General features: G+C 40.2%; 3 protein-coding genes and 4 pseudogenes across 6 annotated transcripts in view; 1 reads left to right on the top strand and 6 right to left on the bottom strand.

The window, feature by feature from the left end:
* On the bottom strand, window positions 6447-7387 carry Olfr377-ps1 (olfactory receptor 377, pseudogene 1; annotated as a pseudogene).
* Window positions 8192-9290, top strand: Gm17811 (predicted gene, 17811; annotated as a pseudogene).
* Olfr1 (olfactory receptor 1) lies at window positions 13439-17858 on the bottom strand. 2 transcript variants are annotated; one of them, NM_146921.2, is made up of 3 exons: window positions 17675-17858; window positions 14970-15074; window positions 13439-14397 (listed from the first exon to the last, which is right to left on the bottom strand). In NM_146921.2, the coding sequence occupies exon 3, from the start codon at window positions 14381-14383 to the stop codon at window positions 13439-13441; it is 945 nt and encodes a 314-aa protein (NP_667132.1). In that variant the 5' UTR covers window positions 14384-14397; window positions 14970-15074; window positions 17675-17858. The 2 variants fall into 2 exon arrangements, with proteins under 2 accessions (NP_667132.1, XP_030101874.1); XM_030246014.1 differs by lacking the exon at window positions 14970-15074 and having other exon boundaries at window positions 13439-14376; window positions 17812-17827.
* A 5954-nt stretch (window positions 17859-23812) lies between these two features.
* Olfr75-ps1 (olfactory receptor 75, pseudogene 1) lies at window positions 23813-28221 on the bottom strand (annotated as a pseudogene). 2 transcript variants are annotated; one of them, NR_033528.1, is made up of 3 exons: window positions 28072-28221; window positions 25526-25709; window positions 23813-24759 (listed from the first exon to the last, which is right to left on the bottom strand). The product of NR_033528.1 is annotated as an olfactory receptor 75, pseudogene 1, transcript variant 1 (transcript). The 2 variants fall into 2 exon arrangements; NR_002859.2 differs by lacking the exon at window positions 25526-25709 and having other exon boundaries at window positions 28072-28186.
* Window positions 28222-43399: 15178 nt separating this feature from the next.
* Window positions 43400-46840, bottom strand: Olfr378 (olfactory receptor 378). The gene is made up of 2 exons (NM_147024.2): window positions 46722-46840; window positions 43400-44360 (listed from the first exon to the last, which is right to left on the bottom strand). The coding sequence occupies exon 2, from the start codon at window positions 44342-44344 to the stop codon at window positions 43400-43402; it is 945 nt and encodes a 314-aa protein (NP_667235.1). The 5' UTR covers window positions 44345-44360; window positions 46722-46840.
* On the bottom strand, window positions 51654-52587 carry Olfr379-ps1 (olfactory receptor 379, pseudogene 1; annotated as a pseudogene).
* The window catches only part of Olfr380 (olfactory receptor 380), a 936-nt gene continuing 484 nt past the window's right edge, over window positions 71638-72089 (bottom strand). The window contains exon 1 of the mRNA NM_147025.1: window positions 71638-72089. This exon is cut by the window's right edge and continues 484 nt beyond it. Within this exon, the coding sequence (NP_667236.1) occupies window positions 71638-72089 (452 nt within the window).

The raw sequence follows: 72089 nt of genomic DNA on the forward strand, positions 1-72089 counted from the left end.
TATATTGAATATATATGGGGAGAGTGGGCATCTTTGTCTTGTCCCTGATTTTAGTGGGAATGCTTCAAGTGTCTTTCCATTTAATTTGATATTGTCTGTTGGTTTGCAGTAAATTGCCTTTATTATGTTTAGATATGGGCCTTGAATTCCTGATCTTTCTAATACTTTACAATGAAGGGTGTTGTACTTTCTCAAATGCCTTTTCTGTATCTAAAGAGATGATCATGTGATTTTTTTTCCTTTGAGTTTATTTACATAGTGGATTATCTTAATGGATTTTCATATATTGAACCAACCTTGCATCCCTGGAATGAAACCTACTTGATAGTGGTAAATGTTGGTTTTTATGTGTTCTTGGATTTGGTTTGGAAGAATTTTATTGAGTATTTTTGCATCAACATTCATAAGCAAGATTGTTCTGAAGTTCTCTTTTTTGGTTGGGTCTTTGTGTGGTTTAGGTATCAGAGTAATTGTGGATTTATAGAATAAATTAGGTAGTGTTCCTTCTGTTTCTATTTTATGGAATAGTTTGAGGAATATTGGTATCAGGTCTTCTTTGAAGTTCTGGTAGAATTCTGCACTAAATCCATCTGACCCTGGGCTGTTTTGTTTAGGAGGTTTTTAATGACTTCTATTAATTTCTTATGGGATATAGACCTGTTTAAGTAGTTTACCTACTCTTTACTTAACTTTGGTGTGTGGTATCTGTCTAGAAAATCACCCATTTTATCTAGATTTTCCAGTTTTTTGAGTATAGGCTTTTGTAGTAGGATCTGATGTTTTTTTAAAAAATTTCCTCCATTTCTGTTGTTATGTCTCCCTTTTCATTTCTGATTTTGTTAATGTGAATACTGCCTTTAGACCCTATCGTTAGTTTGGCTAGGGGTTTATCTATCCTGTTGATTATCTCAAAGAACCAGCTTTTGGCTTCTTTGATTCTTTGTTGTTCTCTTTGTTCCTATTTGGTTGATTTTGGCCCTGCATTCCATTTTGTTCTAGAGCTCTCAGGTGTGCTGTTAAGTTGTTAGTGTAGGATATCTCCAGTTCCTTTACCAGTGCACTTAGTGCTATGAATTTTCCTCTTAGCACTGCTTTCATTGTGTCCCATAAGTTTGGGTATGATGTGTCAACATTTTCATTAAATTCCAGGAAGCCTTTAATTTCTTTCTTTATTTCTTCCAGAGACCTCAAGAAGCTAACCACTAAAAAAATCCCTGAGCAACCCAATAAAAAAATTAGGTATAAAACTAAACTGAGAATTCACAACAGGGGAATCTCCAGAGGCTGAGAAGTACCTAAAGAAATGTTCAAAGTCGTTAGTGATTAGAGAAATGCAAATACAAATGACCCTGAGATTCTGCCTTATACAAATCAGAATGGCTAAGATCAAAACCTCAGGTGACAACACATGTTGGAGAGGATTGTAGAAAGAGGAACACTCCTCCATTGTTGGTGGGATTGCAAACTGGTACAATCACTCTGGAAATCAATCTGGAGGTTCCCCAGAAAATTAGAAATAGATCTATTATAGCCTCCAAATTACTGATGCTAACTCTCTGTGGTTTATTTTCCTGCTTCTTAGAAGCCTCACCAAAGAGACTCCAGTGTTGTGTATAGACGGTTTGCCTCTGTGTTGTTTCCTCCAGCAAAAGTTCCCATCTTCCCTCCCTTCTGTGGCAAGTGCAATATGCAGGCAGTTGGTTTCCATGCTGCGTCCCCTTGCAGCAAGCTCAGGGCTCCCTTCCTCTCCCTGGTCATTCCAAGGGAACCCAATCTGGTCTTAGAATTGTACTGCCCATAAAACCCCCCTTAATGCAAACACCCAGAGGAGTCAGATGCTAGCTTAAGACAGCCTCCCTGCCTCTGTGTCACCAAAAACTAGCTCTCCCTCTGATAAATGGTTGAACTCTCCAAGTGCCTGTTCTTGGGACCTTAAAGAAATAACAAACTCAAAGAAGATTAAGGCCTCACATTTAAATCATAGAGAAAAGGTAATCAGAGGTCACAGACAATTATGGCAGGCCATAAAAATTAGTTCCTGATAACCTCACAAAAGACACTTTTTTATCTCCCTCCCAGCTTCAGTCCCATCCCACCAAATGGTATCTTGATTGAGTTACAACCTGCTGCTTATCCCTGCCTCCACCCTAAGCAGTCAAAGAATTCCTAACTGCACCTTATAGAAATTCAGTGCTTTCTGGACTAGTTTTTGAATGCCAGTGGAGGCTTGTGATCTGAGTGAAGACTCGAAATAATAATAAAAAAGACTCTTTTGCAAATTGCAGCGGACTTCACAATTTCTGGGCTCTCCTGGGTTTCCCAAGGACTCAGGGCATAACAGATCTACCTGAAGACTCATTAATACTACTCTTGGGAATATACCCAAAAGATGCCCCACCATGCCACAGGGGCACTTGTTCCACTACGTTCATAACAGTCTTGTTTGTGATAGCCAGAAGCTGGAAACAACTCAGATGTTCCAAGACAGAAGAATGGATACAGAAAATGTGGTTCATTTACACAATGGAATACTACTTAGATATTAAGAACAAGGAAATCATGAATTTGCAGGCAACTGGATGAAACTAGAAAATGTCATCCTGAGTGAGGTAACACAGACCCAAAAGCACATGCATGGTATGTACTCACTAACATGTGGATATTAGCCAAAAAAGTAGTACAGAATATCTTAGATGCAGTCCACAGAACTCAAAAAGGTCAACAAGCTGAAGAGCCCAAGTGGGGATGCTTCCTTTCCACTTGGGAGGGGGAAGAAAGCAATCACAAGGGGTGAGAGAGGGAGGAACCAGGGAGGGAAAGGGGAAGGGAGGAGAGAGAAGATGGAACCTGATCTGGTATTGGGTGAGGAAAAAGGAATGAAGCCCTGAAGGCTAGCAGAAAGAATGGAAACAGGCAAACTCAGGAGGAAGGAAGTTGGTGTGTGTGTGTGTGACCCTCTGGAATGTACCAGACACCTGGGAAGTGAGAGATTCTCAGGGCCCAAAGGGAGGGACCTTAGATGAAATGCCCTATAGTGGGGAGAGGGAACATAAACAATAGAAAGCCCACATACACGTGGAAGCTGAACAACACTCTTCTCAGTGATAACTTGGTCAAGGAAGAAATAAAGAAAGAAATTAAAGACTTTTTAGAGTTTAATGAAAATAAAACCACAACATACCCAGACTTATGGGACACAATGAAAGCAGTGTTGACAGGAGCCTGATATAGCTGTCCCCTGAGAGGCTCTGACAGTGGCTGGAAGATACAGAGTTGGATGCTCTCAGTCAACCATTGGACTGAGCACAGGGTCCCCAGTGAAGGCGCTAGAGATAGGACCTAAGAAGTTGAAGGGGTTTGTAGCCCCACAGGAGGAACAACAATATGAACCAACCTGTATCCCTAGAGCTCCCAAGGACTAAATCCACTAACCAAAGTGTACACATTGAGCCTGGCTCCAGCTGCATATGTAGCAGAGGATGGCCTTTTCCGTTATCAATGGGAGGAGAGGCCTTTGGTTCTGTGAAGGCTTGATGCCCTAATGTAGGGCAATGCCAGGACCAGGAAGTAGAACTGGGTGTGTTGATTAGCAGGGGGAGGTATTATGAGATAGGGGGCTTTCAGAGGGGAAGCCAGGAGTGGGGATAACATTTGAAATGTAGAGAAATATCTAATAAAAAGGAAAGAAAAGTGTACTTATTACGTCAGAATCATTACAATAACAAATATGAATCTGGTTTTGAAGATACAGAGAAAACTATGTACAATGTGCACCACAGCAACAAATATATTATATAAAAAAGAAAATGTTACACTAACAAATAAAAATAAGTAATACATGCATACAGGATTCCTTATTAATAACAAATTTGAATTTAAGGAATGTGGCTAAAACTCCCAATATATATTATAATAACAGAAATGAAAGGTGGCCTCATAAAAGTAGATTAGTATAGTCTTTCCAGCAACCAGGAAGAGTGTGGAGAAGCGAGGATGTCAGGATGATAAATAGGTACAGGTGTGCATAGGGTAAGTGGAAGGCTTTAAGATGCAGTATAGCACAGTTGGAGTATAATGGTTGGCAAGAATTCATTGCTTATTTTAAAATGACTGGAAGAGAGACATTTGGATGCTACCTATACAAAGATGCTAAACTCCCAAGATAAAGGGTACATCAGCTATGTTGACTTGATCATTTCACAGTGTATGCTCAGAATCTCATTTTCTGCCCCAACACTGTGTTCTTATTCTGTGGCTATTTAAAAGAGATTCTTTTAGAGTAATGACAGGTTAGGAGACTATTGGTATGCTAATACATTTAGAAAAAGAATGAATGATGGGAACATTTGCTCTAGATGACGTAGGCCAATGGAATAAGATATCCTCAGAAAGACTTGTACAATGAAATTGTTAAGACACTGAAAAAAGGAACCGAGGATACTAAAAATAGAGAGACCTCCATTGCTCATGGACTCGTAGGATTAATATCATGACCATGGCTATATTATCAAAAGCAATCTATAGACTCAATGCAACACCCATCAAATTCTAATGGAATTCTCCATATAAACTGAAAAAATATTAAATTTCATACAGAAACACAAATGTTAAATCTGATCCTAAAGAACAAAAGAATGACTTGAAGTATCACCTTCCTGGATTTCAAATTATGCCACAAAGTTATAGTAATGAAAAAAGCTAGGTATTTATATAAGAACACACACTGATTAATGAAATAGAATTCAGGAATACATTGTACAGACACCTGATTTTTTATAAAGAGGCTGATAATACACATTGGGGGAAAAGACAGCATCTTCAACAAATGCTGCTATTCAAACTGTATAGTACTTGTAGGAGAATTAAACTGTACTGTTATCTCTCAACCTGCATAAACTCTAAACCAAATGGATCAAGGACCTTAATGTAAGAACAAAATATTTAAACAGTGAATAGTTTCTATAAAAATATAACATGCATCAGCCTCTAGCTTATTTCCATTGTTATAGGGAAATAAAATTCAGAGTTTCTGGCTATTAGTTAATCCCAGGCAAAGTCAGAATTGTACAGATGACATTGTTATACAAAAATGTCAGAAAGTCTCATGGATCTACTTAGAAGAGGAGGTGGAAAGACTGCAAGAGCTGTAGGTGGTTCATGGCTCCATGGAAACAGCATCTTCCAGACACAACAAGATTGATGCAAATATGCTCACAAAGACTGTGGCACCATACACAATACCCCCCACAGATTCAAACCAGACAAAATCACAGTACTAAGAAGGGAAAGTGGACACAAAGTCACACCCCTATCCAAGAATCTACTTGCAATTGATATCTGTTGGGAAAGGGAAATCAGTTTTCTCCAGTGGAGAAATATCAACCATTTCCCCAGGTAAGTCCCATGTCAAGGACTAGTTGACCAACCCCAAAACAGACTTAATTTTGTTGTTGTTGTTGTTTTTACTGTGTGTATGTGACTTTGCCTTTGGATTTGTTTTGGTGTTTTTTATTTTATAGATTTTCTTCTTTTTTAGTTGTTTGTTTTGAATTTTGTTTTTTTTTGTGTGTATTGTTTTTCTCTGTGTATATCTGTGTGTGTATAAGAGGGTGGGGGACATAAAGTTGTGTTTGGGTGTGTGGAGAGATGGGTTGGATATGGGAGAAATTAGGAGATAGGTAAGGATATGATTAAAACATGGTGTACAAAATAAAAATTAAAAATAATCACAAAATTATGTTTATGATCATAAGAGTTAAGAAAAACCCAAAATATACATGAAAACAAAAAAGATGTGGGGTAATTAAATACAATGAATAAGGTGCTTGAGAAATAATTTGGATAAGAGTACTAGCTGCTCTTCAAGAAGACTCAGGTTTCATTCCCAACACCCACATGATTTACAAACATTTGTAACTCCAGGCCCAGAAGATCATATGATCTCTTCTGTCCTTCATTGGCACTGTATGAACAGTGTACAAATACACATGCAGACAAAACACCCTTATACACAAAATAGTAGTAAAGGTTAAAAAATTTAAGAATGAATAAAATCCAAGATTTGTTCAGAAATAGCACATAGAAGGAGGAGATACTTGGCTATTTTCATTGACTTAGGGTTTTGGAGGACAATTTAAAATGAGACCATATTTAAAGCACAACTCACGATAAACTGATAAAATTCTGGTGCGATTTAAGACGTACGAAGCAGACGTCACTAAAATAGCAGCTTTAATATATGCTTCTCTAGGATCATCTGACAAAAGCAAAATAGGAAAACAGTCATGTTCTCAAACATAATTTTTGTCTTCAACTGCACGCTGAACAATGATTTCTCTATACTTTTAACAGAATCTCAAATAGCAGTGAGAAAATCTGGTATAGTATCACGACATTAGTACAGTCTATTGATTAAAAAATTCCAAAATTATCAGGTGCAACCATCACAGACAGAAGGTAATTTTCTTCTTACAAAGGACTCTTGCCAGGGCCCCTTTCATGTCTCTGTTCCTCAGACTGTAGATGAAGGGGTTCAGCATGGGAGTCACCACTGTGTACATCATGGCCATGACAGTCTCCTTCACAGTGGTGTTATTAGCTGTTGGGCATAAATAGAGACCAATGATTGTCCCATAGAACAGTGACACCACAGACAGGTGAGAACCACAAGTGGAGAAGACCTGTGGATGCCTCGAACAGATGGGACCTTAAGAATGGAGGTGACAACTCGTGCATACGACACAACGATGAGTAGGAATGGAATGACAATAACAAGCCCTCCCATGACAAATATCACCAACTCATTAATGTGTGTGTCAGAGCAGGACAGTTTCAGCAAAGGAGATATGTCACAGAAAAAATGGGGGATCACATTGTCCTCACAGAATGACAATCTTGCCACAAGCAGGGTGTGCAACATGGCATGGAAGGTGGTCAGCACCCAGGACAGCAGCACCAGACTCACACAGAGCCTGGGGCTCATGATGCTCATGTAATGAAGGGGGAAGCAGATGGCCACATAGCGGTCATAGGCCATGGCCACCAGGAGGAAGCTCTCAAGGTCTGCAAAATACAGGTAAAAGTATAGTTGTGCCAGGCAGCCTGCATAGGGGATGGATGGAACTTGGCTCTGCATGTCCTGCAGCAATTTGGGCATTGTGACAGAGGAAAAACAGAGGTCAGAGAAGGACAAATTGCTAAGGAACAAGTACATGGGTGTGTGGAGATGGGAGTCCAGATGAATGAGGATGATGATGATGAGGTTCCCCAGGACAGTGGTGAGGTACATGGACAGGAACAGAGCATAGAACAGGTGCTGGTGCTCTGGGGGAATGGGCAGGCCCAGGAGGATGAACTGGGTGACCACAGTTTGGTTCTCTTCTGTCATAATCTTTCTCCTGCACCTCTAGAGAAAAGTGACATAGATCCTTGGACATACAAAGAAAAAGAAACGGACTTTTTTGTCTATCATTCATTTTAAACCATTTGACCTCATAACCATAATTATAATTTATGATCTCTGCAATCACCAATGACCTCTTTTTTTAACCTTCTTATGTTTCTGTATTATGTTATTTCCTAAATACATTTAGCTATTTTCTTCTGAGATCAAAATATATTAGTTTTTTCTTGTCTTAACTGGCCATCCTAGATAACTATAAGTAGCTCATTTACCTTAGTGTCTCTTAGACATCAGTGGTCCTAAAGATTCTGAAACTTTGTATTTTAATAATTACACACACACACACACACACACACACACACACACACACACACACACACACTCCAGTGGCTTAAATTGCCATCTAAAACTAAGGTGTGAAAGTCTGTGTAGCCTTTAGAACTCTATCTTTTATCTCAGTAGTTTTTTCTCTTGGCTATGTCACAGGCATGTCAAGTCCAGCAAATCCAAGTGATACCTATGATTCCTTTCTGCTCTTTCCCAGTGTGCTCTCATTCTACACTTAGGAACTGATAAATTTGATATCTTCAAGGCCTGGATCAAATCAGAAACCTGTCAAGTTTATTTTCTTCCTAGCACAGTCACTCTAGAAACCCTGTAGCTGTGCTCCACCTTTCCACATCATCCCAGTCATTGCCTTCACACTACACTCCCAGACTAGGATGGCAGCTAGATGCTACCTAGAACATATTTATAAGATTATGAGCTGCTTGGGAGCCTCTAGACTGGGGTGATCTCCAGGACCTAAGGTTTCAGTATTATCTTTGGGTCTGTTTCACCTGGAGCAGGCTTCTTTGGCTCGTGAGCCTTTAGCAGATGTCTACCACTTCCAGCATGAGGGTCTTCTCAATTGTGTTGCAGGCACACCTTCTGGGTGTGGAGCTAGTCCCTTCTCTGATATGCTCCTCCTGCACCCATCAGAAGAGCAATATAAACCCCCCGTGGCCAGTTGCATGCAAGGACACAGGCAATTACTGTATCATGTTATTTTCTGCTGTTGGCTTTGGGAATGTCAACCTTGGCTATACCCTGAATACGGGCTGCTCCCAGTCCTGCCCCCATGAAAACATCAATATCAACCCTGGTGTGGCATCTGTGAATAGCTACCAAAGCTCCTTCTGCAATTTCAGCAATGCTTGCCTCTGACTTCATGCCAGTGTCCCACTACTGGGCCTTGGACTCCTGCTCAGCTAGCTGGCTCTGCTGCAGCTGAGCCCCTGACTGCTCTCATGTGTTCCCCATATACCCCTAGCTCAGGAAATAAAGTCCAGCTCCTTTCAGGTCCCAGGGAACCCTAGGTGCTGTCATCTCCTCCTGGAAGTGTCTAGTTCCCCTCCACACTCTCTCAGCATCAGGGATAAGTACCAAATTCACCCATATCTGCTTTGTTGAAATGGTACCAGCTACTCTTGCTTCCAGAGCCCATCCTATAACCTCTTTTGGAGAATCAGGAAAGGGGTGAAGATTCCTTGGAGTCTCAAGGGTATCAGGGTCATCTCTGAATCCTGAGGACACATTTACAATGATGTCTAACTCAAGTGAATGTACTCAGTGTATTTGTGTGTGAATGAAGCCACTTGGATTCTGGGATGTGCAAAGAGGACCTGGAAGATTCTAGAGCAGAAGGCCTGTGTCTCCACCAAAACTCCATGCCCTGGCATTACTGTACCCATGTTGCACTCGATTCAGCAGGCTGCTCATGGAGGGCTGCCACCCCTCCAGATGAAGGTCCCCACCCTAGATCCAGTTGAGTCCCTGCCTGTCCTCTCTGTTCACACTGGCTTCATGCTGCTATTCTAGTACCTCAAATAAACTGTTCCCACCCATTGCAAAACAAACAAACAAACAAACAAACAAACAAACAAAAAAGATTACGAATGTTTAAGTCATTATATTTTGAACAAATTAATCTGATATGTCTCAGGAAATTAGGGAGACAACATTATTAACATTTCTTTTATTCAATCCAACTTTCAATAATATCCAAAACTCTTATGTTCTCAAATGATGCTTTATTACCTGAGCAGTGCTGCATCTGTGTACAGCTCTTCTCTGATGCTATCGTTAAAATCACAATTTCTTGTTTACAGCATTTTACACTTGCTGTTTCACTTGCCTATAGTTTCCTCCTCTCATTAGCTTCTTCACCTATGCTATCCATATTTATCTTTCATAGATATTACATGCCAGTTGCTAGTCAAAACTTTCTACACTTGACTGAGTTTGGCTACTGTGCTTTCACCAAATCCTATGTTCTTCCCACACATGGCATGGTGCTTGTGAATGACCAGGATTTATAAATGTTTGTTGGTTGTGTTTCAGTCTGAGACAGGTTTCTTAAATGTAAAAAAAAAAGTTCCTTAAAATTCTACTCCCCTAGAAGTATAGGTCCCACGTAGTATAGGAGTATATGAAGAGGACACAAACCAGGGAGCTCACCTGTGGGTGTTGCTCCTAATGATCCAGGAGCTTTGTATCATCTTCAGCCATTAAATCAGCAATTCTCAATGAGGACAGCACATACATATCCCCTAGGAGACAGTATAGCTTGCATTAAATAGAAACCGCCTGGAAGTCTGTGAAAACACAGATTCTAGTTCTATAGATCACATTCTACATTGCGAATGAAACACAAGGCAATGAAACCTAGGTGCTAGAGAAGTCAGTACTTACACTATCACTAAAAAATATAGATTGGTGAGACCCATCAGAAAAACTGCAAGTCTTTTGACTGGAGGCCTGATTAAGGTTTATTAATGCTCCCCAGCAAAGTTAAAAGAAATCATTATTGTTTCAGGGATGTTATGTTGATAAAGTGCATTATTAGGAGAATAATACCACAGTCATTAATAAAAGGAACCACACCATGAATAAGTAATTTAAATGGTACCACTAATTCAAATACATCCAGGATGTGGAAAAGTCTCTGAAGACAGAGAGATGACATAGAAGGAAATGACTATACCTGAAAAATCTTCCTACAGAATATCACATACTGCAGAATATCTAAACTCTTGGATTGGAAGGATAGTAAGACAGCAGCTCATTTGCCCACCTGCCAACTCATCTGGAATATTTAAGACTGACACACAGTCCTTGTATAATATCATGTTTCCCTTTATTCACGATGGTCATGGGGAATAATAGTTTCTAGTCAACACCTAGATCTGCATCACCCTTTTTCTTATCTCTCCTCCCAGTTATCTCTGGGCTTAAGAGGCTCTGTATCCCAAAGGAATCCAGATCCTGAACAACTCATTAGTATAATTGTCCAGGACCTTTCTAGGACCAATTCTTTCTGAGTCCTGTAGTTGTGACTGATTATAGTCATTGGTTATGTATTACTAAACTTGGAGAAAAATTGAAGAAGAAGAAAGATGCATAGGTAGAAGTATATTCATAACATATTTAGGGGATGAGCTACATACCTATGTTGTTGGAGCCTGTATTTTGAGGAATGTTATGGACTAAACTTAATAATAAATAGTTAACTTAGGGACTAAACTTAACACTAAAAGTCCTTTTACAAAAGGTCCCATAGTCACAGTATTGGGAATATGGCTAAATTTTCAGCCTTTACTTTAAAGGTAAAAAGCTGTTTTAGGAAGATACCCAGAGGTCTGCCTGTCATATGATCTACTCACAGTAGGCGCCACTACAATATGCAAGTATGTTATGGAGATATGTGTGTGTGTGTGTGTGAGAGAGAGAGAGAGAGAGAGAGAGAGAGAGAGAGAGAGAGACAGAGAGAGAAGAGAGAGAGAGAAGAGAGAGAGACAGAGACAGAGACTGAGAGAGAGAGGAGAGAGACAGAGAGAGAGACAGAGACAGAGACAGAGAGAGAGAAGAGAGAGACAGAGAGAGAGACAGAGAGAGAGACAGAGAGAGGAGCAGAATGGTTTGAACTTTATGAAGAGAGGCAGGACTGGAGATGTAGGAGTTGGTGAGAAACAGCCTGATGTGAATAGCCTTCCCTGCCATCAGAGTCCACGGTAAAGCAGCAGCAGCAACAACAGCAACAACAAAAGCCAGGCAGATAGGAAGTTCAAGAGTTTGGATATTGCTGCTATTGAGTAAATTACAAGTACAACTTAGAAAAGATAGATAGATGCCAGGAGCCATTTAAGAGAAGCTAAAAACTAGCAGGTGATCTTCCTGAGATGGTTCTGCTATGGACTGTAAATCTATATTAATGTTGCTCCTTTAGATAAGGACGAGAAGATTATATTTTAGGAATGATTACTGCTAATAATATGATTTTCCTGTTATTATTAAATATATATATAATAATCATTAGGTATTAGCCCACACCTTTGAACAGATTTCTTCAGAACAACAAAGAACTGTCTTGTAGAGATGCTATATAGACAAATAAATGATTTCTTAATTTTTAATGATTCTATATGAATTCCTAAAATCATATTTAGTTAATTATTAAGATCATTTATAATAGGATTGCTATTAAGTCCTTTCTGATGTCAAAACTGCAATGAAAACTCTGCCAGTCCTCCAGATAATTGCTCCTGAGGTAGAAAGCAGGCATTTACAACTTAGAGCACATTCCAAAAGGTTGTAAAAGAGAGCAAGATTAGAAGAAGACAGCAGAGAGAGCTTTTCTTTTTTGGAGATCTTTTCTTTTTCTTCTTCTTTTTAATTCTTTAATTTCTTTTTACAGAGAAGGCTTCACCGGCCTCCCAGTTTGTCCCCCAAACCTCTCCCCTTCCCATATATCCTCCCCTCCCGTCTTCAAATAGAATGTCCCCACTACCCCACCAGACCTCCCCACTCTCTGGGGCCTCAAGTCTCTCGAGGGTTAGGTGCACCTTCTTTCACCGAGGCCAGACTAGGTAGTATTCTGATGTGTATGTGATGGGGGCCTCATCTCAGCTGGGGTATGCTGCCTTGTTGGTGGCTCAGTGTCTGAGATATCCTGGGGGTGCAGTTTAGTTGAGATTGCTAGTCTTCCGATGAGGTCATCGTCCTCCTCAGCTTCTTCCAACTTTTCCCTAATTCATTCACAGGGGTCACCAGTTTCTGTCCCCTGGTTGGGTGTAAATATCTGCATTTGACTCTTCCAGCTGCTTGTTGGGCCTTTTGGAGGGCAGTCATGACAGACCCTTTTCATAAGGACACCATAGTATTAGTAATAGTGTCAGGCCTTGGGTCTTCCCCTTGAGCTGGATCCCAATTTGGGCTTGTCACTGAACTTCTTTTCTCTCTTGCTCTTCTCCATTTTTGCCCTTGTAGTTCCTCCAGACAAGAACAATTCTTAGAGACCTTTTTAGAGATAGAACTTAGAAATAAAGATTAAAACTACTTTTCAAAGTGCCCTCTTTTCCTGTGACTTCAACTAGCAGGCTGGGAGTTAGAGCTACACAGTTACTGCAGAGATAGAACAAAGTCTACTTTATCCCCCACTGTTTTACTACGAGGTGCTAAACACCAGAGACTACAGTTTTCTCATCACAGAGGAACTCCAACAAGCAGGTCAGCTACCACAGCAAAGTGACTTAGACATAAGATAGGTAAACATTTTATTATTCAATTATTCAATCCTAAGTATCTCACAAGACCAAGCCTTGCCCCCACTGATGCTCTATCCCCCCCTTGGCTACCTTCAAGAGAGAGCCAGAAAGAAGAACTGATGGACCTGGCCCCTAGCAGATGGAGATAGATAGGAAACAAAAGTTTGGACAAATAGTAAAATCCAAAAATAACTTTATATCAGGATGAACAGGAGTCCAGCATAGAAGTATATCTACACTAAAATTTTCTAGGAACAAAAACATGCAAGATAAAGAGAAAGGTGACTCAGGTCCCTCAAACCCAGTTTCCTTGTTAAACTACTTAGCCTTACTTCTTAATATAGTAGGCAATTAGTATGGCTGGTGGGCTTCCATGGTGGAAAATTCAACAAAAAATTTTACATTAATATGTTTATGGAATGAAATTATATTTAAATTTCAAGTTTTATCATTATAGGTTTAGTTGAATTTTCCTTTTGCAAAAGACTCTTTCCAGAGCCCCCTTTATGTCTCTGTTCCTCAGGCTGTAGATAAAGGGGTTCAGCATGGGAGTCACCACTGTGTACATTAAAGACATGACAGTATCCTTCACAGTAGAATTATTACTGGAAGGAGATAAGTAGAGACCAATGACTGTCCCATAGAACAGTGACACTACAGACAGGTGAGATCCACATGTGGAGAAGGCTTTGTAGATACCTTGAGAAGAAGGGACCTTGAGAATGGAAGACACAATTCTTACATAGGACATGGTAATGAGTGCAAATGGAAGGACAAGAAAGATGCTGGCCACAATAAATATCACCACCTCATTAACACGGGTGTCAGAGCAGGCCAGCTTTAGCAGAGCAGACATATCACAGAAATAGTGAGGGATCACATTGTCCTCACAGAATGACAATCTGGCCATAAGCAGGGTGTGCAGCATGGCATGGAAGGTGGTCAGCACCCAGGACAGCACCACTAGACTCACACAGAGCCTGGGGCTCATGATGGTGGTGTAATGAAGGGGGTAACAGATGGCCACATAGCGGTCGTAGGCCATGGCCACAAGGAGAAAGTTCCCAAGGTCTCCAAAAAACAGAAAGAAGTATATTTGTGCCAGGCAACCTGCATAGGGAATCGATGGAACTTGGCTCTGCATGTTCTGCAGCAACTTGGGCATTGTGACAGAGGAGAAACAAAGGTCAGAGAAGGACAAGTTGCTGAGAAACAAGTACATGGGTGTGTGGAGATGGGAGTCCAGTATTATGAGAATGATGATGATGAGGTTCCCCAGGACGGTGGTGAGGTACATGACCAGGAACAGGGCATAGAACAGTTGCTGGTGCTCTGGTGGAATGGGTAGGCCCAGGAGGAGGAACTGGGAGATGACAGTTTTGTTCCTTTCTGTCATAGTGTCTATGGTACCTTTAAGAGAAAATATGACATCGGCTTTTAAAATAGATGTGATTATGTATTACTGTTAATCATCTGTTATGTGGTCAACAATACCAGTTCCCTAGTCATCACAATTACATACACATTACAAATGCTTATTGTCTCTATAATACTGATGATTGAATATTTAGTTCTTCCTATTATGTTTCAGTGTTCATTATTTCCTAAAAATTTTGTATATTTGTTTCTGAGACACAGCTTGTTGTTTTTCTCTTACCTGCCATTATTCTATGAATAGTAAATAACAGTAGTTAGCCCCTTTCTACCAGGACCTCATATGACTGTTGAACTGAGAGATGTTTTCTGAGCCACATCCTCTCAAAATTCTATATATAATCTCATTGCCAATGACAATAGTCTCCCTTTACTTGCATATTCTGCTTTGTATTGCTAATTATCTTATCTGAGTTCAAGAGATTCCAAATACATCTTAAAGGTGTTGCTCAGCTCTCTCCTCACCACCTACCCCCACTGCTTTTATAGTTGAGCAAATGAAATTCCAAATCATACCACAAACACGAATTTTAGTTTGTTTGTTGTACCTTCAGCCTAGGGCATCTGATAAGTTCTTCTGTGTGTTCACTTGCTGCTCTTTCATGCCTTACCAAAAGACCATATTCACAGAGCAATGTGGCATCTTCTGTCCCCTGGAATATCAAAGCAGATGTTTACTTTCTGTCAATGTCTGTGCTAGCAAATTGTTTCTCAACATGCTTTATCCACACAGTGGTGTCCTGAGATGGTAATCTGATTTTTTTTCCTGATTATTGCTTCATGAGTATTATCATTGCTCTAAGAAAAAGGCATATACTTTAGCATGTTCACAACATCACATTTTTATTCTACCCTATAGTAAAGCCTTTGCTGGAAGTTACAGTATTTTGTCTCCAGTTTTCAAAATTTGCTACTGCTCATTACTATCATTCTGTGATTTCTTCATGATTTAATGTTTATTTAATGCTAATGATCTGATGTTTCATGTAATGTTAAGGACATAGAATTTTCATTTCAAATAGAATAAATACTCTGTTAAAATATTTTCAGGATATAAGCTTACTATATAATAATTTAGTGTTAAAATCTGACATTCTATAATGAATTTTAGACAGGAAATTTTGTATATACAAAAAATATGTGGATAGGTCAGATGTAAGTTTTTTTTCTGTAATGTTGGTGAGTAAAAATGAAATCTTCATATTCCAATTTTGAGAGTGTCATTGAAATTGATGTAGAAAATATATGTGATGATTATTTTTATGAATTAGTGGGAAAAAAAAGACCCGGGCATGGTGGCGCATGCCTTTAATCCCAGCACTTGGGAGGCAGAGGCAGGCGAATTTCTGAGTTTGAGGCCAGCCTGGTCTACAGAGTGAGTTCCAGGACAGCCAGGACTACACAGAGAAACCCTGTCTCAAAAAACCAAAAACCAAAAACCAAAAACCAAAAACCAAAAACCAAAAAACAAACAAACAAAAATGAAGGATGTAGTTGTTTCAAAATATCTGGGGCTTTCCTTTCCACATCTACCAAAATTTGTCTAGCTTATTAGATGCTTAAACTTTGGTTCTAATAGTGACTTTGAGAAATGTAAGCTTTAATGTTTCTCTGAGGTTTCATTTCAACATTGTCAATATTCTAGTTGGCATATTTGAATAAAGAGGATTATCATACATCCTCTAATGAGAGTCATACAAGAAATTGAAGGATATCAGAAGAAAACAAACTCTTCTGAAGAATTTTGCCTCCAGACTGGACTTAAAACTTCAACCTCTAGTATTTTCAACGGACCTCACTCTACTGACTGATCCTTCAGATATTGGATCGATCCCATCAAGAACACCTCCCCAATTATATTTCTTCTGGAAAACTTTTTCTAATAATGCTCAATATGTCTCAATTCTGATGAAGGGAGCAGAAGAGGATTATTAAGAGATGCGGGAGGACTGGGAATGTAGCTCAATGGCTCTTGCCTAGCATGTCCAAAGTACTGCATTTGATAGCTAGCATCAAGCAAAGGAAGAGAAACAAATAAAGAAGCAAATAAAGGTGAGAGAGAAAGAGAAAAATGGAGGAAGACAGGGATAGAAAGAGTGAAAGATATTGAGAGACAAAGACTGTAAGAGAAAAAATCAAATGCTTCATTCTGTGGTGATGTTTATGATGTTCACTGTTTGCATATCTGAGTGTTACCAAGTGAAGAGATATATAGGAAAATCACAAAGTTTCTGAAGTTCTGCTTGCTCTGTGAACGATTGGGACCTATTTCTTGTATAGAATGATGTGGAGTAATCAGAAACTAGAGACCTCACCTGGACTCATCATTACTGATGACCTAATGACTTTCTATCTTTTTCAGTTGTCAAATATACAAGTTTAGATCTGGACAGCATATAAAAGTTTCTCATGAAATGTTTCTAATATTAAGTATGCAGGAGGCCCTTCATGCAATAGCATAGACATGAAAGGAAAAGCACCACAGATTTTGAGACAAGTACATGTTTCTTTTTACATTTACAATGTTATATAAAATAAATTAATCATATTTGTTTTCCCACATCAACTTCAGTGACACTCTCTGAACTGCAGCATAAGGAGATAATTTTTACTCACTAACATTATAGTACACTGCACATCTGACCAACTCACACATTTTTCATAAACCTATAACTTCTTGTCTGAAATTGAACACAGGCCAGATTATGCCTCTGTAGTTTAGATTCTACATGACAAATGCACAACAAATGATGCCAATAGCATGCTCAGTAGACTATATTGAGAAACAATTGTACCCATTACTACTAAGCATATAGGTTTTTGAGGTCTGTCAGATAAATTATGATCTTGGACCTTTCAACTTGTCCATAGCCTATTAAATCTCCATAGGTGAAGGAATATTAATGAAGAATTAAGAACCATAGAAGTTATATTAAATTTGACTTAAGAACTCACAGGTTGAGTACAGCATTACATAATTGTAATCCAAGGTGAGGATTACAGCTGAGGGCATAAGGTCACCTTGAATTCAAAGTACCCATAGGCACCAAAGTCCCATTCTCAAAAACCCAGACAAACAATCGTGTTGCAGTCACATGATCTTTGAGCACTTTGTATAAGAAGTAGTTGTAAAGAAGTCTGTCATCATTAATTATGGTTGGTGTCCACAATATATGGTGTCCATGAAACAAAATACTTCAATAATAGCAAAGTCTTCAGGGGAAAGAAATGGCAATGAATAATTTTATCATACCTGAAAATTTGTCCTGTGTAACATCATACAACCAATACTCTCAGGCTAGAAGAACTTAAGAAAAAAGTTCATCTTTACTCAGAGTGCATAGGATGACTTCCAAATCCTGACAAAAGGTACTGCTCTCCTTTAGTCACTGTAGACACAGGTCATAACATGTCCTATAATCATCCCTTAACTCCGCACCTCTGTTTCTCTCATATCCCATTTAGCCATCTCTGTGCCTAAGAGGCTCTGCATCCCAGAGGAGTCCAGTAACTCATTAAAGGCAGTAATTACCAGGGACCTCTGTAGGACCAGTTTTCTCAGAGTCTTACAGTGGTGATTGATTATCATCACCAATAACATTACTATACTTAAGGGATGGCAGAGTTTGAGAGAAACTCATGAATGGATACTTATTCCTTTACTTTTTCATGTGGTTAAAGCCAACTCTTTGTGGAGAGGAGCCTGAGGAAAACCCCTGGAAGTAATCAGAGAAAACACTTATGGATAGAAAATACATCAGAGATCACCATTTACTCAAGAAGCCACAGTAGCCTTTAAAGACACATAGTTTGGAAATGTTCCCAGGTTTTTATGAAGAATAGTTATGTTGCTGGGTGGATCAGATTCCTGTGACTAACTTCCTCTGTTTGCCAAAATGTTGAACACAAGAATAAGATGAAAGCTGAACTGGTTTAGGCCATGTTTAATTCTTATTATAATTATTATATAAATGAAAAACCTCATTTGGTTACTCATGTTTTATTCTTATCTCTTTAGGAAAATATAAGTAACACTATATCACCATCCTCCCCACCATTCTTTGGAGGCTTCACCTTATGCCCCAATACCATGCCATATGGTCCTGAAAGCCATAGATTTCTCGTGTGTTTCTTACACCTGGACCAGTCCCACCAGGAGAGACCTGTTCTCCTAGGAATGTTTCACTCCCGGGCTCATAAGTTAGACAGCCACTTTCTAAATAAGTAGAAGTCCTTAAAGAGGAAACACAAAAATCCCTTAAAGAATTATAGGAAATCACATCCAAACAGGTGAAGGAATAAAACAAAACCATCCAGGATCTAAAAATGGAAGTAGAAACAAACAAACAAACAAATACAAAGGGAGACAACTCTGGAGACAGAAAATCTAGGAAAGAGATCAGGAGGGTAAGGAAAGATTGTAGGAATCAAAGGGGATGGAATACACCAGGACAACACAGTCCCACACTATCAACTAAGCAATAGTTCACATGGGCTCCCAAAGTCTGAAAAGACAATCAGGGGTCCTGCAGTGGTCTCTACTAGGTCATCTGCCTATATGTTAGGGCTGTTAGCTTGGTGATTTTGTGGGACTCCAAAAAGTGGGATCAGGTTTATCTCTGAGTCTTTTTCCAGATCTTAAGAGTCTTTTCCTTTTATTGTGTTGTTTTAGTCATCCTTGATATGAGGGCTTTTATCTTTTCTTACTGTATCTTGTATTGTGGTGCTTAGTTGTTCTCTTTTGGAGGCCAGATCTTTTCAGCAGAGGAAAGGGAGGAATATATTTGGGGAAGAAGCTTAGAGGTGTGGAGGAAGGGGAAATGGTGGCTGACATGTATGGTATGAGAGAAGAATCTATTTTCCATAATAATAAAAAGAATTTAAGGCCTAAAAGCTCTAGAACAAAAGGAAGCAAATTCACCCAAGAGGAGTAGGCAGGAAATAATCAAACTCAGGGGCAAAATCAACCAAGTGGAAACAAGAACTATTCAAAGAATCAACCAATCGAGGAGCTGGTTCTTTGAGAAAATCAACAAGATAGATAAACCCTTAGCCAGACTCACTAAAGGGCACAGGGACAGCATCCTAATTAACAAAATCAGAAATGAAAAGAAAGACATAACAACAGATCCTGAAGAAATCCAAAACACCATCAGATCCTTCTACAAAAGGCTATACTCAACAAAACTGGAAAACCTGGATGAAATGGACAAATTTCTAGACAGATACCAGGTACCAAAGTTAAATCAGGATCAAGTTAATGATCTAAACAGTCCCATAACCCCTCAAGAAATAGAAGCAGTCATTAATAGTTTCCCACCAAAAAAAAAAAAAAACCCCAGGACCAGATGGGTTTAGTGCAGAGTTCTATCAGAACTTCAAAGAAGATCTAATTCCAGTTCTGCACAAACGATTCCACAAAATAGAAGCAGAAGGCATTCTACCTAATTCATTCTATGAAGACACAATTACTCTGATACCTAAACCACAGAAAGATCCAACAAAGATAGAGAACTTCAGACCAATTTCCCTTATGAATTATCTATGCAAAAATACGCAATAAAATTCTCGCTAACTGAATCCAAGAACACATCAAAACAATCATCCATCCTGACCTAGTAGGTTTTATTTCAGGGATTCAGGGATGGTTTAATATATGGAAATCCATCAATGTAATCCATTATATAAACAAACTCAAAGACAAAAACCACATGATCATCTTGTTAGATGCAGAGAAAATACTTGACAAAATCCAACACCCATTCATAATAAAAGTCTTGGAAAGATCAGGAATTTAAGGCCCATACCTAACAAGGATAAAAGCAATCTACAGCAAACCAGTAGCCGACATCAAAGTAAAGGGTGAGAAGCTGGAAACAATCCCACTAAAATTAGGGACTAGACAAGGCTGTCCACTCTCGCCCTACCTATTCAACATTGTACTTGAAGTCCTAGCCAGAGCAATTCGACAACAAAAGGAGATCAAGGGGATACAGATTGGAAAGGAAGAAGTCAAAATATCACTTTTTGCAGATGATATGATAGTATATATACGTGACCCTAAAAATTCCACCAGAGAACTCCTAAACCTGATAAACAGCTTCAGTGAAGTAGCTGGATATAAAATTAACTCAAACAAGTCACTGGCCTTTCTCTACACAAAGATTAAACAGGCTGAGAAAGAAATTAGGGAAAAAATACCCTTCTCAATAGTCACAAATAATATAAAATACCTTGGCGTGACTCTAATTAAGGAAGTGAAAGATCTGTATGATAAGAACTTCAAGTCTCTAAAGAAAGAAATTAAAGAAGATCTCAGAAGATGGAAAGATCTTCCATGCTCATGGATTGGCAGGACCAACATTGTAAAAATGGCTATCTTGCCAAAAGCAATCTACAGATTCAATGCAATCCCCATCAAAATTCCAACTCAGTTCTTCAACGAATTAGAAAGAGCAATCTGCAAATTCATCTGGAATAACAAAAAGCCTAGGACAGCAAAAACTCTTCTCAAGGATAAAAGAACCTCTGGTGGAATCACCATGCCTGACCTAAAGCTGTACTACAGAGCAATTGTGGTAAAAACTGCATGGTACTGGTATAGTGATAAACAAGTAGACCAATGGAATAGAATTGAAGACCCAGAAATGAACCCACACACCTATGGTCACTTGATCTTTGACAAGGAAGCTAAAACCATCCAGTGGAAAAAAGACAGCATTTTCAACAAATGGTGCTGGCACAACTAGTGGTTATCATGTAGAAGAATGTGAATTGATCCATTCCTATCTCCTTGTACTAAGGTCAAATCTAAGTGGGTTAAGGAACTCCACATAAAACCAGAGACTCTGAAACTTATAGAGGAGAAAGTGGGGAAAAGCCTCGAAGATATGGGCACAGGGGAACAATTCCTGAATAGAACAGCAATGGCTTGTGCTGTAAGATCGAGAATTGACAAATGGGACCTCATAAAATTGCAAAGCTTCTGTAAGGCAAAAGACACCGTCAATAAGACAAAAAATCCACCAACAGATTGGGAAAGGATCTTTACCTATTCTAAATCAGATAGGGGACTAATATCCAGTATATATAAAGAACTCAAGAAGGTGTACTCCAGAAAATCAAATAACCCCATTAAAAATGGGGCTCAGAGCTAAACAAAGAATTCTCACCTGAGGAATACTGAATGGCAGAGAAGCACCTGAAAAAATGTTCAACATCCTTAATCATCAGGGAAATGCAAATTAAAACAACCCTGAGATTCCATCTCACACCAGTCAGAATGGCTAAGATCAAAAATTCAGGTGACAGCAGATGCTGTCGAGGATGTGGAGAAAGAGGAACACTCCTTCATTGTTGGTGGGATTGCAAGCTTGTACAACCACTCTGGAAATCAGTCTGGTGGTTCCTCAGAAAATTGGACATAGTACTACCTGAGGATCCCGCAATACATCTTCTGGGAATATATCCATAAGATGTTCCAACCGGCAAGAAGGACACATGCTCCATTAAGTTCATAGCAGCCTTATTTATAATATCCATAAGCTGGAAAGAATCCAGATGCCCCTCAACAGAGGAATGGATACAGAAAATGTGGTAATTTACACAATGAATTACTACTCAGCTATTAAATAGAATGAATTTTGAAATTTCTAGGCAAATAGATAGACCTGGAGGGCATCATCCTGAGTGACGTAACCCAATCACAAAAGAACTCACATGATATGTACTCACTGATAGGTGGATATTAGTCCAGAAACTTATAATCCAAGTTATAAGATACAATTTGTGAAACACATGAAACTCAAGAAGAACAAAGACCAAAGTGTGGACACTTTGCCCCTTCTTAGAATTGGGAACAAAACACTCATGGAAGGAGTTGCAGAGACAAAGTGTGGAGCTGAGACGAAAGGATGGACCATCTAGAGGCTGCCATACCCAATGATCCACCCCATAATCAGCCTCCAAATGCTGACCTTATTGTATCCCGTCCTGCGGGATTCAGTTATTCGTGGGTGCGAGGGGGACCGCAAATTTGTAAGGATATGGGATTGGAAGAGAAAGAAAAGCACGACCAAGTAGATTGTACCTATCAAGGTCTCCTTTTATTAGGCTGAGGTGCCTTGTTTTAAAGCATACATCTCGGGGAACAGAGAGGGGTCTAGGGGGAATTTTAACAAAGAACAAAGAAGTGGGCATCTGCTGACATGAGGGCCGAAGTCAGGCTCCAGGTGGCGGGCACTCTGCATATTATCTCCAGAACATAGATTCTCCTTGACAGCCTTGGGGTGTCAGGCCGGGTTCAGGCGTAACTCATGTCCTTGGATGGCATGAGAGTTCAGGAAGAGATAGGGAAGAGGGGACTATAATTCAGCTTTTACAGCCTTAGGTGCCAGGAAGGGAATAGGGAGGAGGGAGTGATAACCAGCTCCTAGCACGAGGCCATTTGGTCTGTCAGGGAGATTGTGAAGGGCTCGCTTTCTCACGGTATTGTCTCTGACACCATTGCACACACTAGCAAGATTTTGCTGAAAGGACCCTGATATAGCTGTCTACTGTGAGACTATGCAGGGGCCTAGCAAACACAGAAGTGGATGCTCACAGTCAGCTATTGGATGGATCACAGGGCCCCCAATGGAGGAGCTGGAGGAAGTACCCAGGGAGCTGGGGGGATCTGCAACCCTATAGGTGGAACAACAATATGAACTAACCAGTACCCTCCCCCTCCAGCTCGTGTCTCTAGCTGCATATGTATCAGAAGATGGCCTGGTTGGCCATCAGTGGAAAGAGAGGCCCATTGGTTGTGCAGACTTTATATGCCTCAGTACAGGGGAACGCCAGGGCCAAGAGGTGGGAGTGGGTGGGTGGGGGAGTGGGTGTGGGTGGGTGTGGGGGACTTTTGGGAGAGCATTGGAAATGTAAATGAAATAAGTACCCAATAATAAAAAAATAAATTAAAAAAAAGAATGTAAGAAATAGAATTTGATAAAATATTGGCTTTTACTTAATGATTACTTAGAATCACACCTTTTTTTTTTTTATGAGACAAGGATTCTCTGTGTATCCCTGGCTGTCCTTGAACTCATTCTGTAGACCAGGCTGGCCTTGAACTCAGAGATTCGCCTGCCTTTGCCTTCTGAGTGCTGGGATTAAAGTTGTGCTACACTACGCCCGGCAGAATCACACATTTAAGGCAGAGGATGGCATCACTGAATCTCCAAGGTCCCCTTTCCCAATTGAACTACTTTTTAAAAGTCTCTTTTGCAGATGGGAATATTATGTATTGTGTTCTTGTATGTGGGTTCCCTAGGAAGGATAAATTTTGTAATACTAATAGCAATATGTTCACTAAATAAATTTAAGTAAAAATCCCAGAGTTGCCATTATAAAGGTATTTTCTTGATAAGAACTTTTATAAGGGCCTCCTTTATATCTCTGTTCCTCAGGCTGTAGATGAAAGGGTTTAGCATGGGAGTCACCACTGTGTACATCATAGTAATAGAAGCCTCCTTTGCTGTAAAGTTATTTTCTGATGGACAAAAGTAGAGACCAATAACTGTCCCATAGAATAGTGACACCACAGTCAGGTAGGAGCCACAGGTAGAGAAGACCTTGTAGATGGCCCGAGTAGATGAAGCCTTTAGAATAGAGAAGATAATTTGTACATAGGACACAACAATGAGTAAGAACGGAATGACCACAAGGGGCCCTCCCAAGATAAATATCATAAGTTCATTTATATAAATATCAGAGCAGGCCAACTTGAGCAGGGCAGACATGTCACAGAAAAAGTGGCAGATTATGTTGTCCTCACAGAATGACAACCTAGCCAAGAGTAGAGTGTGCAACATGGAATACAGCAAGTTAAATACCCAGGAAATCAGCACTGCACACACACAGAACTTGAGACTCATGATGCTGGTGTAGTGAAGGGGAAGGCAGATGGCCACATAGCGGTCATAGGCCATGACCACAAGGAGGAAGATTTCCAGGCCTCCAAAAAAAATCAAAAAAAGTACATTTGTGTCAGGCAACCTACATAGGTGATGGATGTGTCCTGGCTCTGCATGTTCTGCAGCAACTTGGGCATTGTGACAGAGGAAAAGCAGAGATCAGAGAATGACAAGTTGCTGAGAAACAAGTACATGGGTGTGTGGAGATGGGAGTCCAGTCGAATGAGGATGATGATGATGAGTTTCCCCAGGATGGTGGTGAGGTACATGGACAGGAACAGGGCAAAGAACAGTTGCTGGTGCTCTGCAGGGATCGGCAGGCCCAGGAGGAGGAACTGGCTGAAGAGAGTTTGGTTGTTCTTTATCATTCTTCCTCTCCAGTATCCTAATGAGAAATCATCAGATTCTTTAAAATAAAAAATCAACATATATCTAGGGAACATATTCTACAACAATAGAGCTGACCATATTTGCAGAAGTTATAATTTCAAAACACCAAATGTCTGTACTTATTAAAATTACTAATGATTTTTCTTAACTTTCTTTATAATATATGCATCTCTAATTCTTTTCTAAATAGTTCTATGTACTTGTACTGAGATGAAAAAGTGTAATAATTTTTCTCTCTCTTGCTTCAAGTTCAGGTCTATCTTCTCCTGTCTCCTGGTCCTTCTCCCTGTTTTTTGTAATTTGGTCTGTGCAATTTTATACTTTGATATTTTTAATGAATTTGGCTAAATGTTGTCAACACAATTTAATATAAATTTTAAGAAAATTTCATATACTCCAATGTGTTATATTACAAGTTTAAAATCAGACCTGCATGTCCCTGTAACATACAGATTTCTGCTTCACTGTTAACCAATGATCTTTCTTCCATTGCATGTATGTCAGGCATGAAGCTCAAAAGCCCCAAGTGAAATTCATGGTGTCACTTTAATATTTCTGAAAGCATTCCTTGTTCCCCTACCATTTCAGTCTCCATAGAACCACAAAAACCAATATGATTTTCATCAGAAATCTGTGATTTTAGATCCATTCACTCTTTCCTTAACTTGAACTGCTGTTATATATTCTACAAAGTCTCTTCTCCATTCTCCTATTCCATCCATTCCTCTATGTGCGATTTTATTCATTTATCAGGACCGCACCTTGTCTTTATTGGAATATAGAAGCAGATTCAGTTCATGCTCATCTTCTCTTTTCTCCTGATACTTCTCTTCTCCTTCAACATGTGTCCTTTACTCTCTGGCATTTTAACAGAGGAGTTCCTTCACAGTTTTTTGATTAATTATTCAGATTAGCACTCTTGTTATGAGGATAAGAACAAGGCTCCTATGAGGGACACAAATGCTCTTTTGTCATCTCACAGGTGATAGTTGTACATCCCACACGATCCCACATGCTTTCCTTGTATCATTCAATGCTGGGGTCAATCTCTTCACAACCCACATTTTAGAGTTGCTTGTTTTTTACCTCTCACTTCCTCCATTCTGTTTCCCTTTCATTTGGTTCATCCTCACTCATATGTAATGGTTATTGCTTATCACATACATAACTAAACTTACCCTGTCTTCCCGTACTATGTGATACCTTCAACCATGCTTCATAGCATCCTATACTTACATCCCATGTACTTAATACTGTGATTATGGCTTTAAACTATCTTCCCATCAATTGTAAAGTTTATGCAGGAAAGGTCACAAATGCCTTCATTCTATTTGGTTATTTACAGTCATTCATAATCTCCAACTAGGGTCAATAGCTATCATGTTGCATGTATTTGGCCAGTGAAAATTTGTTACCTGCAGCTCAAACTGATACAGATTAGTTCAACCTCAAAAGTAGAAAAAATTACCATTTAAATATAAATATTTGAATACTTATCACTAAATTCTACACTCTATAATGAGTGTGAGAGATCTAACATGTTTTCAGTATTATAGTTAACCATTAGTTTCACTTCTCAGAAGTGCCAATGACTACATATTATATCTATATGCTTCAATTCTCAAAATGTAATTGATCCTGATGTACAACACAGGATGAAATGTTTATAAATCATAACATGAAGAAGCAACAAAATTACTCTGAGTCTTCACTTGAGTTATTCCTCAGACATTTATTCTATGTATAAATATAATTTATATATTATGGTTAATTTAATTTATGAATCAAATGGGTTAAGCCCAATGCTAGTTTTTAAATAATTTTAGTTGATATCCAGATATGCAGATGTTTTCTAAATGTCATTAAACTGTGTGAACTTTGAGTAAAAAAGAAAAACTGCATCACGTGATGAGCTTTATATAATCAGAGTAAGGAGTTTGGTGAAAAAATATATTTCTTCATAGAAAAAGTTTTCATCTTCTGCCTTAGATACAACTCTCTAACCTACTCTTCTCAGGGATTCCAATGTCAGTCTGTATAGAAGTCATATGCATGGGAAAACACACACACACACACACACACACACACACACACACACACACACACACACAAACTGTGATTCTTGACAAACTGAATTAATTTGAAACTATGATGCATCTCAAAATAACAAAACAGGAGAAACATGAATAGATCTCAGTAAATATCTGAAATGTTACAATCTAGGATGAATGCTTGCATCTTCACAGACTGATAGTGTTTAGTCCTGCTGCATTCAGAGCTTGCACACTTAAAGCATAGTGGATAAACATTACAGCAGGAAAATCATATAGCAAAAAAAATGTCATGCAGCATTTAAAAAGATGCTCTTCTTGTGTATCTCAGCCTTGCTTAAAGAGAGACTTTAGACTCTCCTTCCTGAGCACTGAAATGAAAGGAATGTGCCAGCAAGTCCAGTCTTTGTTTCTCCAGTAAATGAACAGTGCCTTTGTATTATATGTGCAAACAAAGATCAAAATCCAGAGAAACGACTGTCAACTGTTACCACTAAAGGGCCAATGGGCTTTATACCTTCTTTAGATGTTAAAACCACATTTCTCAAATTAAACAGCACCGCGAAATCACAAGAAATATGTTTCTAACATTTGCTACATCTAACATTTGCTATATGATTTTCCTGCTGTAATGTTTATCCACTATGCTTTAAGTGTGCAAGCTCTGAATGCAGCAGGACTAAACACTATCAGTCTGTGAAGATGCAAGCATTCATCCTAGATTGTAACATTTCAGAAATCTTACTGAGATCTATTGATGTTTCTCCTGTGCTTCATCTTGTATTCTGTAGAATCACTGAGTTTTGATGAGTAGTTCTCATCCTACGTTTACTTGAACACCTAGATGATATAAATGTCACCTTTGATGGACTGCATTTAGAGGTAATATCATAAAATACCAGTAACATAGACGTTTTGAACTAATGAAGATAAAATTAATCATCATCATGGATAGCACATTGTTAAGAGTTTGTTAAGTTCCCACATGATAAATTATAGAAAACTACCCTTTAGCACAACAGTAGTGAACTCCATTTCACAGGGCTGCTCTTGTGATGAAATGGTATAATACTGAAAAAAATATGATCAATAATTGTAATGAACCCACCAATACGAAAGAGGGTACACGAGGACCATGAAACAAATAGTTTAACAGTATGATGAAGTCTTGGAAGACAGAGAATAGAAGTAGGTTATTGTACCCGAAAAACTGTCCTGCATCATGCTGTAATTCATGTATATTTACAGAAACACACCTGCTTATTTTCTTGAATAAACTTAGCTCTCCTGAGGCTGAGTCCAAGTTTCTGATGGACGATCCTGCTCACCTTCATTTTATTTGCAGACACAGGCCTAGCAGACTCTGTATTCATCACCTATCTGCACCATCCCTGCATATATCCATCCCCCTGCCATCTCTGGGCTTCAACTGCCCACTATCCCAGAGGAGTCCAGATCCTGTATAACTCACTAAGTAAAGCATAGTAATTAATTAGGACCTCTCTCAGACCAATTTACTACAGGGATCCCTAGTGGAGACCAATTATGGCCACTGATCACTATTTCCTGAACTTAAGAAAAGGTAAAATTTAAAAACAAGTACAACTCAGTAAAAAATAGCATCAATAAGAAAGCCAAAAAGCCTGGAAAGATGCATAATCATTCCATTCTCAGATAATGAACTTGGCTTTTTCTTGACTGGAGCTCACTCTGTTAGCAGTGAAAGAGGAGAAAAGTAACTGCACACCATCCCAAATTATCAGAAATTTTCCTGATTATAGACAACTTAAAGTGTCTCACTCAGAACAAAAATTTACCCAAACACTAGTTGCTTTTACATTTTTGGATGTGAGCCTAGTCTTTAATGGCCAAGCTATGTCTACAGCCCATCCTATAGTTGGTTTTAAGCAGCATGAGATCATAAAAAACCACTCACTGTGAAGCTTCCAAAGGACAACATGTCAATTCAACATGAGAGACTACCCAAAAGAAGACAGTGCAGACATACAACTTTCTGAAAAAATTTAAACTTCATCATCCAACATTCTTGCTGTGCCCATATGTGAAAGGGAAGGAATATCGCAAGCAGATGGCATGTTTAGGTCTTCCTCGATGGAACAGAAATTAGTCCATGTTCTTCATGTTGGTTCACTCATTTTGCCTTCTCACCTCTCCGTGAAAACATTAATTGTACCTACTACTATCATTATCAAACCCCTCTCCATCTATGTGAGATTACTTAGTAATTCCATGTTGAATGAGTTGACAATAAATCAAGGTTTGTCTGTGTAATTCTATGTGCTAATAATCTATTTTCAACTTCTACCTAGTGTCATAGTACAGATGTGTCATGGTCAACAGTGAATAAGTTCTCTTACAAATTCTTGCTGACATTTGCTCTCTTGATGATGGCCTTTTTTAATTGAGTGGAAAGGAACTCAAGTTAATTTTCATTTTGATTACCTTAAGGTGAGGGATGTTGATTACTTGAAAAACTGTGTATTGGCCATTTGCATATCTCCTTTTGAGAACTCTCCATTTAGTCTTTTATCTATTTTATTCAGTTTATTATTTTCTCATTCTTCATATTTTTGAGTTGCTGTGTATTCTGGATGTTAATTTCCTGTCAGGTATGCACCTGCCAAAGATTTTTTTGCACTATGAAGGCTGTATTTTCTTTCTTTTATTTTGCTTATTTATACATATTATTTTTATTTTTAAAGTACTCACTTTACATCCTGCTCACTTCATCCCTTCCAGTCACCCCCCAGTCTCACCATCCAACAACCCTTCCCCCCATCACCCCTCCCCTTCTCCTTTGAGCATGTGGGAGCCCCCTACAAATCCCATTATGCTGGTACATCAAGTCTCTGTGAGGCTATGTGCATCCTTTCCCACTGAGGCCAGACAAGGAAACCTAGCTAGAAGAACATATCCTACAGACAGGCAAGAGCTTTTGTTCCAGTTATTCAGGACCCACATGAAGACCATGCTGCATATCTGCTAATTATGTGCAGGGAAGCCTAGGTCCAGTCCATGTATGTTCTTTGATTGGTAGTTCAGTCTCTGAGAGCCCCAAGGGTCCAGATTAGTTGACTTTGTTCGTCTTCCTGTAGAGTTTCTATCTTGTTAGACACCAAAATCCCTGTTCTTCCATAAAGTTCCCAAGTTCGAGGTGGCTTGTAAGAGAACAACAAAGAGTGAGACTGAATTCTTTGCTTGATATTTATAATTATTGTATCAATTTTGAAGAAGAGGACCATATAAGGTACTCTTTTCTGAGATGAATGCTTTTCAAAATCATCATAGCTAATGATACAGAATCTTACCCTCACCTAATGTCTGCGCCACCCTCCAAGTAGAACCATTGTTCATTGAAACAGTCTCTCATGGAGAGGCCATCTTAATACACACACCTTTTCTTTTCTTTTCTTTTCTTTTCTTTTCTTTTCTTTTCTTTTCTTTTCTTTTCTTTTCTTTTCTTTTCTTCTTTTCTTTTCTTTTCTTTTCTTTTCTTTTCTTTTCTTTTTCCTTCCCTTCCCTCCCCTCCCCTCCCCTCCCCTCCCCTCCCTTCCCCTTCTGTTTTTGTTTCTTTTTTTTCCAAGACAGGGTTTCTCTGTGTAGCCCAGGCTGTCCTGGAACTTACTCTGTAGATCAGGCTGGCCTTGAACTTAGAGATCTGCCTCCCTCTGCCTCCCAAGTGCTGGGATTAAAGGCATGGGCTACCACTGCATGAAAACACACACCATTTCATAAATGAATGTAACCTGTTCCTTGTGGGCTGAGAATGAGACAATCACTCAAGTCAAATAGCTTTGACCATAGCAGGAAATCTCTATCCAAATAATCATGTCTGCAATTCATTCCTTGGTACAGCAGAACTGTCACCTCTTAGCTTAGCTACTATGGAGATAAAATCCTTTGGTGATGTGAGGGACATTGAAGTACAGCCTTATTACAATGAACTCCAATGTCTAAAAATTGTTCTTATTTTGGGTTTGCTCCACAGTAAGAGCCAAGATTTTAAGCTCTGACAAGTCCCTTCTGGTCGGTGCCAGCACTGGGTCACCTTGGGCGCCAAGGTCCCCTAGAGGACTCTCCATGGGATCTTAGGACCACCTGTGAGTGGAACACAACTTCTGATCCAATCCAATCGTGTGGGACCTGAGAGCATTAGGAAAGCAGGAAACCCGGCCTGACCAGGGTCACAAGTCCCTTCTGGTCGGCACCAGCACTGGGTCACCTGGGTGCAGAGTTGGTGGACACCCACAAGGTCTCTGAGACAGACCCCATTTCGGGCTCCAGACATCCAGGCACCTTTTCTGCCAGAGGTGAGGTGTCTGCCCTGCCCGGGAGGGCTTGCCAGAGCACCTGGGGGAGCCATCTTGGTTCCTGGATCCCTTTGAGACGAGTCTGTGCAGGTGAGAGTGTGGACTACAGAAGCTAACAGCCGAAGCAACACAGCTTCTGGGATAGGTCCTGTTTCGGGCCTTCATCTTCTGCCAGTTCTGGACACCCCAACATACCCGAAAAGCTAGACCTGGATTTAAAAGCATATCTCATGATGATGGTAGAGGACATCAAGAAGGACTTTAATAACTCACTTAAAGAAATACAGGAGAGCACTGCTAAAGAGTTACAAGTCCTTAAAGAAAAACAGGAGAACACTGCTAAAGAGTTACAAGTCCTTAAAGAAAAACAGGAAAACACATCCAAACAGGTGATGGAAATGAACAAAACCATACTAGACCTAAAAAGGGAAATAGACCCAATAAAGAAAACCCAAAGTGAGGCAACGCTGGAGATAGAAACCCTAGGAAAGAAATCTGGAACCATAGATGTGAGCATCAGCAACAGAATACAAGAGATGGAAGAGAGAATCTCAGGTATAGAAGATACTATAGAAAACATTGACACAATAATCAAAGAAAATGCAAAATGCAAAAAGATCCTAACTCAAAACATCCAGGAAATCCATGACACAATGATAAGACCAAATCTAAGGAAAATAGGTATAGAAGAGAGTGAAGATTCCCATGTTAAAGGGCCAGTAAATGTCTTCAACAAAATTATAAAAGAAAACTTCCCTAACCTAAAGAAAGAGATACCCATGAACATACAAGAAGCCTACAGAACACCAAATAGATTGTATCAGAAAAAAATTTCCTCTTGTTATATAATAATCAAAAAACCAAAATCACAAAACAAAGAAAGAACATTAAAAGCAGTAATGAAAAAAGGTCAAGTAACATATAAAGTCAGACCTATTAGAATTACACCAGACTTCTTGCCAGAAACTATGAAAGCCAGAAGATCTTAGGCAGACATCATACAGACCCTAAGAGAACAAATATGCCAATATATACCCAACAAAACTCTCAATAACCATAGATGGAGCAACCAAGATATTCTGTGATAAAACCAAATTCACACAATATCTTTCCACAAATCCAGCCCTTCAAATGATAACAAATGGAAAAACTTCAACACAAGGAGGGAAATTACACCTTAGTAAAAGCAAGAAAATAATCCTCTTTTAACAAACCAAAAAGAAGATAACCACAAAAAATGTAATTCCATCTCTAACAACAAAAATAACAGGAAGCAACAATCTTTTTTCCTTAATATCCCTTAATATCAATGGACTCAATTCCCCAATAAAAAGACATAGATTAACAGACTGGATAAGTAAAAAGGACCCAAAATTTTGCTGCATACAGGAAACCCACCTCAGAAACAAAGACAGACACTATCTCAGAGTAAAAGGCTGGAAAACAATTCTCCAAGCAAATGGTTCCAAGAAACAAGCTGGAGTAGCCATTCTAATATTGAATAAAATCAACTTCCAACCTAAAGTCATCAAAAAAAAAAAAAAAAGATGAGGAAGGACACTTCACATCAAAGGAAAAATATACAAAGAAGAACTCTCTATTCTAAATATCTATGCTCCTAACAGGAGGACACCCACATTCATAAAAGAAACTTTACTAAAGCTCAAAGCACATATTGCACCACACACAATAATAGTGAGAGACTTCAACATCACACTCCCAGTGATGGACGGATCAGGGAAACAGAAATTAAACAAAAGAAACTGTGAAACTAACAGAAGTTATAAAACAAATTGATTTAACAGATATCTACAGAACATTTTATTCTAAAACAAAAGAATATACCTTCTTCTCAGCACCTTATGGTACCTTCTCCAAAACTGACCATATGATTGGTGTCATAAAACAGGCCTCAACAGATACAAGAAGATTTAAATAATCCAAAGCATCCTATCAGATCACTACAGTCTAAGGCTGGTCTTCAAGAACAACATAAACAATAAAAAGTCCACATACATGTGGAAGCTGAACAACACTCTACTCAATGATAACTTGGTCAAGGAAAAAATAAAGAAAGAAATGAAAGAATTTTTATATTTTAATGAAAATGAAGCCACAACATACCCAAATTTATGGGAGACAATGAAAGCAATCCTAAGAGGAAAACTTGTGGGGCAATGGACTATGCACAGACAGCATGATCTCCAGTCGAGCCTAGGTCTTGAACCTAGGTGGGACCCGGTGGGTGGTAATTTCCACCTACATGCAACAGAAGGCTCCTATTGAAGTTACTGCCCCCACAGTTCTCACAGGAGAGTCATGTGGCTATCAGTCAAGTAGACAATGTCCCAAGCTTCTGGCATTCTGGCTAGACTCCTTCACACAGTTACCTAGCAACAGAAAAATAGCAAAGCTCAGTATAAGAGGGGCTCTTTAGCCCCTCCTCACTCTCTTAGGCTTTCACCTTTCTTACTCTCTAGCTCTCTTTCTCTCGTTCCCTTCCCCCCTCTCCACGTGGCCATGGCTGGTCTCTCTCTCTCTTTCTGCCTTCTCTCTTTCCCCCTGCCTTTCTACAATAAAGCTCTAAAAACATAGACTATCTCTGATCATGAAGGCCTGCCGTGTTTGAACGATGTGATAGGCTTTCTCCTAATGAGCAGCGTCTAACCTCTCATCAGAAGGCCTTCCTGTGTTCCAGCCATGGTGCGGACTAAGGACTCTTGCCTGCATGGGAACCATACAGTGCCCCCTCTCCCTTGCCTTCTCTTCCCTTATCTCCAGGCCCAGTGCTGCCCTGAGGCCCCTATTGTGTTCTCAGTTCCTCCACCATATCCAGTGTGGGATGCTGGAATCCGAGAACCTTGTACCTGGGGCTGCCCCTTGTCCACCATGATCCATGTGGGGGTCAGTGGCCTAACACAGCCAGATGCCCACCCAGGGCTGCGTGGAAAGTGTCCAGAAGTCTTCCTGTGTCTGCCTGCCCAGAGCACCAGAAATCTGGCAGGACATGGGCACTCTCTCACTCCCCTCTTTCCACAATACCCATGGCCCCGAAAAAACTCACAGCTCTGAGTTCCTCCAAAAAGAAACTGGAGAGAGCATACACTATCATCTTCATAGTACATCTGAAAGTGCTAGAAAAAAGAAGCAAATTCACCTAAGAGGAGTACATGGCAGGAAATAATCAAACTCAGGGCTGAAATCAACCGAGCAGAAACAAAAAGTACTATTCAAAGAATCAACCAAACCAGGAGGTGGTTCTTTGAGAAAATCAACAAACTAGATAAACCATTAGCCAGACTAACTAGAGGACACAGAGAGAGTATCCTAATTAACAAAATCAGAAATTAAAAGGGAGACATAACAACAGAATCTGAGGAAATCCAAAAAATCATCAGATCCTACTACAAAAGCCTATATTCAAGAAAACTGGAAAATCTGGATGAAATGGACAATTTTCTAGACAGAAACCAGGTACTAAAGTTAAATCAGAATCAGATAAATGATCTAAACAATGCCATGTCCTCTAAAGAAATAGAAACAGTCATTAGTAGTCTCCCAACCAAAAAAAAAAAAAAAAAAAAAAAAAAGCCAGGAACAGATGGGTTTAGTGCAGAGTTCTATCAGACCTTCAAAGAAGACATAGTACCAATATTCCTCAAACCATTCCACAAAATAGAAACAGAAGGTACTCAACCCAATTCATTCTATGAAGCTACAGTTACTCTGATATCTAAACCACACAAAGACCCAACAAAGAAAGAGAACTTCAGACCAATTTCCCTTATGAATATCTATGCAAAAATACTCAATAAAATTCACACAAACTGAAACCAGGAACACATCAAAATAATCATCCATCATGATCAAGTAGGCTTCATCCCAGGGATACAGGGATGGTTCAATATACAGAAATCCATCAATGTAATTCACCATATAAATAAACTTGAAAAAAAAAACCCATATGATCATCTCATTAGATGCCGAGAAAGCATTTGACAAAATCTAATATCCATTCATGATAAAAGTCTTAGAAAGATCAGGAATTCAAGGCCCATACCTAAACATAATAAAAGCAATATACTACAAACCATTAGCCAACATCAAACTAAATGGAGAGAAACATGATGCAATCCAACTAAAATCAGAAACTAGACAAGGATGCCCATTCTCTCTCTACCTATTCAACGTAGTACTCAAAGTCCTAGCCAGAGCAATTAGACAACAAATGGAGTTCAAAGGGATAGAAATTGGGAAGGAAGAAGTCAAAACCTCACTATTTGCAGATGATATGATAATATACTTAAGTAACCCTCAAAATTCCACCAGAAAACTCCTAAACCTGGTAAACCACTTCGGCAAAGTGGCTGTATATAAAATTAACTCAAACAAATCCATGGCCTTCCTCTACTCAAAGGATAAACAGGATGAGAAAGAAATTAGGGAAACAACCCTTAACAATAGTCACAAATAATATAAAATACCTTGGTGTGACTCTCACTAAGCAAGTCAAACATATGTATGATAAGAACTTCAAATCTCTGAAGAAAGAAATCGAAAATGATCTCTGAAGATGGAAAGATCTCCCATGCTCATGAATTGGCAGGATTAATATAGTAAAAATGGCCATCTTGCTGAAAGCAATCTACAGATTCAATGCAATCCCAATCAAAATTCCAATTCAATTCTTCACTGAGTTAGAAAGGGCATTCAGCAAGTTCATATGGAATAACAAAAAACCTAGAATAGCAAAAATTATTCTCAACAATAAAAGAACCTCTGGTGGAATCACCTTCCCTGACCTCAAGCTGTGTTATAGAGCAATTGTGATACAAACTGCATGGTACTGGTACAGTGACAGACAGGTAGATCACTGGAATAGAATTGAAGACCCAGAAGTGAACCCACACACCTATGGTCACTTGATCTTTGACAAAGGAACTAAAACCATCTAGTGGAAACAAGACAGCATTTTCAACAAATGGTGCTGGATCAACTGTAGGTTAGCATGTAGAAGAATGCAAATCTATCCATTCTTATCTCCTTGTACAAAGTTCAAGTCTAAGTGGATCAAGGCCCTCCACATAAAACCAGATACACTGAAACTAATAGAAGAGAAAGTGGGGAAGAGCCTCAAACTCATAGGCACAGGGGAAAAGTTCCTCAACAGAACACCAATGGTTTATGTTCTAAGATCTACAATAGACAAATGGGACCTCATAAAATTGCAAAGCTTCTGTAAGGCAAAGATACTGTCAATAAGATTAAAAGGCAACCAACAGATTGGGAAAAGATCTTTACCAATCCTACATCTGATAGAGGGCTAATGTCCTATATACACAAAGAATTCAAGACTTTAGACTCCAAAGAACGAAATAACCCTATTAAAAATGGGGCACAGAGCTAAACAAAGAATTGTTAATTGAGAAATACCGAATGGCTGAGAAGCACCTAAAGAAATGTTCATCATCAGGGAAATGCAAATGAAAACAACCCTGAGATTCCACCTCATACCAGTCAGAATGGCTAAGATAAAAAATTCAGGTGACAGCAGATGCTGGTGAGGATGTGGAGAAAGAGGAACATTCCTCCATTGCTGGTGGGATTGAAAGCTGTTACAACCACTCTGGAAATCAGTTTGGCGGTTCCTCAGAAAACTGGATATAATATTACCCAAGGACCCACTAGTACCACTCTTGGGCACAATCCCAGAAGATGCTTCAACATGTAACAAGGACACATGCTCCATTATGTTCATAGCATCCTTATTTATAATAGCTAGTAGCTGGAAAGAACCCAGATGTCCTTCAACAGAGAAATGGATACAGAAAATGTGGTACATTTACACAGGGATTAATACTCAGCTATTAAAAACAATGAATTTATGAAATTCTTAGGCAAGTGGATGGAACTAGAAAATATCATCCTGAGTGAGGTAACCCAATCACAAAAGAACACACATGATATGCACTCACCGATAAGTGAATATTAGCCCAGAAGCTTGGAATTCCCAAGATATAATTCAGAGACCACATGAAACTCAAGAAGAATGAAAACCAAAGTATGGATACTTTGATCTTTCTTAGAAGTATTAGTATCAAAATACCCATGGAAGGAGTTACAGAGAGAAAGTGTGGAGCAGAGACTCAAGGAATGACCTTCCAGAGACTGCCCCATCTGGAGATCTATCCCATATACAATCACCAAACCCTGACAATATTTTGGATGTCAACAAGTGCTTACTGAGAGAAGCCTTTTATAGCTATCTCTGGAGAGGCTCCACTAGTGCCTGACAAATATAGAAGTATATCCTCTCAGCCTACCAGTGTACTGAGCACAGGTTCCCCATTGAAGGAGCTAGAGAAAGTATCCATGTAGCTGAAGGGGTTTGCAGCCCCATAGGTGGAACAACAATATGAACTAACCAGTACCCCCAGAGCTCCCAGGGACTAAATTGCCAACCAAAGATTAAACATGGCTCCAGCTGTGCATGTAGCAGAGGATGGCCTAGTCAGCCATCAACTGGAGGAGAGGCCCTTGTCCTGTGGAGGTTCTATGCCCCAGTGTAGGGGAATGCCAGAGCCAAGAAGCAGAAGTGGGTGGGTTGATGAGCAGGGGGTATGGGGGACGGGATAGGGGGTTTTTGGAAGGAAAAACCAAGAAAGGGGACAAGCTTTTAAATGTAAACCAAGTAAATATCAAATAGGAAAAAAATAAAATCTCATTTATAACAGCTTAACAATTTAAGTGATGAAAGACCTCAAAAATGAGAAAGTTTGAAACACTGAAGTAAGAAAGCTGGAGTAACCAATATTTATCTAATTGGACTTAAGTTCTGCTCAATAGGAAGTAATTTATGCTGGGTACTCTAAAACTTAACAATGCCTCTATGGCAGGTGAGATCATGGATCCTAGAGGAGGACCTACTACTTCACTTTCCTAAACTAGTATAATTTCTAACTGCATTAAAAATACATATCCTTATAACCACAGATAAGTGTCACTGAGGTACCTCATCAAAGAAGCTTCAAAAATGCAGCAGACAGAGGATATAATAGAAACCCATAACTTGTCAAAATTCAGAGAACATGAGCATGGCATATTCAAACTTTTCATATAAATCTACAACACATTTCCTATATCCCAGGTTCAGAAAGCATTGTAGCAAAGTGGACAGAAAAATGGTAAGTGTTAGAAGACCAAGGCATCTGCCACAGGATAGTGTTTTCCACATATGACAGAGATGCTGTACTTAGGAAATCTTGCAAAATGACAGTACTAGCTGACATGCTAACATGGATTGGGGAAATCTCATAAGGTCCCACTCCAGGTGAACAGCTCTAGACAACTAATGACTGCTGAGAGAGGGAAGATCATTTTTTGCCAGGTATGAGCCCCTGATGAGTCCATTATCCAATCCAAAATTTACAGCCCTAAACATATACATTTTTGAGCTACTCTAAATGGACTCAGCAGGATACACACACACACACACACACACACACACACTTCTATCTCTATATAGATAAGAATAAAGAAGAGGTTATGAATTTGAGAGGGAATTGGGTAAAGTGGGAAGGGTTGGAAATGGAGAAGAAATATTTTAATCAAAATTAATAAAAATAAATATTTTAAAAGTAAAGTAAAAAGTGAAGTAATTGAGGCTCAGTAAAATAAATATTGCATTATTTCTCATTTGTAGATATTATAATTTAAAAATTTATTTTCTTTTTAATTGTGAATTGGTGTATCTATGTACATATGTGCCATGTGTGTGGATTCCCTCAACATCAGAGGCATCAGATGTCCTTGGACCTGGAGTTACAGGCTTTTTGAGCATCATTATGTGGATGTTTGGAAACAAACTCAGGTCCTTTGCAAGAAAGTACATGCTTTTAGCTGCTGAGCCATTTCTCCAGCCCTGATCTTAGATTATGTGCATCTATCTATCTATCTATCTATCTATCTATCTATCTATCTATCTATCTATCTATTATCTATCTATCTATCTATCTATCTATCTATCTATCTATCTATCTATCTATCTATCTATCTAACCCTAAACTTTGAAACTGCTATGCGAAGTTAAATAAAACACTTTAAGGTATAAATAAGCACAGGCTTGGACTTTCTGAAAAGGATTTCCACAATGCAGGAAATAATCGCAAGAACTGACAAATGTGATATATGAAATTCAAAAGCTTCTGTACAACTAAGAGACAATCTGCAGAGTAAAGCGAAAGTCTACAGAGTGGGTGAATCTTTTCCAACTACATATTAAGCCTATGTGACTATCTAAACTATATAAATAACTGGAAATAACCAAACATCACAAACCCCAAATAATCTAATCAACAAGTAGCTAATGAATGGATAGGCAAGTCTCATAAAAAAAACACAAAATTGAGAACAAATAGCTGAAAAGGTGTTTTTCTGAGTCTGGGTCACCTCAGTTAAAATGACTGTTTCAAACTCTGTGCATTTATCTGCAAGTTACATGATTTCATTTTTTTTTAACAGCTGAATAATAGTCCGTTATATAAATGTCCACATTTTTATTATTCACCCATCAGTTGATGGGCATCTAGGATATTTCCATTTCCTGGCTACTGTACATAGAGCAACAATGAACATGGGTGAGGAGCAAGTATCTCTGTGGTAGGATATAGAGTTTTTTGAAAATATGCCCAGGAAAGATACAAATGGGTAGTATCTATTAATATTTTATTTTAACTTTTTATTGATTCTTTGTGACTTTCACATTATGTACCTCAACCCTACTCATTTCCCCATCCCTTTGTATCAACCCTCTGCCCATGCAATCTGTCCTCACAAAAGAAAACAGAAAAAAAGAAATTAAAACAAAACAAATGTCACTCTGTGGAAATTGTAGTTTGTCACAGAGTGTACCCTTTTGTTTACATATCTTGGCTTTCAAATGTTTATTGGAATGAGTCATTGGTCTGGTTTGAGGACTCTGGCTTCTGCTACACTACCAATACTGGATCCTACATGGACTCCTGGATATCCTGTTGTTGCCCTGTGTCATGGAGATTCTTCAGCCTTGGTTCTGAAGTGCCAGCCCCTTCATATGCTCTCACAGTTCAAAGATGGGGTAGATGTTAGGGTGGGCCTACTCAAAGCCTTGGAACTGGATCTGTATTGCAGCTGAGTTGGTCAGTCCATCAGCTTTCTTGCATCCAAACCACTAGAGTGGTCTCCAGCACTGTTCCAGCTAGCTCACCCAATACCACAATCAGCAAAGGATAGAAATACCTCTCCAGCTCTCATGCTCTTGGGGCCAGCACACTGGTGCTCATGCCAGAAGTCCCAACTCTACTGTGTTACCCAGATGAGGTGCATGGCCCCTCTCTCATGAATCCTGCAGCCAATGAGGGGCAGAGCCAGCTCTCCTACTCTCAGGACCTTGGGGCCAGCTCTCCAGCTTCAGGTATTGAGGAGTGAGGGGGACATCTTTCCCTAGCCTACACCACTTTATGGCAAAGGGATGACAAGGCAAGCTCTCCCATACTCATATACTCAGAGCTGGCTCACCTGTGCCTCCACCACCAGACCCAGTTCTATTGCATGATCCTGGTGCTGGGCCTGGTGCAGGACTTGGTGCAGAGTCTGGTGCAGGGCCTTCTCTTCGTAGTGCAGTAGCTGTTGAGGGGTAGGAATTTTTTCCAGAGTGCTGAAGGCAGTGAGGGTGTGGCCAACTCTGCACAGCTCTTGAATGTCACCATTCAGGTGCCAGCCCAGACCAGGAATGTTTGAAATGACCTTTGCTGGTAACATGAGCCACAAACATTGACACAGACCCACTACTGCTACATGGCTACAGACCTAGACATGGCAGAACAGGCTGGAGCTTCACTATGGCCTCAGTGACAGAGCAGGCTATTCATCTCAGGCTATTCCTCTCTCTACCCTCAAGTCTCCAGTTCCTTCTCTCTTTATAGTGCTCAATTCATTAAGCTTCTTTTTCTCTCCCATCTCTCCACCACATATTTGCACATTGTAGTGGCTCCTATTGCAGATGGGTCCACCCAATGGGCATGTCTTTGGGTACCTTCTGCCCACCCTTGATGTATGGCATGGTGGTGGTTGACCCTCTACTATTATTATTTCATTATTATCAAATTGTGTTGGGAGCGACATTGCTGTAACATTAACTGTTTTACTGCCTTGTCAGCCATAAGTGCTTAGTGGCACAAAGTCTTAGCCTCTGTGTGAAAGTACCTTGTCATTCATACGTGCTTATTTGCACAAAGTTTTGGCCTCTGTGAGAAAGTACTAGCCCAGTTGAGGACACCTGGCCTCTGTGGGAAAGTACTAGCACAGTTGAGAACAAATAGCTATAGATCTTGTGGACAGGTACCTAGCAACCCATTCTGTTCTGTTCCTCCTGCTGAACTTTTGACCTAGCCAATATTCTGCTTTTGGGAACAGGTGCATTCCCCCAGAAATAATGCGATCCTACATCATCCTCCTTACCCCATATCCTGCTTCTATGAGTATATACCTGTGTGGGAATAATAAAAATTTGTCAGCTTGATCAGGCCTTCTTACTTGCTGTCTGTTCTTTGTATTTCTTGTCCCTCATTCTCTCCACAGGTGATCTCCAGACCCTGTTTGACTGTCCCGTGGGTCGGGGCAAAATTGTTATATTTTAAAATCTGTTATTAAAAAGTAAATATATCAAAAAAAGTAAATATATCACTTTCCCCTTTCTTTTCCTCCCTCCAATCCACTCTCAAAGCAATAGCCTCTTTTTCTTTTTTATTGTTATCTATCTATCTATCTATCTATCTATCTATCTATCTATCTATCTATCTATTTATCTATCTATCTATCTATCTATCTATCTATCTAACTATCTACTTCTGTCTGTCAGTCTTTCTACCTATCAAAACTATGTAAGCACAACCTGCTGAGCTCATGTTTGTTGCTTGGGTAGATATGGTTTCAAGGCTAACAGGTTTGTATTGGACAGTCAATCAGGGGACTCATCTCTGGGAGAACCTAATTTTCTCTTTCTCAGTAATCATTAGCTGTCTGTAGCTTTTTATCTGGAGTGGGACCCTGTAAAACTTTTGCTATCTCTTGTATTAGCTTGTCTACTGATATTGTCATTGTTAAGGCCTTGTTAAAGCAGACATTTCTAAGAAAGGCAGTTACCCAGCAGACTTCCTGAAATTCTCATTCTTGTAATCTCTTCAATTCCTTTCCTGTGATGTTACCTGGACATAGAATGCAGTATCTTCACTGCTGCTGTAGACATTGAGGCAGGGCTCCCCACAATACAGTGATATTTGTATTGTGAGCAGTTATGGCTTTCTTTAAGGGTCACTATAATTTATTTTTTAGACAATTTTCTGATAATCTCAAACATCTACACAATAACTCTCATCTCTTACTTTCCTACCATTTCTGTCATACCTCTCCTCTCCAGAAATTGTTGTTCACATTCATAACTAGTCATTTTGTTTTGTGACTTATTGAGATTAACTAGTACATTTCATGTAAATATAGGTTTAAATCAGTTGGAAGCTGGTGAGATTGGCTATAAATACACTACTAACGGAAAATGGTGGCTATTCACTCCCATAGTCTATAAACAGTTAATAGTTATTAAAAAATTAGAGGGCTTGATGAATACTCTCTCTTTATCTTTTTCATCCTTTTAAAAATATTTATTTTTGAGAATTTTATAAGCTTCTAGACACTAGTGGGAATAGTCAACAAAAATCTCTGCTAGAAAAATACCATAGACAACACAATAAACACACAGTCTAGGGAATTAAGTGATGCAATTGTTTAATGACAAATTGTAGAAATAACATGTATAAGATTGAAAAAGGGCTAAAGTTGAGATACTTGGATATTATTAAGTATTGATCTGAGCTTATAGAGTACAGATCTGAGATTATAGAGTACAGTCAAAGCTGGCATCTGTACAAAATGATAAAATGGAGTAAATTAAGATATAGAACCATGGTGATTAGAGATATGACTTGAATTCTACACTACTGTTTCCAGGATCACCTGGACAAGACAAAGTGCACATATTCAGGTCCCCCAAATTCAGGTCCTTCCAAAATTCAACTGATCATATAAACTAACTACTGTATTAAAATGTTATATTGTGGGACCTTTAAACAGAGGCATCCATGGTGAGGAAAATTTTGTAGCAACATCACAATATTAATATTTTCTAGAAGAAATTATATGAAAATCTGAAGTATTACCATCATAGGAAGAAGGGAATTTGTCTTTTGCACATTATCTTTTCTAGTGCATCTTTTATGTCTCTATTACTCAGGCTGTAGATGAAGGGGTTCAGCATGGGAGTCACCATCGTGTACATTAAAGACATGATGGTCTCCTTCACATAAGTGTTATTAGCTGAAGGACATAAGTAGAGACCAATGACTGTCCCATAGAACAGTGACACCACAGACAGGTGAGACCCACAGGTAGAAAAGGCTTTACGGATGCCTTGAAAAGAAGGGAACTTGAAGATGGAGGAAACAATTCTTGCATAAGATACAATGATGAGAAGGAAAGGGAGTACAACTATAGGACCCCCTAAAATAAATATTGCTAATTCATTATCATGGGTGTCAGAACAAGCCACTTTAAGCAGAGTAGACATATCACAAAAGTAGTGGGGGATCACATTGTCTTCACAGAATGACAATCTGGCCATGAGCAAGGTGTGCAGCATGGCATGGAAGGTGGTCAGCACCCAGGACAGCAGCACCAGACTCACACAGAGCCTGGGGCTCATGATGCTCATGTAATGAAGGGGGAAGCAGATGGCCACATAGCGGTCATAGGCCATGGCAACAAGGAGGAAGTTTCCAAGGTCTCCAAAATACAGAAAGAAGTATATTTGTGCCAGGCAACCTGCATAAGGAATAGATGGAACTTTGCTTTGCATGTTCTGCAACAACTTGGGCATTGTGACAGAGGAAAAGCAGAGGTCAGCAAAGGATAAATTACTGAGAAACAAGTACATGGGTGTGTGGAGATGGGAGTCCAGAAGAATGAGGATGATGATGATGAGGTTCCCCAGGACAGTGGTGAGATACATGGACAGGAGCAGGGCATAGTACAGTTGCTGGTGCTCTGGGGGAATAGGCAGACCCAGGAGAAGGAACTGGGAGATGACAGTTTGGTTTCTTCTAGTCATTTGTTTACACAAATGCCTTTTCAGAAAAAATAGCAGCAGTTAACATTCCCAATGAAGGTTAATGCATTTCAAATTCATCAAACATTGAGAAGATGTAACAAATTTACATGCTTTACAAAAATATCATCACAATTAATATGTCATTCAGATCAACATGTCTTTATCAATAACCATTAAGGACTTATTAAATTCCCTTTAGCATAGTTCACTAGACAGTTATTTCTTAAGCATTTCTTCTATTTAGTCTTGGCATGTAACTGATTTGTTTTTCTTGGATTTACCTGTTAGTCATCCTATATGAATTGAATTGCCTTCTACCTATCCATCTAGCTAATATATATTTTTATATATAGTAGAATATACATACTTATTTAAGCTTTGCAGAATTCAAACTTACTCTACTTGATCACCCTAAAACTTGACACTATGTGATTAAGTTTAGAGAGGTAATTTTGTATTTATTAAACACTGAGGGTATAAGTATATGGTTGTTTTTAGTAATTATTATAACTAAAAGCACATAAAAAGAATATCATTGATATTGATATAGAAAAATCAATGTGGTAATAATTTTATAAATTATTGAAACTATGAGAACAGCGCAAGGTATGGGCATAAATTCAAAATTTATCTTGAGTTCTCCCTCATCCATTAAGGGAAGGATATTTTTTAAGACCCTGATAAGAAGTTTTGACAATTGCCAGTAAAGTCTTCATGATGTAGGAAGGTTATTTTCTATGTTGTCAATGTTGAAGTCAATAGACTTAGAAAATCACTCTTTATAACTTGACAATTCCTATGAAACAAGTTAAAGGATATATAAGAGAATGTGGAGTCTTCCAAAGAAAATTTCTGTGTCTAGACTCAAGACTTTAGCCTCTACTCTTCCTAGAGACTCTTGAGGCTGACTCTGCAGGTATTAGACCCTCAGCTGCTAACATTGTGTAGGCCGTGTCCTTTAAATAAATTGCCCTTTCTGTTGTTTTTCTGTTTTCTTCTAGACAGTCTTGCCTAATGAATCCTAGCATGTTTTAAGATGACAAAGAAATCAGAAAAGGGGCATTAAGAAACATATGAGGCTAGGTATGTAGTCCAATTGTATAGTGTTTGGCCAGCATGCCCAATGTTCAATGAAACCACACAACTACCTCAGGATGAAGAGATCTTCACTCTGTTGATGAATATTTAATGCAACTTCATTCAGTGATGCATACTTCAGAATCATGTTTCAATATCATGGAGGGATGAGACAATGTAGGGAAAACCATAACCCAGTTTCCTAAATTCTGCCTCTCCTGTGAATGATAAGATGGGTGTGGTACATTTCTAGCCTCTTGACACACATTTTTTTCTCCCCTACCTTCTATTTTTGTCCCAGTTCTAGAGAATAAGCATTTTCCTGAGGTCTCTATTTCTGTCTTGATTTCTTGATTTAAAATTATTTTTTTAACAAGGATGGATTCATGGCTTAACATTAAGATCAATTGTTGGTCTGGAGGACTTGATTGGGTTCCCAGCATCTATGTCATGTGGCTCACAATCTCCCATCCCTATCTTATTTGGGGATCTGATGTCTTCTTCTGTTGTCTATGGACATCTTTGTGCACACTTGTACATATCTACACACAGACACATGCACATCAATAAAAATGAATCTTTAGACATTAAAAAAAAGAACGGTGTGGTAGCATGTATCTGTAATTCCAGTGCTCCCATGGAAGATGAAAGGTGAAGATAAGAGAATCCTTGGAAGACTGGAGGCCAGGTAGCAAACAATAAGACCTTATGTATTGTGAAAAATACATGAGTTTTGATATCCTCTGACCTCTACATAGAGAGATACAGAGGCAGAGACATAGAGAGATACAGATAGAGACAGAAGGACAGAGAGACAGAGAAACAAAGAGTGAGAGACAGAAGGAGACAGAAAGGACTTAAAAGCAGAAGGACTACATAGCTCATTCTTGTGTAACAGTGCAGACCTCTGTCCCAGAACTTGGAAGGCTGAGGCTGGAGATCCCTATGAGTTTGAGACCAACCTGGGACACAGTGAATCTCTCCCCACAGAAATCCAAATTAAATTACATATTTCAACTCAATTTCCTAGACCTGTTACTAGCTTGAAATGATATGGCTTAGGAGAATAATTGAAGAAAGAGTAATTGTATGGAACCACAAAGATACTAAAATGTTTATTAATATTTATCACAAAATAAATACTTCAACTATATGACAATAATACAATTCAGAGATATGACAAAGATATATATTATCATACCCAAAAGATTGTCCTGTGAATATGCAACTGGGAAGAAAAAGAAAATACCCTCAAGCTTGAAGGACAGGAAAGAAATAGCTCACTATCCAGATAATTTACCTTGGATGGCCAAGGGTGATTCCTAAATCCTGATAAAAAGATTGTGTTCTTTTTATTCAGTGTGGGCACAGAAAGTTCCAAGGTCTGTGGTCCACTGCAGTGTCTACACCACATTTCACACCTCCCCTGCAATGCATCTCTATAATAAGAGGCTGTGAGTCCCAAAGGAGTCCAGGTGATGAAGTAACTCATTAAAGACAGTAATTATCCAGGACCTCTACAGGGCCATTTCTATCAGTGACCTATAGAGATGACTAATAATAGTCACTGCTCACAGATGAATACACTTAGAGGGTAGTGAAGTGGGAGAGAAACACATGGGTGGATGTTAACTTGTTTGTTTAGTGTAGCTTATTCTTTGTGGGGCTAAGAGGAGTGTTTGAGCAGTTACTAAAGCAAACCGAGACTACATGCTGAACGAAAAAAGATTTCTTAGAAGATTGTTTTATTTCTTTTTATTATATATATATATATATATATATATATATATATATATATAAATTTAAAGTTGCTTTTACTAAAATTAAAATGCAGATATAATCTACCTTAATCTTTGAAATACAGGATGGCATTTTTAAATAACTTTTTTTGATTTTTCGAGACAGGGTTTCTGTGTAGCCCTGACTGTCCTGGAACTCAGAAATCCACCTGCCTCTGCATCCCAGGTGCCAGGATGGCATTTTCTTTCTTTCTTTCTTTTTTCTTATTTCTTTTTTTATTAGGTATTTTCTTCATTTACATTTCCAGTGCTATCCCAAAAGTCCCCCATAGCCTCCCCCCGCACTCCCCTACCCACCCACTCCCACTTCTTGACCCTGGCATTTCCCTGTACTGAGGCATATAAAGTTTGCACGACCAATGGGCCTCTCTTTCCACTGATGGCCGACTAGGCCATCTTCTGATACATATGCAGCTAGAGACATGAGCTCCAGGGCGGGTATTGGTTAGTTCATATTGTTGTTCCACCTATAGGGTTGCAGATCCCTTTAGCTCCTTGGGTACTTTCTCTAGCTCCTCCATTGGGGGCCCTGTGAGCCATCCAATAACTGACTGTGAGCATCCACCTCTGTGTCTGCTAGGCCCTGGCATAGTCTCACAACAGACAGCTATATCAGGTTCCTTTCAGCAAAATCTTGCTAGTGTATGCAATGGTGCCAGCGTTTGGATGCTGATTATGGGATGGATCCCCGGGCGCAGCAGTCTCTAGATGGTCCATCCTTTCATCTCAGCTCCAAACTTTTTCTCTGTAACTCCTTCCATGGGTGCTTTGTTCCCAATTCTAAGAAGGGGCAAAGTGGACACTTTGGTCTTCGTTCTTCTTGAGTTTCATGTGTTTCGCAAATTGTATCTTATATCTTGGGTATTCTAAGTTTCTGGGCTAATATCCACTTATCAGTGAGTACATATCATGTGAGTTCTTTTTTGATTGGGTTACCTCACTCAGGATGATATCCACAAGATCCATCCATTTGACTAAGAATTTCATAAATTTTTTGTTTTTAATAGCTGAGTAGTACTCCATTGTGTAAATGTACCACATTTTCTGTATCCATTCCTCTGTTGAGGGACATCTCTTTTCTTTCCAGCTTCTGGCTATTATAAGTAGGGCTGTTATGAACATAGTGGAGCATGTGTCCTTATTACATGTTGAAGCATCTTCTGGGTATAGCTAGATCCTCAGGTAGTACTGTGTCCAGTTTTCTGAAAACCACCAAACTGATTTCCAGAGTGGTTGTACCAGCTTGCACTCCTACAAACAATGGAGGAGTGTTTCTCTTTCTCCACATCCTCGCAAGCCTCTGCTGTCACCTGTGTTTTTGGTCTTAGCCATTCTGACTGGTGTGAGGTGAAATCTCAGGGTTTTTTTTTGATTTGCATTTCCCTGATGATTAAGGATGTTGAACATATTTTCAGGTGCTTTTCAGACATTCAGTATTCCACAGTTGAGAATTCTTTATTTAGCTCTGTACCCCATTTTTTAGTAAGGTCATTTGGTTTTCTGGAGTCCAGCTTCTTGAGTTCTTTGTATATATTGGATATTACTCCCCTATTGGATTTAGGATTGGTAAATATTTTTCCCCAATCTGTTGGTGGCCTTTTTGTCTTTTTGACAGTGTCTTTTGCCTTATAGAAGCTTTGCAATTTTATGAGGTTAAGAGTGTTTTTTTTTTTCTGTCAGAGTTCCCAGGTAGAGTTTTGACTATCACTTATTTATACTATCATACCATCTGTAAATACTGATACTTTGACTTCATGTTTACCAAATTTATACCATTGAGTTTTTCATTTGTTTTACTCCTCTAGCTAGAACTTCAAGCACTGTTTTGAATAGATATGGAGAAAGTGGAAACCCTCGTCTTTGTCCTGATTTTAGTAGAATTGCTTTGGGTTTCTCTCCATTTAATTTGATGTTGGCTATAGGCTCACTGTAAATTTACCTTATTATATTTAGATATGTCCCTGTGTCACTAATCTATCCAGGGCATATAAAAGACTCTTTGGCATCTGATGAGATTATTCTGTGTTTTTTTTCTTTATGGTGGATTATATTGATTTTTGTATTCTGAACCCTGGATGTCTCAGGAATGAGGTCTACTTGATCATGATGGGTAATGTTTTGATGTGTTTTTAGATTCAGTTTGTGTCTTTTGAGTATTTCTGCATCATTGTTCATAAGGGAAATGGTCTTTAATTCTCTTTCTTTGTTGAATCTTTATGTGGTTTGGACAAAATAGAACCCTAAAGAATGGGAAAAGATTTTCATGAACTCTGCATCTAATAGAGGGAAAATATCCAAAATATAGAAAGAATTCAAGAAATGAATCATCAACAAATAAAATAATCTACTTAAAAATGGGGTACAGATCTGAACAGAGAATTCTCAACAGAGGAATCTCAAATGGTCAAGAAGCACTTCAAGAAATTTTCAACTCCTTAACCATCAGGGAAATGCAAATCAAAACTTTTTTGAGATTCCATCTTATACCTGTCAGAATGGCTAAGATCTATAATGTCAGTGGCAGTTCTGACAAGGATGTGGAGTAAGAGGAGTATTGTTCCATTGCTGGTGGGGCTGCAAAGTTAAATAGCAATCATGGAAATCAGTATAGTGGTTCCTCAGAAAATTTGGAACTGATTTACTTCAAGGCCCAGTTATAAGACTCCTGGGCATATATCCCAAAGACTCTACATTGTCCCACAAGGACACTTAATAACTATATTTACAGCAGCTTTATTCATAATGTCCAGAAACTGGAAGCAACCTAGATGTGCCTCAACCAAAGAACAGATAAAGAGAATGTGATACATTTATCCAATGGAGTATTTCTCAGCTGTTAAAATATGACATCATGAAATTTGTAGGTAAATGGCTGTATCTAGAAAAAAAATCATCACACAGACCCAGAAAGACAAACATGGTACGTACTCCCATATAAGTGGATATTAGTTGTGAGGTAAAGGATAACCATACTACAATACACAGGCTAAGTAAGGAGGAGGGACTTAGGGGGAACACCTATAAAGGGAAAATAGAACAGATTTTGCAGATGGATTGTTGGTGGATGGAGAGGAAAACATGAGGGGTCAGGTGGGTGAGGGAGGGATGTTGGAAGAGAGTAAACGGGAAGACAACTGGAATACTGGGCTATTTAGGGAATGATGTTGAAACCTACTGCAATGGAAACTTCCTGGAACCTATGAGGTGACCCTAGTGAGGAGTCCTAGTAATAGAGGCTACTAACTTAAAGTGGCCATCTTCTGTAACCAGGCAAGGCTTCTAGTGGTGGGATTGAGACACCAACCAAGTCACAAAATCCACACAAGTCCTGCCTACAAGATATGCTGAGGCAATGGTGATTCAGAGTTTGTGGGTGTGGTAAACCAATGGCTGATTTAGCATTAGCCCTAGCAACTGAGAGGAAACCTATGCTGGACACTGGACACTCCTGGACACTCCCTGCATGGCCAGGAGCTAGAAGCTGGATAACTCAGAGGCCTATGTTAGAAGCAAATACAACTGACAGAAAAAAAGTCAATGAAATTATTCCTAATGGTAGTCTGCTATACTGATTGATCAGTGCCTAGCCCAATCACCATCAGAAAGGTTTTCCCTGGCAGCTGATGGGAGCAGATGTAGATATGGTGGAGCTCAGAAAACACTTTGGAACAGGGGGAGGAAAGATTGTAGGAGCCCGAAGGATAGAAGATATGAGGAGGACACAGCACCCAGAAACAACAAAGCAAGTCTACAGGGGTTCCTAGAGACTGAAGCAGCAATCACAGAGCCTGCATGGGCCTGCACTAGGCCCCCTGCACACATATGGTGCTTGTTTAGCTTGTGGATTCTACAGAGCTTCTAACAGTGGAAATGGGGGTATCTTTGACTCATGTGCCTTCCCTTGGGACCCTTTTCTTCCTCCTGAGTTGCCTCATCCAGCCTTGATATGTGGGATTGTGTCTAGTTTTATTGCACCTTATTATGCTGTGTTTGGTTTGTTTCCATGAAGGGAAACAGAGGATCGGTGGATCTGTGAGAGAGGGGAGGTTGGGAGGAGGCTGGAAGAATGCATTTGGGATATATTATATGAGAGAAGAATAAATAAAAAGAAAAGAGAAAGTAAAGAAAAATTTACTGACCATCAACATAGTATTATGCTATATAATTTATTCATATTTAAAAAGTATACTACAGTCAATACAAAAATTTGTCTAACAATCCAAACTATTGCTATAAGAATGTAAGGAATGGAGATCTGATAAAACAGTGGCTGTTACCTAATGGTTTTCTAGAATCACATGTGCAAAACTCCTGTTTGAAAATAGCAGTAGTATGTAGTAAGTTCTTAAGTTTGGGTCTTATTGCAGAGGTACATTTTATAATAATAGTATCAATATATTTACTGGTTAAATTTAAAAATCCCAGGGGAATTATTACAAAGAGATTTTCTTCTTGAAAAGGACTCTTATCAGGGCCTCTTTCATGTTTCTGTTCCTCAGTCTGTAGATGAAGGGGTTCAACATAGGAGTCACCACTGTGCACATCATGGCCATGACAATCTCCTTCACAGTAGAGTTATTAGCTGATGGACATAAGTAGAGACCAAAAATTGTTCCATAGAACAGTGAGACCACAGATAGGTGGGATCCACAGGTGGAGAAAATCTTTTGTATAACCCTAGCAGAAGAAATATTTAGAATGGAGGAGACAATTTGTACATAAGACACAACAATAAGTAAGAATGGGATGACCATAGTGAGTCCTCCTAAGACTAATATCATTAATTCATTAATATGAATGTCAGAACAGGTCAACTTGAGCAGGGCAGGTATGTCACAGAAAAAGTGGCGGATCACATTGTCTTCACAGAATGACAATCTAGCTAAGAGTAGAGAGTGCAACATGGAATACAGCAAGTTAAATACCCAGGACATCAGCACCAGATATACACAGAGCTTGAGACTCATGATGCTGGTGTAATGCAGAGGGAAGCAGATGGCTACATAGCGATCATAGGCCATGACCAAAAGAAGAAAGCTCTCCAGGTCTCCAAAAACTAACAAAAAGTACATTTGTGTCAGACAACCTACATAGGTGATGGATGTGTCCTGGCTTTGCATGTTCTGCAGCAACTTGGGCATTGTGACAGAGGAAAAACAGAGATCAGAGAAGGACAAGTTGCTGAGAAACAAGTACATGGGTGTGTGGAGATGGGAGTCCAGTATTATGAGGTTGATGATGATGAGGTTCCCCAGGACGGTGGTGAGGTACATGGCCAGGAACAGGGCATAGAACAGGTGCTGGTGCTCTGGGGGGGATGGGCAGGCCCAGGAGAAGGAACTGGGAGAAGACAGTTTTATTGTTCATCTTCGTCTCCAGTATTCTAATGAGTGAATATCATTGTCCTTTTAAGTTCAAAGTAAAAACGAACATTTATCTATGACATATGTTCTACAACAATGGATCTTCCAGTCATCATAGCAATTATATTTTCCTCCATTAATTATTCATTAATTTTAGATCCAGATAGCTGCCCCCCTCTGGATACCCACCTTTACAGTCCCTTCTACTCTCCCCCATTTCCCATCCCCATCTCATCTGAGAGAGTGAAGCCCCTCCTCTCCTCCTAGTTATTGCCCAACCTGGCACTTGAAGTCTCTGCAGAACTGTCCACATCCCTTTCCATGGAGGCTAGACAAGGCAGCTCAGTTAGGGAAATTTGATCCACAGAAAGCCAACAGCTTTAGGAAGAGCCCCTCCTCCATTTGTTGGTGGAACCACATAAAGACTAAGCTGTATATCTGCTATCTATGTGCAGTGTGGTGGGGGGCTAGGTTCAGTCAGGGTATGGTTTTTGGTTGGTGGCTCAGCCTCTGAGAGTCCCCAAGGGTCCAGGTTAGTTGACTGTTGGTCTTCTTGTGGTACTTCTGTACCCTCCAGTGCCCTGGGTCCTTCACCCAACTCTTTCATAAGACTCCCTGAGCTATGCCCAATATTTGGCTGTGGGTCTCTGCATTTGTTTCAGTCAGCTGCTGGGTGGAGCCTTTCTGAGGACAGTTATGCTAGACTCCTGTCTGCAAGCATAACAGAGTATTATCAACAGTGTCAGGTCTTGCGTGTGCCCGACTGGCCAGGAAGAATAACGCTGCAACAGAATCCTTCCGCACATGTTTATTGGGAGAGCTTGATTGCAGAGGCGAAGTGACCCCAAGCCCAGAACTGGTGCTGCTTATATAGGCCTAGGAGAGGCGTTCTCTCTCATCTGATTGGTTAACTTGTCTCTCATCTGATTGGTTAACTTATCTCTCATCTGATTGGTTAACTTGTCTCTCATCTGATTGGTTAACTTTGGTTAATTCTCAAAACTTCATCTTGGCAAAAGAACCTTTACTGCCTATGTATGTGTGGTGGCCAGCAGTAGCCAACTGCCACTCTGCAACTGCCACTCTACAACTGCCACTCTGTAACTGCCACTCTGCAACGGCTTCCCACATCTCCCCCTTTTTGTTTTAATAAAATGAGGCTGGTCTAGGCCTGTGCAATTATGTCCACCCACCGTGGCTCCTGTTTTAGGTCGTTCCTCTAATGTCACAGCCTTTCCCGTCATAGGGTAACCCTATCACCACTGGGCCCCGTTTTTTAGGTTGGTCTGTGCATGAGGAAAGTTGCCCGTCTCTGGATACCACAGTGCTGTGTGACAGTAACTGCTAAACGACCTAGGGCGAACTCTACAAAAGAGGCCAGCCAAAACTGAATTAGTGGGGAAATCATGATCACCCTATCATGTGCAATGAGGAAACTTCAGCGATGTGCAAGGGCTGATCAATGATCTTTGAGTCTCTCTCATCCCAGTGCAATGGATCCATAAATCTGTGGGGTGCAAGAGCAGAGAACTCAGATGCCAATTAATTCTTGAGCATAGATAACCAACCTTCAGGGGAGGTGCCGTTTTCAATAGCTAAAAGTGCCTGAGTTATAATCACCTTGTCACGTTTTTGTTAGGTTCTGAATTTGCATACCAACCAGAGCATGAACACCAGTCCACAGCATATGGCAGCACCAAACAAAATCACTCCCACCCATTCTTTAAAGTAAGAAAATGCAGAGGTAAGCCAAGAGGTAAATTCTCCAAGGGTCACTGGTTCCACTCTGGTTCCATTAAGGTTCAGGATCTGTATCTGCAGCTTCCTTTGCAACCTTTCCAGCTCCCGCGACCAGTTCCCCTCAGATAATTCGATAGGTCTGTACTTTTAATAAAAGAATCATTAATATACTTAACGGGAGTAGTGCACACATGCGGAGTGAATACCACACAACTCATTTGTATGACATCCATCATCTGTTCCATGTTATGTTGTAAAATATCCATTCTCTGATTCACTAACATTAACCCTGAGGTGATATGAGAATCTGCCCTTTGCAGGGTAAGCAATGCCTCAGACTTTTTTTTTTCTATCTGACTTATAGTGTCAGCAGTATTAATTTGATCTGCCCAATTAGAGATAATCTTTTTCTTTAAAAAAATATACAGGGTGTGAAAGGTTTATCCACGTTATGCACAAAGCAGTGTATAATTTAAATGGAAACTAGTACTCTTATACACCCGTGGCTCTTGAGGAGTTTGTCGTGCATAAGGCATTTCCAAAAAACATTCCTTTGCAAAAAACAAAGGCTAGGTAGAAGAATTGGAATGTACAGGTAAAGGTACTGGCCATGATCTTACTATGGCCCACAAAGGTATACTTATCCCAGTCTCAATCATCAGGAGCAGGATCATCTTGGGATTCATCTTGATCTTTCACGGTCCTTGTCAGTTGCGTCGGAACCCAAAGTGGATTTTCTTCACCCTGCGGAAAAACACAAATAGCTCCCCGGGATCTAACTAATATAGGATCCGGGCCATACCATTTATTATCAAGGACATTTTTCCATTTGACCATTTCATTGGGCGGTTGAGGTATTGTCTGTGTCTTTCGGCTGGTGATCTTCCAGCATCATCCAATTTTAAAAAATTAAGAGTAAATATTGTAAGGGATAGTGCCATCTTTGGCGTCATAGCCTCTATCCCCCCTTTTTGTTTTTGCAAATATTGTTTCAAAGTACGATGGACTCTCTCAATGATGCCTTGGCCCTGTGGATTATAGGGCAACCCAGTAATATGTTTCACTTGCATTTGTTTGCAAAATTGGCTAAATTTAGAAGTATACGCAGGACCATTATCTGTCTTTAGCACTAAGGGCTTGCCCCATGCAGCCCAAGCCTCCAAGCAGTGAGATATGACATGAACTGCTTCCCGCCTGTATTGGCTAGTTTTGTGTCAACTTGACACAGCTGGAGTTATCACAGAGAAAGGAGCTTCAGTTGAGGAAATGCCTCCATGAGATCCAACTGTAAGGCATTTTCTCAATTAGTGATCAAGGGGGAAAGGCCCCTTGTGGGTGGGACCATCTCTGGGCTGGTTGTCTTGGGTTCTATAAGAAAGCAGGCTGAGCAAGCCAGGTGAGGCAAGCCAGTAAAGAACATCCCTCCATGGCCTCTGCATCAGCTCCTGCTCCCTGACCTGCTTGAGTTCCAATCCTGACTTCCTTTGGTGATGAACAGCAGCATGGAAGTGTAAGCCAAATAAACCCTTTCCTCCCCAACTTGCTTCTTGGTCATGATGTTTGTGCAGGAATAGAAACCCTGACTAAGACAAATTGGTACCAGGAGTGGGGTATTCCTGTGACAACCTGACCATGTTCTGGGGAGGACTGTGGAAGGACTTTGGAACTTTGGGCTTGAAGATCCATCCGTTGTTAAGAGCTCTGTCGGATGTTGTGTAGGAGCTTGGAAGATAATGTTGAGAACACTGCAGAAGATGGAGGTCTGGTTTGTGAAATTTCAGAGGGAAAATTAAAGACTCTTTTCAGGGCCATTGCTGTTTTGATTGTGAAGATTCTGTAGTTCTGGTTAGCTGGGGCTGAAGAATCAGCTGTGATTAACAAGATACCAGAACTACCAAAGCAAAAACTTTGCATTACTGGGAGGGACTATTGATACTGGTTAGCTGGAGCTAAGAAATTGGCGGTGATTAAGAAGAGACCAGTATCATTGAGGTGACATCTTCTGGGAAGTGTTTTCTGAGAGCACAAAGGGGCTGTGTTCCAGAGATGGCCAAGGTTGTACTCCTGCTGCAGCAGGACTTGGTAATGTGTAAGGGTCACCCAGGTGGTACTGGTTTTGAAGGCATGAAGGGGTCACGCAGAGCAGCTGAGGCTCAGCACTGTGAGAGGCCATGGAAGGCCATTGGTGAAGGTGCAGCCTCAGTTGCAATTGAAGGCCCAGGACTGAAGGGGTCATGCAGTGTTTTGGAGATGCCAGTACCATGCGATGACCACCAAGAGCAGCAGCAGCAGTGGAGTACAGGCATCTGGAGCCTAGAGGATGACACGTGTGCTACAAAGGGCATGGCTGGAGAAGTGACCCAAGCCCTTGGAGGAGCCCAGAAGATCGTGAGTTGGATCCCAGACATTGGACGGTTGGAGATTGATTTTTGCTTTTGATTGTGACTGTGCCCTGATATTTTCCCTCTTGAAGGAAGAAACTGTTTTAGTGGTGCCCACAGTTAAGACACTTTTAATTTAAAAAGACTTTGGATTTTTAAAAGAGATGGATATTTTAAAGAGATTGAAATTTTAAGAATATGTAAACACTGTGGGACATTTAAAGTTATTTAGATCTTGGGGATGAATAAGATTGTAAGGGTTGAGGCTTACTAGTGATGTGTTTGTGTGTCAAGTTGACAAGGGGTCAGTTGTATTGGCTAGTTTTGTGTCAACTTGACACAGCTGGAGTTATCACAGAGAAAGGAGCTTCAGTTGAGGAAATGCCTCCATGAGATCCAACTGTAAGGCATTTTCTCAATTAGTGATCAAGGGGGAAAGGCCCCTTGTGGGTGGGACCATCTCTGGGCTGGTTGTCTTGGGTTCTATAAGAAAGCAGGCTGAGCAAGCCAGGTGAGGCAAGCCAGTAAAGAACATCCCTCCATGGCCTCTGCATCAGCTCCTGCTCCCTGACCTGCTTGAGTTCCAATCCTGACTTCCTTTGGTGATGAACAGCAGCATGGAAGTGTAAGCCAAATAAACCCTTTCCTCCCCAACTTGCTTCTTGGTCATGATGTTTGTGCAGGAATAGAAACCCTGACTAAGACACCGCCTGTCAATGGAGAGGCATGTAGGACACCAGAACTGGTATCAATGGACACATGTACATATTGTAATTTCCCAAAAGCTGGGATATGCGTGACGTCCATTTGCCAAACATCTAGGGGTCTCAATCCACGAGGATTAATGCCCACAGAAGGTGCATTAATAAATTCTACACATCTACCACACTGTAGGACAATATCTCGAGCTTCTGTTCATGTGAGCTTAAAATTTTGTTGTAATGTAGAAGCAGGGACATGATAAAGTTGATGAAAATTCTTAGCACTGTCTATAGAGCTTTGTGATAGGAAAACCATATCTCTGGTGGCTGAATCAGCAATTGCATTTCCCTTAACCATAGGTCCAGGTAATGATGTATGTGCTCTAATATGTTGAATATAAAAGGGGTGCTCACGCATCAAAATACAATCTTGTATTTTCATCAAAATTTCAGATACTGGACTAGACTGCTTAAAATTTCCGGCAGTCTCTAATGCTAGTACAGCATTAACCACATAAACAGAATCAGAGATAATATTTATGGGCATAAGAAATCTTTTAAAGACTTCTAAAACCACCAAACATTCTACTAATTGAGGGGCTCCTGGAGTAAATTGCAACCTTACAGCCTTTTCATTTATCACATAACTTCCAATTCCTGTTTTGGAACCATCGGTATAAATATCAACGGCTCCCTTTATAGGAGTATTAGCCGTTACCTTTGGAAATATAACTGGATGCAATAGCATAAAATGTAATAAAGGATGTTTAGGATAATGATTATCAATTAAACCAGAATAACTGCATCTAGAATGGCCCGTTCATCTATAGTCGCATGTAACATTTGCATTTGTGCAGCAGTATAGGGAACAATTATGCTATCAGGCATTTTTCCAAAGTGAGTAATTGAACTTTTTATACCTTTATGGGCCATATTTGCCACCATGGTGGGATAATGCTCTATAGTCTTATTAGGGGATATATGTGGATGTATCCATACTAAAGGACCATCTTGCCATAACACAGCAATTGGCAAATTTATGGTTCTTAATATGCATAGGTACAAAGATTCTTGCTCATTTATATGATCTAACTGTGCTTTTTGGATAGCTCTTTTCACCTTCCTAAGAACATCAGAAGCCTCAGGTGTTAATTGTCTCAATGAGGTAATATGTGATTCTCCTTCTAAAATTTGAAATAAAGGTTTTAATTCCGAAGTAGGGATCCTTAAATAAGGTCTAATCCAATTTATATCTCCTAATAATTTTTGAAAATCATTTAATGTCTTTAGATGATCTTTTCTTATACTAATCTTTTGTGGGGTGACACACCATAGAGTAATAGTGGCTCCTAAAAATGACTAACATTAGACTGCTGTACCTTTTCTGGTGCAACAATCAAGCCATTATTTTTTAAAGTTTCATTAAGCAAGCCATAAGTTGCTGTATACTTTCTTCTTCAGGTCCACAAATCACAATATCATCCATATAGTGACAAATTTTTAAGGAGGGGAAACCATCTCTAACTGGTTGCAAAGCTTTTCCTACGTATAACTGACATATGGTAGGGCTATTTGCCATTCCTTGGGGCAATACCCACCATTGATACCTTTTATCAGGCTCCATATGATTAATAGAAGGCAGGGTAAATGCAAATCTAGGTTGATCTTTCTTATTCAATGGAACGGAAAAGAAACAATCTTTAATATCTGCTACTATAATTCTCCAATCCTTAGGTAGAGCCGAGAGTAGGGGGAGTCCTCTTTGTACAGGACCCATAACTTGCATTTGTGCATTAATGGCTCTTAGGTCATGTAACAATCTCCATTTACCTGACTTCTTCTTTACAACAAAAATAGGGGTATTCCAGGGTGATTGTGTGGGTTCCACATGTCCCAGGTCTAATTGTTCTTGTACGAATTCTGTAGCTGCTTTTAACTTCTCAGAGGGTAAAGGCCACTGAGGCACCCACACCGCGTCTTCCGTATGCCACAGAATGGTCAAAGGCTCCTCAGCGGCCCCTAGAAAAAACCCAGCCCTTTCTTATCTGCTTTTTCTGTGGCTTTAACTGGTGAAATTCTGCCTTGTAAATTTTTTCCAAGACCTAGTCCAGGTATATATCCCATTCCTTTCATCATTTCCTTGCTTTTCTGAGAGCAATCATTAGTCAGTATAAAGTTCATGGCTGACAACACATCTCTTCCCCATAAGTTTACAGGTAAAGGGAGTACATAAGGTTGAAAAAGCCCTGTCCTTCCTTCTTTATCTTTCCATTGTAAGGATTTTGCACTTATAGTTGGGGTAGCCTCATATCCTAATCCTTGTAAGCTATGTGACAATTGATTAACAGGCCAAGAAGCAGGCCACCAATTACTGGTTATAATGTTTTTATCTGCTCCTGTATCCATTATACCTTGAAAGGTTTTTCCTTCTATTTGTAATTGTAAAGTGGGACGATTATCCAAATCTAAAGATATGTATGCCACATTAGTTCCTGTAGAACCAAGTCCCTTAGCTCCTCGGGTATCCTGGCTACTAGGGAATATGTTTTGCAAACTAGGAAGAATCAGCAATTGAGCAATGTAATTTCCAGGAGAAATGGCTACGATACCTCGGGGTGCAGAACACATAATCTTAACTTGTCCCTCATAATCTGAGTCTATAACTCCGGGATGTATCATCAATCCTTTCAAAGCAGAAGAGGACCTACCCAACAGTAGGCCCACTGTATCCTTTGGTAAGCGACCTCTAAAATCTGATGAAATAGGTTGCACCCCATTTGAGGTGTAAGAATTACTCTGGAGGTGGCACAGATGTCCAATCCTGCTGAACCCGGAGTGGCTCTCCTTGATCTCTGGGTGACCTCATGGACACTGTGGTCTGAAATGCCCCATACATTTGGGGACCTTGGGGACAGGGGCCCCTCATTCCATTTTTTGGCTGTTGTACTTTAAACTGAGGTATTGGCCTTCCTTTTATATCTCTGACTGATCTACATTCATTTGCCCAATGTCTTCCTTTCCCACATTTTGGGCAAATACCTGGTACTGTCTTTTCAAACCTACTCTTTCTACCCTTTGTACACTGCTTTTGCATATGACCTGTTTGTCCACAATTATAGCATGTTATTTCTTTTGTTTGTGCCATCAAAACTGCGGCAGCCAGCCCTGCATTTGAAAGGGGTCCTCCTATTTCTCTACAGGCTTTCATCCATGCTTGCAGTCCTTTCCCTTTCCATGGCGTGATAGCATTTCTGCATTCTTTGGTACATTGCTCGTAAACTAATTGTTCAATTAATGGCATTGCGGCCTCAGAATCACTAAATATGCATCCTGCCGCTTCCATCATGTGAGCCACAAATTCAGAGAATGGCTCATTATTTCCCTGAATAATTTTTGTCAAGTTACCAGATACCTCTCCTTGATTAGACAATGCTTTCCAGGCTTTCACTGCTGCCTGATTAATTTGATCATAGACCTGCACTGGGTATGCTAATTGATTGTTTGTCCATATACCCTGACCTGTAAGCATTTCAAAGCTCCATGCTGGTTGCCCTGCAGTAGCATTAGCACAGGCCTGACTCAAACACAGATCATGCCATATAGACTTCCAATCTAGATACTGTCCCATCGTAAGACATGCCTTTACCACACTCATCCAATCAAAAGGAGTCATGGCATTGTGAGCCAGTCTATCAATTTGGGACTGAGTAAATGAGGCATTAACTCCATAGGTCCTAACTGACTCTGCTAACTCTTTCACCTGTTTATGCGATATTGGCTCATAATATTGCTGTTGAGAATGATCCTGAAAAACAGGAAAAGCCTGACATATTTTTCGCAGCCCTCTAGGAGTGCAAAAAGTGACCATTGCCAATTGCTTTCTTATCTGCATAAGGTGGAGTAGGTGGGGGAGCACTGAAACTCCTCCCTATTGGACCAGATCTTTCTGCCTCATACTCAGCAGCAGCCTCCTTCAAATCTTTCTCCTCTCCTGCTGATAATTCTGAATCCTCTGAGCTGGACAATTCTAACAACTCAGAGTCCTCGAGAGGAGGGTAAATTGACTTAATTTTCTGCTTTTTATTTTTTTATACTATCTTTTGTATCTTTACATTTTGGGAATTGACAATTAAGGCTATGGCATAAGATCAAGGCAAGAAAGACAGCAAGCAGCACAACCCCAGCAACAATTATCAGATCTATTTCGTAGGAGAGCATGCCTCTCAGAGACTCACATTAATTTCTTTATACTTACCGGTACCACCATTCCCCAGCTGAAGAGTTCTGAATCCATGCCGGATTCTTCTCAGCAGTCTGTTTTACAGGAAGACTTTATTAACCGCTCCTTCCCCGTGATGCAGTTCTGAATCCTCTCTGTAGCAGAGGGGTCTTCGCTCGTTCCTGAAGATGTTTCTTTTCCCGGGTTTTGGCACCACTTCTTGCGAGCGCCCGACTGGCCAGGAAGAATGACGCTGCAACAGGATCCTTCCGCACACGTTTATTGGGAGAGCTTGATTGCAGAGGTGAAGTGACCTCAAGCCCAGAACTCGTGCTGCTTATATAGGCCTAGGAGAGGCGTTCTGTCTCATCTGATTGGTTAACTTGTCTCTCATCTGGTTGGTTAACTTATCTCTCATCTGATTGGTTAACTTTGGTTAATTCTCAAAACTTCATCTTGGCAAACGAACCTTTACTGCCTATGTATGTGTGGTGGCCAGCAGTAGCCAACTGCCACTCTGCAACTGTCACTCTACAACTGCCACTCTGTAACTGCCACTCTGCAACGGCTTCCCACAGTCAGGGATTGGTGCTTACCCTTGGGATGGGTTTCAAGTTGGGCCAGTCACTAGTTGGTCATTTCCGCAGTCTCTGTTCCATCTTTGTCCTTGCATTTCTTTTTTTTTCCATTTTTATTAGGTATTTAGCTCATTTACATTTCCAATGCTATACCAAAAGTCCCCCATACCCACCCACCCCCACTCCCCTACCCACCCACTCCCCCATTTTGGCCCTGGCGTTCCCCTGTACTGGGGCATATAAAGTTTGCGTGTCCAATGGGCCTCTTTTGCCAGTGATGGCCGACTAGGTGGACTTCAGAAAATCAAATAACCCCATTAAAAAATGGGGCTCAGAACTGAACAAAGAATTCTCACCTGAGGAATACCGAATGGCAGAGAAGCACCTGAAAAAATGTTCAACATCCTTAATCATCAGGGAAATGCAAATCAAAACAACCCTGAGATTCCACCTCACACCAGTCAGAATGGCTAAGATCAAAAATTCAGGTGACAGCAGATGCTGGCGTGGATGTGGAGAAAGAGGAACACTCCTCCATTGTTGGTGGGATTGCAGGCTTGTACAACCACTCTGGAAATCAGTCTGGTGATTCCTCAGAAAATTGGACATAGTACTACCGGAGGATCCAGCAATACCTCTCCTGGGCATATATCCAGAAGATGCCCCAACTGGTAAGAAGGACACATGCTCCACTATGTTCATAGCAGCCTTATTTATAATAGCCAGAAGCTGGAAAGAACCCAGATGCCCCTCAACAGAGGAATGGATACAGAAAATGTGGTACATCTACACAATGGAGTACTACTCAGCTATTAAAAAGAATGAATTTATGAAATTCCTAGGCAAATGGATGGACCTGGAGGGCATCATCCTGAGTGAGGTAACACATTCACAAAGGAACTCACACAATATGTACTCACTGATAAGTGGATATTAGCCCCAAACCTACGATACCCAAGATATAAGATACAATTTGCTAAACACATGAAACTCAAGAATAATGAAGACTGAAGTGTGGACACTATGCCCCTCCTTAGAATTGGGAACAAAACACCCATGGAAGGAGTTACAGAGACAAAGTTTGGAGCTGAGATGAAAGGATGGACCATGTAGAGACTGTCCTTGCATTTCTTGTAGAAAGGACAGATTTTGAGTCAAAAGTTTTGTGGGTGGGTTGTTCTTATCCCTCCATTGGGGGTTTGACCTGGATATAGGAGGTGGCCACTTCAGGTTTCATATGCCCACTTTAGGAGCCTAAGCTATAATCACCTCTATAGACTCCTAGAAGCCTTCCTTATCCCAGTTTTCTGGCATGTCATAGAGATGGTCCCTATCCTCCACCCCCACCAGCTGCTGATTTCCATTTATTCTTTTGGCCCTCTTTCCTGTCTCTCTCCACGCTTGATCACCCCCCCCCCAAATTTTCCTCCCCATACTCTCTCCCATCCAGTTTCCTCCCTCCATTTGTCTCCTATGACTATTTTATTCTGCTTCCAAGTGACAGTAATTATAATCTCATAACTCCTAATGCTTGTACTCATTACACTTTTTAATAATTTTTCAACTTTTAAAAGGTTCCAATATCCCATCCCTTTCTAGACAGTTTTATGCCATTTCTACTGAGATACAAAATGAACTAATGCCTTTCTTTTCTGCTACCTGCTCATCCTGGGTAATTGTTGTTTGTTCATTTGTAATTTGCTCTGTTATTTTGTATATTGGTATTCTTGAAGAATTTGCTTAAACTTTACCATCATAGTTTCATAAAAATTTCAGGAAAATATCATATATCCCAGTGCCTAGGTTACCACTTCAAACTCAGATGTGCATGTCACTGTAACATACAGATTTCTGTTCCTCTGTTAACTAACCATCTTACTTCTATTGCGTTTATGACAGGCATCCGAAGCTCAAAAGGCCCAAGTGAAATTCATATCTCCATCTTACCATTTCCAATGCATTCCTCATTCTCTTACCTCTTTAGTCTGTTAGAGCCTAATTAAAAAAATCAGTTTTTTTGTCAGAAATCTGTAAACCCCAAAAAACTGTCCTGATAACTCTGGAAATTCATGTGGATTAATAGCAAGATACCTGCCTATTTTCTTGAGTGTCCCCAGCTCTGCTGAAGATGAGTCATAGCTTCTGCTTCATGATCCTGCTCACCTTCATTTTATTTGCAGACATAGGAACTAGTTGCCTCTGTTCTCATTACCTGTCTCCATCATCCCTACTCAGACACCCCTCTGCTGCTATCCCTGGGCCTTAGGAGTCCTGCATTTGAGTGGAGTCTAGATCCTGAATAACTCATTAAAGAGTAATTACCCATGACCTTACTAGAAACAATTTACCTTAGGGATCTCTAATGAAAACAAACTATAGTCACCAATCTCTCCTTTTTACACTTATGGGAAGGTAGAATTTATACAATAACAACAACAACAAACAAAGCAAGGAAATCACAAAAATAGAGTAAAAAAAAAAGCATATAAGGATGTACACTCATTCCTTGTTTAGGAAACAATCAAGACTTCTGCTTGACTGGCTCCCACTTTATCAGAACAAATCCTAGTTCTTCAAATGTTTCCCTTATTAGTCTCTAACATTATCCATTCTGTGTCCTAAATCACATGAATGGGCGCGCACACACACACAAACACACACACACACACACACACACACACTCACTCACCCTAGACATGTCATTCTGTGATTCTGGACAACACTGTCTAATGAATCTGTCACATTTCTAAAGCTGACAAAACAGAAGAGATGTCAACAGACCTCAACAACTTTTTCTGAAATGATGTAATACATTCTGACTGCTTGCATCGTTGCAGATTGACAGTGTTTGATGTAGCTGAATTCAGATTGACAGTGTTAGTTTAAGCTGAATTCACTTAAACATTGTGGATTAAAATTACAGAAGGGAAACAATGTAGGAAAAAACCAAACATAACTTAAAACTATGTTATCCTTATGTGCTCCAGATCAGCCTCAAATATACAACCTCACATATGCCTTTGTGTTCTGAACACTGTGATGACATGAATGTGCCATGATGCCTAGTTTCGGCTTCTCCTGTAATGAACACTGCTTTTGTGTTTTACATGCATATGTGCAAAGATCAGAATTCAGAAAAATCACCATCAACTACTACCACTGATGGGCCAATGGACTTCATACCTTCTTTGTGTGTTAAGCCTAGTTCTCAAATGAACAGCACATGAAAATCATAAGCGAATTGTTTCTACATCTTTCTGTCACTTTGGATTCTGTAGAAGCACTGAGTTTGGTTGAGTAGCCCTTACTGTACATTGACATGAACACATAAATGATATTAATGTCACCTTGATGGACTGCACTTAGGAGTACTCTCATTCAATATCAGTAAAACAGAGATTTGCGAACTGTACAGATAAAATAGATCATCATAAGTGTTCAGAGTTTATGAAGACCCTACAGGTGAAGGTATAGTGAACAACCTTTCAGCAGTACATCACTGAACCCCACTTCACAGGGCTGCTCCTGTGTTGAGACGGTACGATTCTGAGAGAAAAAAAATAATTTTAAGGAGCCCATCAATATGAAAGGGGTTACAGGATGACCATAAAAAAATACTTGCACAGTGTGGCGCAGTCTTGGAGAGAGAGAAAAGAAGCATGTAATCATACCTCAAAAACTGTCCTGCATCACACTGGAGATTCATGTGGGTTCACAGCAAGACACATGCTTATTTTCCTGAATGTACTTGCTCTGCTGAGGCTAAGTCAAAGGTTCTGGTTGATGATCCTGCTCACCTTCATTTTAATTGCTGACACAGGAATAGCAGCCTCTGTACTCATCACCTATTTGCATCATCCCTGCCCACAACCCTTGCTGCCATCCCTTGCCCTTATGGGTCCTACATCCCAGAGGATTCTAGATCCTGTATAAGGAATTAAAGACAAAATAATTACCTAAGGCCTCTCTAGGACCAATTTACCTTAGTGACCTACAGTGGAGACAAATTATAATCACCAATCCCACCTCCCTATACTTAGAGGTAGACTTAAAAGAACAACAAAGAAAACTAACAAAACTAATAAATAGTAGCACCAAGAGAAAAATAAAAACATGAAAAGATGCATACTCATTGTCTGCTTGGGTAATGAACAGGCCTTCTGCTTGACTGGAGCCCACTTTATTAGGGGTGAGGAGTGAAGAAAGATGACTGAAAACCACCTCAGCTTACCAGCCATTATTCTGATTGTTAATACTTTAATGTGTCTCAATCAAGAAAAAATTACACAAAAAACATCAGTAGTTTTTATATTTTTGGTTTTGAACCTAGCCTTTAACTCCTGAGCCATCTCTGCAGCCCATCCAACAGTAGTTTTTAAGCAGATTGAGACCAGATAAAATCATTTTGCCCTTCTCACTGAGGCACTCACAGTCTCTCTGGTCAGATTCAATTAGCTTTCAGGAAATGGTGACTGGATTCTTGGGGCACTAGACAATGACCTACCCCAGGACAGGTGACTCTCCACCTTCCTTTTACTCCCCTTCATGATTAAACCCCAAAGCACCCCCTCCTCTTCCCCAGTAGTGTGTGTGTGGGGTCATCATTGCATTCTCTGACAGTAGCAAGCTCAGATATAGCATCTGGATACAATGCCCTGTCAAACAGGAAGTTACCCAGGTACTTCCCAAGCCTGGGTCAGTTCAGCTGTGAGAGCTAATGGTGAGAGTAATGATCTTTGAGATATGTCAGGATGAGGTTGTTAACTTTTTTCCTGATATCCAATATGTAGTTTAGGTGACCCATGTACCACCCTTATTCCAAATTAAAGAACACCTGAACCTCCTCTCCTTGACAATGACCACAAGCCCATCCTTTGTATATTTGCCACATTAGGTCACATTTGGTGTTCCCTGGTGCCCTGGCTTGGGGAAATGATCGAATGGACTACATGATTATGATTGTGGATCTTGAGCTCCTGGAAGAGATCCAAATGCTGCACCAACAATTTCACCAGTCTTCACAGAGCCTTCAAAAACTTATCCTAGGCTCTCAATGCCTCAGTGTAAACATCTGGCCATTACTGTGCTACTTGTGCCTCTCCTTGGGCCCCCTCAATTGGGGATAAGGGGCATGAATCCCAGAGGCCTATTACCCAGGCCCATAGGGCAGATAGGCATTACTCATTACCAGCTATTAGTATAGCCTCCTCTATGTGCTCATAATAGTAGATACCTGATCTTATATCTGTGCTATGGAGTCTGACTCTTATCTTCATTCTACTCTCTTGGATATGGGTGAGGAGTTATGGGCCCTTGTGCCTTTGTCACCTCTATTATTGCCTTGGACTCAGGTTGCCCTGGGTACCCTATACTTTTTATGACCAACACCACACTGGGTCTTCCATTCATGGACCCTATAGATGAAACTCAGATGATTACCAGCACTTGACCTGTAGCTAGAATCATCTGTTTTGTGATAGAAGCTGAGGGATTCCCTTGTATCCAACTTAAGAACCCCATAATGGGATTTTCATGGCAATAAAACTGTGGGAAGGTGCTGGGTATGGAGATTCTTTCCCCTGGTGTTTGGTTCTAAGCTGGCCCTGTTTCCTCTCCATCTCAGCGGGGTATCGATCACACTACTGTTCCTCACTATCTCCCTACAAGTAGACTGCCCACTATAGTCAAACTTCCAATCCTGTGGGAACACTGTCAACTATACCCCCTCTGGCCAAGTCCAGGATTTTGGGGTACATATTGTTAACTCCAATGAGTCTTATGTGTCCCCCTATACCTTAGGGCTATGTTGCTTCCTACCAGATGAGAACCAGACATAGTCCTTTAGAACATTCACCCAGACTAGATATGATACCATTTTTGGAAACAGGGGCACTTGTGGGGTCTCTGGATGTATCGACCTACACCCCCTCTTTCTGTTAAGGGGCGGTAGTATCTTAAATGGGACTTGCATTGACCCATCTGGCAATGGTATGAATGTGAATATAGTTACATTTCCCAAATTATTTTGGGGTCTATCCCAGTGTAGGGTTATGTTGGGTCCACAACCTCTCTTCCCAAGACTTCTTGGGAAGGTGGGATGCAGGGAGTTTAACTGTGTTTATTCCACACTGTGCCTGGCAGGTGTAAGACTGTAGGGAAGCACTGATGCACTGCTTGATGGTGGGAAAGCTCAGTCTGAGTTGTAGGAAAGCCAGAGGCTGGCTTGGGAGTCCCAGGGCCTGTGAAGAGGCTGGGGCCATATGGTTCTCAGACCTTTGGACACGGAGGTGCTGCTGGGAGCTGCAGAAGAGCAGAGATTAGATTTGGATGCCTGTGGGCTGTGTCTAGCCCAGGGCTGGGGTGGGGAGAAAGGGAGGATCTGGCTTATCCCATGGGGAAAGTCCTTGGGTTGGTGGCAGTTGTAGCTAAGAATATAGAGAGGCCTTTTGCAGGAGATTAGACTGTTGTTCTGTAGGCAAAGGCCTTCTCCATGGCTCCCCATGGCAGATCTCAATGAAAAGAGATAGTAGTCCATGGTTCTGAGACATTTATTGTCATGGCGGAAAGTTGATGTTTAAAACCATACCCCATTTCTCAGGGTAGGCCTGAGATTAAATATCTTTTGCAGGGAATATCTGAGAAGGGAAGCATATTGGCAACACTCTCTGGACCTCTACATACCTCGTTTGCATGGACATCTCTGTCTTGAGCTTATGTGACCATAGGTCACATCTCTTTTCCTATTGTCTTGATCTGAGTTGTTAGGTATGCCTCATGTACATGTGGAAGGGTTTGGGGTGTTGCCCTTACATGACCGATGGCCACAAATCTATGAGGAGTTGAGGCTACGTGACAGAGGCTTGGTGCCAGGAACAGGAAAAGTTCTTACCATTCCTCCAGGGCTTCAAGCCTTCAGGTTAACCAGGGACCAGGCTTTCTCTCACAGTCTACTGCTCCTCACTCCAGTATGTCTTCACCCCCTTACCCCCATTCTCCTTTTTTCTAACAAATGCTTCTGACCTCCAAGAAGTGCTAAACTGTTTTCTACCATGACATCTAATGACATTCTGGTCCAACCACTCCAAGTTGGCCATCTTTCTATGTGAACCTGCTACGATATGGATACCTATGACTAATGCAACTCATTTCCATGCTATCACTTTGATGTCTAAAACTGACTTACAACCCCTACAACAGGTCAAATAAGATTTTGGCATCACTGTGTCCACAATTAGCACCATCTTGGCAGCTGTAGTTGGGTCAACTACAACAACAGTGGCCTATGAAAACAGTAGAAATATTAGACAGAATAGTATTTTACTCTGTTGATGCCCTCCAGGTATAGGTGATGCTTAATTATCTTTAGTAGGTCATCCATATTTTATAACAGGTTGACCTGTTGAGATGGTACAGGATATGTCTCTTCTTGCTTGTGACCCTAGGTTTACGTCTTTCTACCTGACCCCCTACCAGGTACATAATTTCACCTCAGATAGGCTGAAGTTGGTCTATACATCAAGAAGACATGGTCCACCAAGTCCCTCAATTATTCTATAATCTTCAGGGAACAAATAGGTAAACTTCACTAGACCTCCAGCTATGTCCTTGAAATGAGCTTTATCATTAAAGTATGAGACCTTAAAGTAAAGACTTTAAAAGGATCTTTAACCCCTCTTGGATGGACATTTACACAATATTAGGGGGTGTTCGGTTAGTAATCCTTCTCTATAAGTGTCTTATGCAGCATATGTTGCTCCAGTGTTCCATCAATAAGACCATGCTCCAAGTGTTGATGGCCCTGAACAGGGCACCCCTCCTGAGGTTATAGATACAAAGGCCTCTGAATAGGCTGACCTACTCCACCTGGGCATATTCTCTAGGGAGGCTGATCTTCCAGAGCCTGTAGTCAATGACTGGGAAGTCCCCAATAGCTGGGGCAACCTAAGACAGGCATAGTTCCTTATGCTGGTTGTCCCCTGAGGTGGGGTCAACAAGGTCAGAGCATAGAACTCTGGCTCCCACTGAGCTGACAACTTTTAAGAAAAAAAAAGGGTGGATATGTAGAAGGAGTGAGTCATCATGTTCTGACTAGCAGTGTGCAATGGCCCACACAGGTGCAGCAGGCACATCCACATTGATGAACCCCATAGCCTTCCTGATACCTGGGGATGAACAAAGACAGAGCTTATGACCAGAGCAGTCAATTGGCTGGTGCCAGCTATGTAGAACAAGCATTTACAGACTGAGGGGACATGGACAGAGGGCATAACGGCACTCCTCACTACTACAATACATGAGTCTGCTTCTATTTCTCACCTGGTCCCCAGGGGTTCTATCATTGATTTCATTGCTTATCAACTACCCCCAACTACCATGCTAAGGGGCTTAGGGCTAGGTAGGGCAACAGTACAGTCATTATTAGACAGAATTCTTCTGGTATCAGATGGGAGAAGATGTAGAGATCTATACCCAAACATTATGTAGAAAGAGTTTAAATTGGCATCCTCTACTGGGTTCCTCACTTTAGAGATGGGGGAACCCTGTGGAGGGTGAGGAAAGATTGTAGGAATCAAAGGGAATGGAATACACCAGGAGAGCACAGTCCTACACTAACAACTAAGCACGGTTCACATGGGCTCCCAAAGTCTGAAAAGACAAGCAGGGGTCCTGCAGTGGTCTCTACTAGGTCATCTGCCTATATGTTAGGGCTGTTAGCTTGGTGATTTTGTGGGACTCCAAACAGTGGGATCAGGTTTATCTCTGAGTCTTTTCCAAGATCTTAAGAGTCTTTTCCTTTTATTGTGTTGTCTTAGCCATCCTTGATATGAGGACTTTTATCTTTTCTTACTGTATCATGTATTGTGGTGTTTAGTTGTCCTCTTTTGGAGGCCAGCTCTTTTCAGCAGAGGAAAGGGAGGAGTATATTTGGGGAAGAAGCATAGAGGTGTGGAGGAAGGGGAAACTCTGGCTGGAATGTATGGTATGAGAGAAGAATCTATTTTCCATAATAATAAAAAGAATGTAAGGAACAGAATCTGATAAAACATTGGCTTTTACTTAATGATTACTTAGAATCACAGATTTTTTTTTTAATGAGACAGGGTTTCCCTGTGTAGCCCTGGCTGTCCTGGAACTCATTCTGTAGACCAGGCTGGCTTCGAACTCAGAGATCTGCCTGCCTCTGCCTTCCAAGTGCTGGGATTAAAGGTGTGTGCCACTATGCCCAGCAGAAACACACATTTAAGGCAGAGGATGGCATCATTGGATCTCCAAGGTCCCCTTTTCCAATTGAACTACTTTTTAAAACTCCCTTTTGCAGATGGGAATATTATGTAGTATGTTCTTGTATTTGGGTTCCCTAGGAAGGATAAATTTTGTAATATTAATAGCAATATATTCACTAAATAAATTTAAGTAAAAATCCCAGAGATGCCATTATAAAGGTATTTTCTTGATAAGAACGTTTATAAGGGCCTCCTTTATATCTCTGTTCCTCAGGCTATAGATGAAAGGGTTTAGCATGGGAGTCACCACTGTGTACATTATGGCAATAGAAGCCTCCTTTGCTGTAAAGTTATTAGCTGATGGACATAAGTAGAGACCAATAATTGTCCCATAGAATAGTGACACCACAGTCAGGTGGGAGCCACAGGTAGAGAAGACCTTGTAGATGGCCCGAGTAGATGAAGCCTTTAGAATAGAGAAGATAATTTGTACATAGGACATAACAATGAGTAAGAATGGAATGACCATAAGGGGTCCTCCCAAGATAAATATCATAAGTTCATTTATATAAATATCAGAGCAGGCCAACTTGAGCAGGGCAGACATGTCACAGAAAAAGTGGCGGATCATGTTGTCCTCACAGAATGACAACCTAGCCAAGA

The sequence above is a fragment of the Mus musculus genome, chromosome 11, assembly GCF_000001635.26.
Source record: "Mus musculus strain C57BL/6J chromosome 11, GRCm38.p6 C57BL/6J".
NCBI lineage: Eukaryota > Metazoa > Chordata > Mammalia > Rodentia > Muridae > Mus > Mus musculus.

Excerpts from the sequence above, each read along its gene's own strand:
- Olfr378 (NM_147024.2), bottom strand. The coding sequence starts at position 44,344 with ATGACTAGAAGAAACCAAACTGTCATCTCCCAGTTCCTTCTCCTGGGT.